This window comes from Manduca sexta, chromosome 14, assembly GCF_014839805.1.
Source record: "Manduca sexta isolate Smith_Timp_Sample1 chromosome 14, JHU_Msex_v1.0, whole genome shotgun sequence".
In the NCBI taxonomy this organism is placed as follows: Eukaryota; Metazoa; Arthropoda; class Insecta; order Lepidoptera; family Sphingidae; genus Manduca; species Manduca sexta.
Window position 1 is genome coordinate 5,324,367 of NC_051128.1, and position 70,609 is coordinate 5,394,975.

Sequence of the window (70,609 nt, forward strand, 5' to 3'; positions counted from 1 at the left end):
AGATCTGATTGATGTATGTCCCAAAATGTGGCTTTGGTGTGAGTTTTGCGTGCGAGCTGTATATGTTCCACTCTTACCCATTCTGAAGAAGGTTTAGCCGCAACAGAGGTCCGCAATTCCGCGATCTCCTCCTTGATGCTGTCTTCGTCGTCTCTCTTGTCTTCGGCAAATTTATCAGTCGCATCTGACGCCGTCGAGCCCATGGACTCCACTTGCGCTGGTATTGGCTGTGGTGGCGGTGAAAGGCCTGCCCGCTGCAAATATCAATCTACGTATCACACCAGTTTCCAGCATTCAATACAAACTTGAAGATATCAAAATTTTGTAGTACTCAAGTCTTTTTTCGTCATTTTTAGTGCATTTATTTACTGTTGCGTTGTGAGGATAGCTTATGAAAGTCTGATAGGGCAGACCAGACTCCGAGCACCATCATACATATGTCCAGCTAAAATATCTCCCATTATTTCTACCCTTTGGCCTTTTAGATATTATTTGGATTAAATATTTGCCATATATACCTATTTTTATAGGTAAATGCACTTTCGAGTGGCATGTTCCAAGCGTTAGCACCCAGTTGCCGTGATTAAAACAGATTTATGGCGAGCCGATATCAACTAACATGACACCGTAATTTGTATTAACATGAATCGCTGTACCTTGGTTTCAACCTCCAATGGCGCTAGTGTGATCGCCTCGGGCGATGAACCTCGTCTCTTGGTGTGCGAGGACAGTTTCTTGGCAGCATTAGACTTATATTTATCTGAAGACATCGCTGCAATGTAAAAGTTCTTTGTATACCTTTGTCTAGATATATTCCCCGATGTTAATCTCATTACTCTCAAACTATGAACATCCATTGTTAAAATCCATACTATGGTTAAATTTGCTATGATTATAAACTGGATATTGACGTAATAAAAATCAAAGTAATTGCCTAACCACGTTCAGATTCTTTTCTCTCTTTCGTTCCTGAAGTCTCAGTGGCAGCTTTCAGGTCTTCAGCTACGGCTACACAAAAACAAATAAATTCATTCCATCATGACGAAAAAAGACACAGAATTTTGTTATTTACGATAATTTAAACATCTGTAAAATATTTTGACAATGACAAAAGAATAAAACATCATACATGGCACGGCAGGCGCTCGGGAGCGCTTGTGGTGCAGATCGGGCATCGGCTCGTCCTGCAGCTCGGTGGGGCGGTACGGCTGCTTGTGCCGCGCCCCTGACTCCACCATCACCACCGACGGACCACTGGGCGCCGTCCCGCCCGACGTCTTCTCTTGCTCCGACATCCTCACCACTCTTCAAACATCCATACGTCCTATACACCCAAAAACCTCACTAATTTGTCACCAGAATATTGGGCTAACAATTTTTTGAAAAGCACCAAACGGGTGAAACGTCACGCTTAGTAAATTTTGACAGATAACTTTCTTGTTTTTCAGTTTCTTCCATTTTCGAAATCGAGTGGCGTGATAGGTTTGTTTGCGTGAAGGTTGGCAAGGCTGTAATTAATGAATTATGGGCGCAAAACACATATTCACGCGAAATAATTATCTTTATTTTATAGCTCAGCAACTGGTTATGGGTGTGGTCTTTATTGCATATATACGAGCTTTATAATTTATTATATGTATCTTCATATTACCTTGTGAATACATATTTGTATATAATATACTTTCAACTGAAATAGAGACTAACCTGGATATTGAAAACACGAAGGAAATATCGTAATTCGAATCTTAATTAAATTAATATATTTACTTTAAAGAAGAACTATAGTAATATTGGAAAAACTGAAGTTCTACACATAAAGAAGGATAAATATGCGTATGTGCCATAAACCACCAACAGAAGAAAAACATCACGTCATCAGACATGTCAGAATAATGTAATTATTTTTCTTTTTTCTTACCAAATTATTGTTTTGATCACACTTAGTTTTATAGTCCAGACGGGTTACTTTTAATAAATATGCAGGGCAGGAGAAAAATAAGATGTGATGGAAAATAAACAATCACCATCGAAGACGAAATTGATATCCATCCACGAAGAGAAGTTAATACGAAAAGTCGATTACGATTCTATAGTCGGTCCAACGCGCCTGCCCAAAAAGGAACTTCTTCTTGGTAACGCCAAAAAACTTTATTTACTTTAAATATCATATAACGTTATAACTCTATCTATTCTTCAGACCTGGAAATCCTCAAAAAGAATACAACCCATCGTCAATCTTCACAAAGAGTACTCGTTTCTATAAAGCCAAGGGCTCCTGCCATTAAAACGATATACATAGCTGAGAAGTGTCGCTTTAATCCAAAGAAGGTGAGTTAGAGATTTATCCTTTAGTTTACTTTGTAACTTAGTGATACAGTATATTCTATTTGTACAATTTTCCAGTGCTCCGAAAAATCACGTTCAAGACTAGCTATCGGCGACCATTCGTCTTTTACAACTCGTAAGAACATATTTAACCATAAATAATTTAATCTATACCAACCCTCTCAAACATTTGATTAGATTGCAGTGAAAATGAGTCTAACCTTATAACATACTCGAACGAATGTGGAACACAATACGAAGATTCAAAAAGCAAAACTGTAAAAGAAAGTGTGTCGTCAATCATAATTCAGGTAGAAAACACTGCACTTGCATCAAAATGTTCGCAAATTAATCGCCCTTTACGCAATGTAAATGTATTTAACACAAAAAGGCAGTCGGGCGAAAAATGCTATATTTATTCTCAAAGACAAATAAATATGAACCCTTATAAAGTAACCGCAAACAGGAGAACCAGTCCTAATAAAGTAGATATCGCTACATTAATTGTTACGAATACATCGTCTGAAGACATTGTACCATCTACGGCTAAAACATTAACCAGGTTAAACAAAAGAATAGATCATTTGGAGCGAAAAATTCAGAGACAAGAAATGGTGTTCCGTTCAATCGATCCTAATATACCTCTGTCTTCGTCAGATGAGGAAACCAAAGAGAATATCATGAGAAGTACGTCAGCGTCCGGCAGACCCGGTTGTAGCTACATAGAACATTACAGCCACGTTCCAGAAACATCAGCGTTCCAACGTTACGCTCAGCAAGCTCCACCTCTCTCACCCAGTAAAGCCACCACTCTCGAAAAAGAACACAACTCCGAGCAGTATGGGCGTGATTTCACAACCTATGATGGTATTACGGCTCGCGGCCGACGTCAGTGTGCCTCCGTGCCGTGTAAACGTGACGAGGTGCCGAAACTAGCAGCTGAAAGAGTACATAAAATAAGGCACAAACTCAATCCAGTTCGCGATTACCGTTTGATGGACACTGTCCATTATCTGGCTCAAGGCGAATTCGCTCCGCGTGATGATGGCATAAAGCTAACTCCATCTAGGGAAGCAGTTCTCAGTGACATAATATGGGAAGATGTCTGTCGAACTCATTGGCCAAACGCACGACTTGGACGTCGAGGACATCCTGAGAGGTGCAATGATAGAGGCACTACGAGAGGCGAACTTCAGCGATTAATTGATAGTTTACTGCGAGAGCGAGTTGCTCATGTCGAGAGAAGAAGGCGACGTCATTATAGAATTGTAAAGTTGAACCATCGACATGAAAGTTGTAGACCAATGGGCAAGACCGGGGATATCATTGTAGCAAGTCATAAAAATAGACAGACCAGCGATGATGTGGTTGTAAGTGATCAAAATACAGATGCAATGGTAGCGATGAACAGAAGACGCGGTGAAATGAGTCCTCGTAGGACCCCGAGAAGTTTCGATAGATTGATGGCAGCGGATGTACGGCAAAAACATCGTATTCGCCAAGAAGAGTGCCGCCCGGGACCAAGTTGCGCTGTCAGAGCACCAACAACAAGGGAACAAACTTGTTGCTTTCAAACTTCTAACACTACCAAACCAGAAACTAGCGTGGCGTTGATGCAGCAGCCTCAGCAACGTATCCCCAACCAGGATGTAACGAGCGGCAGCAGTTTATCTACCTGTAAACCTCAAGCCAAAAATCCAAGATTAGTTGTCAAAAAAGAAACATCTCGTCGCAAACATAATTCCCGTGAAGAACCGAATCTTGAACATTACATACTCTTGCCAACATTAGTCGTCCGGACGCCTTCCAATATGAAGAGGCAGAAGAAGTTTAATGAACTTTATCATCGTATATTAAACAATGGTGCGTACTGAAATGAAGGCGTTATCGTTACACCTAGAATAGCTAAGTACAGACTGACCAGGAACATAAAAAAAACCTGCTTCAATGGGGACGCTAATTTTGCTTTTTCTTTTTTAAAGTTGATGTCAATACAGTTAATTAATTTCATATTTTACCACAATTTGACGAGGATTTTTATTTTTCTGGTCAGGCTATAAATGCGTAGAAATCTTTTTGGGCAACCATATTTTCTTGTCGTTAACTTACAAAAATAATCATGCTTTTACACGTTGTAGCAAAGTTCTTACAATCAGATATTATTATTATATCAACTAGTATTCACATTATACGTATTTATTTTACATAGTATATCTAAGCACGTACAAGTAATTCTATTAATTTGTTTTTTAAAAAAACATTATCATTAAGATATTCTAACGCTTCTAAAGTTTGGTACTACAGCTGTACATTATATTATTTTAGCTGAAAATTGTCCAGCGTATCCAGTAGCGGTCGACCAAAATAAAAATCTAAACCCAAATAAAAAAGACATTGGATTCAACATTAGCATCACCCTTTCAAACAGTGCCGAAGACCTCAGTAAATGAAGATCATCGTCTCAACTGTAGTTCCTTATATTAAATTCTTATTATGTAGCTTTATTGAATTATAGTAAGCCAGAATTTCATTTGTGTTTTATTTATTTAACTTGTTATTAAGAGCTGGTAAATTGCTTTACATATACCAACGCAATACCCGAGGAAATCTGTTTCGACTCATTCATTTTAATTTTATTACCCTGATGCCTACGGTACGCCCGCATGTGAAAGTTTTTCCTATTATAGAAGTCTCTCTTGATATTTTCTCGAGGTAAAAAGTAACCTATAGTTCGCAGGAGTAATGTAGCTTCTTATTAGTGAAAGAATTTTCAAAATCGGTTCAGAAATTCCAGAGATTAGCTCCTAAAACTTACAAACGAAATCACAAACTTGTCCTCTGTATAATATAGATGTACAAAATGCCAACAAGAAATAACCAATTGGTTGCAATAATACTACACTACATATAGTGTATTCACAACTATGGTAAGACACTTTAGAAAAATATTCCAGACGTGATATTATGATGATATGATTAGAACGTCCATATAAGAAAATGCTTATTTATGTAGACTGTAATTACCATACACATATTAAGATGGTTTCAAATGGAATTCGTGGTTTAAATATTGCGTTTGATTGAGAACTATAAAGTTGGTTCGCGGTACCGCATCGCACATCATTAATAACGGTGTCGAATGCTTTTGTGAGAGCACGTTTTTTAAATTTACTGCTGAATCAGATACACTTGGGTTGAGAAGTTTTAGGAACTGATTGCCGGGAGTTGTATTATTTTAAAAATAACTGATTAGCGACCTAATCGCGTGATGGTAGGCAACTAACTGCCCTTGATTACTAGCAAGACGATTCGCACTTAGAATTACAAAGCATTGCGTAGCATCTTCCTGTACTCAACACCGTGACACGAAAGTTAAATCTAATAATTCCCAGTTATAATGGCTACTGGGTAACCGTAACAATTATTGCATAATGCTGTTTGGAGACAAAAATAGACATTGCGGTAGTATCTTCACGCATACGAGAGATCTATCGCCTAGTAAACTTAATAATGCACTTTAAAAAATCTTGAAATAGAGAGAACAAGAAAGACGCTAATATTTCTACCATATTCATTCAATCATTGTACCACTTAAATCAAAAAATATATAGCTATAAATACAAATATACTAAATATATCATATTGGTAGTAACTTATGTTCGTGCCTGTATTCTATTTTGTTGCATAGATGAATACCATAGACTCATCGTCTCGAAGTTATTACTGTTCCCAGTACATAATACACCTTCCAACCATACATACAATATTAAAGACATTCTACGCGGTGTTTCGGTGTGAAAACAGTTTGTGCAGTGATTTTTATAATTTAATGAGTCATAACAAATAAGAGTTTATAACTATATTGGCTAGTCATTTAAGTAAATTCAATTTGTAATTGCTTTAATAGGTATATGCGTTCATGACATAGCTAGTTCGATAATCGATTTGAATGCAAACCAAGGACTGTCGCTGCCTTGTTTAACGTAACATGCTTTTTATATTTATGTGGATATAATTATTGCTATTCTCCAATAGACATAACTGTCAATAAAACGATAAGAAATATAAAATGTAATTAAAAATATTAATAAAAAGTGGCAAAATTTTAGTAACAGCTCCGGTCAATAGTTAAAACAATAAAAATTTTTGTATACTTGTAAATTGTAGGTAGATATTGTAAGTTTGACCTTTCGGACCTCAGTCCTTCCCGTGAACATGAAGACTACAGTCTTCTAAACATCGGGAGAAAAGAAAAATAACCGCGATAAAATCCGTAAAATAGTTTTATTATGTTTAATATTATTAGAAATAAATATATCGTGTTCTGGTTCATAAACATAAATAATTGAGTTCAAACTTAAGGCGACTAGAGCCGTAAGTAGAACGATGTCAGCTGGACGCGTCCGTAAATATTTGATAAGATAGCTTTCGATCGCACCACACCACCGTAAGATCGATTCGTGCTCAACTTTTATACCCCTAACTAGTTGAATAGGCAACTACGACTATAATATGAACTATTATATTAAACAAAAATTATTGGCTTGGTAGCAGTGTACTTCAGCAGAGACCCGAAAGGTCCCGGGTTTGGTACGCAATTCCCAAAATGGGAATTTAGTTTCCGGAACTGGAATTTATCGCGAAATTATCCGGAATTGGATCATCGCTAATTACTAATGTGCTTTAATATTATACTTCTAGCACGTTGATGAGTGAGATCTTCAGACTCAAATAAGGGCTTTAATTATTCTCCCTCATTAATTATTTAAAACCACTAGAAAACAAACATAATTTGTATTATACTAATTATTCTTTATACTTCAAACAGACAACCATGGGTGTTTGGAATTGGGATAAATATACCAATAAAACTCAAAGACGCTGTTTCACAATATTCAAGTAGATGCTATCCGCTAGTTAAAGTATTTTTCAAGGATTGCAAGCGCCTAAAGCGTTCACCTAAAAGTCGACCCTTGTCATGCTAACGAACATAAAAAAGGTTAAAAAAAAGTTAAAGTATTCAATAAATAATGCGTATTAGTACTCTTGTTTACCGTTATTTACGAGGTTGATTTTTGTTTTGTTTCCCCCTATATTATATTCGACGATTAGTGTTTACTCCGACATCATGAAACAGGCCATGTCGGTTCCGATTGTCGGTGAAGCGTCTGTCATTTTCATAGTATTGTAGTGTTTCTCGGCAACAAGTTGGTAGAGTCTGTGCGGCGCCTTATACCGAACATACCTTTTTTTTAAGCTTTTGTTGAAATAAAATATGTAATGTAAATATTTAAGGAACAGTATAGCGTTCTATCAAAAAAAATAAAATAGAATCGATTGAAAGGTAATAATAAGTGATTTAATATGTATAACTAATAACATATCTATAATATATTAATTTGTTGTAATATGGAGAGCATGAAGAAATGGTTGAGTGAAAGAAATTCTAGGAAAAATGGTCTATACGTCCACTACACACCGCCTAAATGTAAGTATTTTATATTTTAGAAAGATTTTTTTTATTATCTTTTTCCTAATATTATGTTATGGATCTATAATAGATCTGTTATTTTTACTGTTGCCTAGGAAGGGTTAAGTCAAATATTGCCTCAGATAAAGACCATAATTATAGAAATATGTCTGAAAAATAATGAAATTATTCACGAAGTACTAAAACCATTTGAATGAATGTTTTAAGTGATTTTCAGATTAGTCCAGCGGGTGATCCTTTAAAACTTCCTACTGATCAAACGATCAGATCTGACAAAAAGTCATCTGACTATAGATAATTATTATTACTGCGTGCAAAGCCGTGGCGAAACGCTGATATTAATAAAATTCAGGAAAAGAAAAAAAATACTGCAGGGTCAAGGCAGTGGCCGGACTGCGCCATTTCAAACTGACAACTCACTGACATCACCGGAATGACCGGAACTCGGGTGACGGTATCGTGTTTGGTGTCATCGCGTTCATAAAACATGATGAATATTTGTAGCTATTTGTATGTTTATTGTCCGGCAGTAACTGGATTTTTACTCTGAACTTGGACTATATTTATGTCGATCATCGAGGCGTCTATATTATTCATTGACTGTCCTTAAAATGTGAGGACTCTACGGTAGGTTGAACGCCATTAATTGGTGTTTAACATCAAAGAGTCATATGTAAAAATTTGAGTCATCAAGTCAGATTATATTAGGTCTGAAAACTTATACCACCATTACGATACTTTCTACTTTTCTAACACTACTGTGATAATCGAGAAAGCAGTAAGTCAAAGGCGTATAATTTTTTTTTTACTGCTTAGGAATGTACATTGGACAAAATTTCTTCCTAACTAGGTTTCATACATCTACGTAAAATGGATAAACAGTAATAAGAACTACAAGATAATTTAATTAACCATTTAACAGAGCAGAATCGCCTTTCCTAACTTACTGCTATGTCGATTATCATGGCAGAAAATACAACGAGTAACGGTCATGTTACCGTCAGCATGATTGCACTCAAATCTTTACTGCCACGTCCATCCAAAATGTTTACCTACAAAAAGCATGAACGTTCAAAAAAGTGTAACAAGCGAACTGGATGGAGTTATGTAAACGGGCCGATGAAACGAGCTGTCTGCTGGGTGGCGATCGCGTGTCCGCCACACAACACTCCCTAACATCGTCTGTCCGATAACATTTTATAAATATATTTGAATTGCAGTTTTTATAAAGAACAATATAATATTCATATTATATATACCTACTTGATATAGGTAAGGTACTTTCTATACTTTATTGAGTCATCGATGTTTTACAGAACTGGTGTCTATTATTAAAATTCTACAGTCATTTTAAATTACTATTAATGGATTTAAAAATAATTTTGTTGTTCGCATTAAGTTTTAAAAAATACAATCTTAGTCATTGAAATTAAATTATATATAATTATATACGTTTCTTTTTCTGAGAATTTAATTCTAAAATCAATATTACTTTCCATTTACTTAATACCAGACAATTAAACATTACATCATGGACGATATAGAGTTAACCACATTCAAAACTAAAAATACACATAGTAGTTTCTTGCCCGTATATTAGCAGATTGCTACGTCTTCCAGGCACCATTATGATGGAGTTACGGTAAAAATGACTTTAGCGTGATATGTAGTTGAGTCGTAAAACTTCAATGGTTTAAATACCTAAAATAAAAATATTGAAATGAATTTAATCGTTACAATATAATTCGAAAATATTTAAATGAAAATGCAATCATTACCCCCGTATCATAGGACTCTTATAAACTCCGCAAATATAAGCGCACTTCTTATCCCTCTGACTAATATTAAATTATAGGTATACATATTTATAAGAACTAATTCTCACGATACAACGCAGTATAGCGCTTTATAATTCCAAGCTCCTGTATTTCTATTACTATTGTAAGCACTTAAACAGTCTAAACGTTTATTATAATCAGTATTGGCGTAGCTACGGATTTTCTCTAGAACAGCTGCAGGGAGCAAAAACGGCTCTCCAATTTCAACGAAAGACTTGTACCACGATGAACTTTTATGAACACAAATCTTTTCCTAAAGTAGACAAAGATATATCTAGATTGGGCGCCACCTACCTACTTCCCCTTTTTTCTTTTTACCAAGCTACACCCATGATAATTATATGAAATGCTCATGTGAAAATTTAAATGTATTTTCCTAATTCTTACCGCCAGCCCTAAAGTTAACTTCCCGTCATAGATTATAAAGTTTTAAAACAAAACAAAAACAAAACCAGTATTATTTGTTTTTCTAGAATATTTTTTAATGTGGCCAGCGTAGCAATTTCCTGGTTGATTTATGACGTCAATAAAGGACAATTTAACCTATCTATTAGGTTCGTTGTAATGGAGCGCATGTGGACACCTGAATATTTATGTTAGTTCGTCGACCAACCGGGTGTTCACCCTGACGACAAACATTAATACAATGTAACCACATAATTTTTCTTTCTCTTAATGTTAAACGGTAGCTGCAAAGTCCAGCGCGTCGGTGTTATAATTGGCACATTTTTATTATATTTTTTCTTTTATATATATTATTTTTATTTTTTTATACAAAAGTAATCATTATGACTGCCTCGGTGTCGGAGTTATATTACTGTATGACTGCGGTAAGACCTCGCGTCCGGTCTCCGGGTCGATTAGTGATATTGGATATTCCTACTCAGTATCAGTATAGAGTGTATATGTGCGCGTATAAATACTTCATACTTACTAAGTTTTCCTAAAATTATATAAAGATTATAAATAATCGAAAGCTGAAACCCAACTCTACAATAAGACTACCCCGTATAAATGCATTATATGCAACAAAATATATAAGAAATAAAGAAAGCGACTATAAAAATAATTACAAACACATTACCGAGAAATAATAACCGAGTTGTGAAGCGAACAATTAATGCAAGTTCGCGCAACGTAAGGTCATGAGATGTGGCGATAACCGTGGCTGTTAACGTATAAATCTTACTGCGATGTGATTGTTTACACTGGTTGCATAAACAGGGTGTTTTTTACTCCATTGAAATTTCCATTATTCAATACATTTTGTGCTATATCGGAAATGTGGACTAGATAATGTTTTCGATAAAACTGTTCAAAAATAGGTAGAGATGTTATTTAGGTGTAATAATAATAAATAAAGATTACACATAATGTATTTTTTTTACACTGGCTAACCTTTTCAATAAATGATCCCAATCGCTTTTTTCAATCTATCTTAAAAATGGACCAATCAGAACAAAGATTTTTGTCATGCTTACAAATGGTTTATTTTAATTGGTTCATTCTCAGAATCTGTTTGAGGATTGATGTCGAGATCGTTTATTGAAAACGACTGTAAATTATAACATCACATTTTTTGCAAAAACTAATTGCAAATTAAAAAAGGAGTACTTAAGTGTCGCTTGTACTTGAGTACAAATTGATTGAGCTTTTAGTAGATATTTTTTACACCCTGTACATGGCTTATCAGTTATCGTTAAATCTGGTAATGGCGACCGACGATGACTAGTGTACGGCAGTCTCATATCATTCTTTGTCTGAATCAACACTTCAAGTTTACTCGAAAAGAATTAAATTTTCGCTTTCATACAAATACGAAGTGTTAAATGTAAGTTCAGTCACGTTGCTTTAATGCTTGGTACATACAGCTTCATATATATCATAGTATAAGGTGCGTAGTTCTGTAGAAGAAAAAATATCTACAAACAAGAAACTAAGCATTTAATTTATTGAAAATACGTAGGATTTTAAAAAAGATTAGCATATCATAACAAAACGTTCGATAATGTTAAATGCGCTGGCACCATGTAGATGATGTTAAAACCCTTTAATATCTTCGATAAAAAAATAATAAGTATCAAAAACCTATTAAACGTAATTATGCCTATACTATCATAAAAAATTAAATCACAAACGCAGGGAATATCATTGATTATTAATTTTCTGCATTGTATCTCTAGTTACACTAGTAATATTTCCTTTTTTTAGTTAAACTAAACACATTAACTTTTCCTACACGTTCCTAAACTTCATATTTAAATATCCTATGTATTTTAATTCATTCCTAAAGTAGTCGGAGCGATATCCGCAGCACAGCTTCGCACGTGGGCCCGTGGTGGTGAAGACAGCAAGCTGGAACGCGCAGTCCTAGCAGGGCATGGCCGGCGGCTGCTGGCGGAAGCTGAGGCTCTCCAGCTGTCTCCTCACCTGCCGACGCTCATCGCTAAGTGTGATGCTCTGCACTCGGCCGTCGAACGAGGGTCCCTGCTCGAGCTACAGGTACTGCTGGTGAGATTGTCAGCGTTTTAAGTACTGTTGAAAGAAATTAAAGCCAGTGGAAATACTTGTTTTTTATAGTAGTACCACAAAGTGGCTTCACTGCACCTGATGTCAAGTGAAGCGAATGACAAAGAGTATGTCGACTGGCGAGAGATAAAAACATCTCCAGATGGTCGTTGACATAATTTCTTGTTCACGCTCCGCTTTGAATACCCCAAATTGTCGGAAAGAGGGAAGAAGCGTGCCAGCTAATTATTTCACAGCTTAACGGTGCGGCAAAAATATGAATTTCCAAACCTTAATATTTTATTTGTTAGTTAGTGAAAGGCTGGTAGGTTAGCTAGGTTAGGGCTTTTATTGTCCTCACCGGTGAGGATCGCGACGCGTTTCTCCCTTATTGCTTATTTAAAAATATACATATATACATCATTTTATTTTTTCTTCCCTGCCAGCCCGAGCTGGTTTCTTTGTTTACTAAGTATATTTTTCATTTATTTTATTTTCAATATAAATTGTCTTTGTTTATATAAGCTAATTTAATTAAGTAATAATTAAATATTATCATGTACCTTGACTTATCATAAGTGCAACTATATTCGCCTACGTGATGAATAAAGCAATTTTTTTTTTATATTTATTTTTTCAAACTTGGTACATATTATCCCAGGGGAGAGGCATGCACTACATGTTAGGCAAATTTCTCAGTGGTTTGCCTCTGTTCATGAGATTGAGCAGTGGCAGCGCGAGAGCCGTAAAACTCACCGGAAATGATGAGAGCAATTCTTTATCATCATAGGTCTATAATAAATATGCTGAATGTTACTTATGCCTACTCTATCCAATGTTTTCCTATGACTTTAATTACCAGAGAACCCGTAGGATATTTTATATCAAAGAGAACACAATGAGAAACATATAAGATTAGTCCTTAATACAAACTATATTCTTTAGTCAACAAATATGAGAATGGACGAAAACCGTTTTCATAAAAACATTCCATCAAAAGTAATGTAGGATAGAAACTATTTAATATAAAAATGGCGAAAATGTAATCAACTTCTCTCTCGAACTCCGCATTAATATTGTTGATGGTTAATCTGACTGCAGAGATAATTGCAGACTGAATCAAATATGCATTTGCCTGAGATGTAAATTTAAAACAAATCGATAAAATGTGACCTTAAGTTTCTACTTCATCAGGCTATCATTTACAGTGAAGTTTTATTTACGATATTTGTTACTTATTTTGTTTAATTTCATGCAATGCCCTTTGGAATGCTAATACTGTTTTGTGTAAAAAATGCAAGATATTAGATAACCTGACTTAATATTATATGAAATATAAAATAGTAAGAGGTTAATAATCTTATTATGACCTTACAAATGCGATAACCTTGCATGAAAACTCTACTTAAAAGAAACTGGTTATAAAATTGTAAACAAATTTAATTCTGCGATAGTATCATAACAATGTGCTACGAATTTCATAGCACGGCGTAGCTGCACGTAGCGCTCGATAGTGCTACGCAACATTCGTAGGTATAATATGACAGTACGGGAACTACAACTGTGAACTTTTCTACAATATTATGACACTGAATTAAGGTCACACTAGCTGTATAATACTTATTTAAAATGCTTCGACTATGAAAATTAACAAACGTTCTAGTACAGTTAGTAATAATTATATTATTGATAATTTGAATTATCTTGGCGTGGCTAATTACCGGACCTTTTTCGTGGTACACAATAGATTTAAACGTTTCTTTAATCAACACAATGTATATAATATATGCATGTTAATAATTATATGTTTATTTTTTGTATTGTGAATTATTTTTGTCGCACCATGACTCTTCGATATCTTATATATTTTTTTATCTTACATATTTATTCTGAAGTAATATTTAATAGGAGCTGCTGGACCCGGACTACAACCGTCGCAAGTACGTGACGTGTCGTGACGAGGCAGGAGTAGGGCTCCTGCACAAGGCAGTGTACTACGACTTCATGGACATAGCCGAGTACCTCGTCAACAACTACCCGCAAATCGTGCATCAGAGAGACTCAGTAAGTATTAATGGACTTGTAAAACGTTACGTTGCTTTAAAATTTTCAAGAACTAAGCTATCCTATTCACCACTCACGTTCCCCCTTTTCTGAGTTACTTGATACTACAGAAAGCAAAAAGGGCGACCTTGAATTTAGGTTTTTTTTACATTACCGGAATTGAACGATTGTTTATGTCTCCAATCATTATTATCAACTATGTAGAAACATTTTGTAGGATAATATAGCCAGTGAAAATACTAAGGAATATGATAGTAGCAGTATTGTAGCCAGTGTAACTGGATATAATAAAACTGAACATCTCATGTCTCAGGGTAGCGCAGTGGAATACCAAATAAAACTTTGTAATTCAAGATTTTGGATCGTGTTACTATTGTTTATGGGCGGTCGTATCGCTTACCATTAGGCGAACGACAAGCTCTTCCCGTCATTTCAAGCAATAAATAATAACTCTTAAGATCTTATAATGATGAGTGAAATTAGGTGCAATACAGATTTTGTATTTCAGTCTTAGGTGCAGTTACTGTTCCGGTCTTGTCACTATCATTTACAAATCGAATAACATACCAGTGCTGAAGTGTGTTTTCCGAAGGGAAAGCCGACATAACATATAGGTACTACTTATATGCATAAATACAGTTTGCAAATTGTTGCAATGATTATTATATTATTATTATTATAGACTTTACATAAGTTATGATTATCGCGGCGATAGCCTAGTTGGTTGTAGAACTGCCGAGACGAATTGCCGCAGGTTCAAAACCCAAGGGCACACGCCTCTGACTTTTCTAAAATTATGTGTGTATTCTTTGTGAATTATCGCTTGCTTTACCGGTGAAGGAACACATCGTTAGGAAACCTGCAAACCTGAAAAGTTTTCTATAGGAATTTCGAAGGTGTGTGAAGTCTACCAATCCGCGCTAGGCCAGCGTGGTGAACTAAGGCCTAATCCCTCTCAGTAGCAGAGGAGGCCCGTACCCTACAGTGGGAGAGTATATAATACAGGGCTGATATTACACATAAGTAACGAAAGGGAAGCCGACAGGAATCGGGTTGTATGGACCTTCGCCACTGTAACATACTCGTTTCATTGACTAATAAAAGAAAATCAATGCTGCATGATAATCATTTTTCCACGATACCTTCATTAATTTCACCGATATTGACGTAAAGCATTACTCAGCATATTCACGTAAAATGGCTCCAATGTCAAACGGTCACTTAAATACAAATGCAAATTGAAGTTGAGATTTTCCAGCACGCATGTTATGTTCTAAGAGCTCTGTATTTGCATATGTAAATGTTAATATGCAACATTCCGAGTTAAGTTTATTGCATAGTATAATTAAGCTATTATAGACAGCTATGAGCATTATGAATTTTTATTTTCTTGGATATAAATATTACAGTAAACACTTTCATAGAATCATTTATGGTTATTTTAAGATTTTTAAATTAAGTTACGTTGTTCCTCCTTGGCGCTTTCTAGTCGTTTCACCTCTGACTACCCTCTTGAGAATGACAGAGGTGAACTTATGTTATAATTAGGCAATGAACGATAACTTCGAATATTATTAAATTCTCTTATAAAACTTACTAAAACGTGATGTATACTCATTTTTATCATTAAACATCGCACACTATAAATTATAAAACAATAACATTGATTAAATATATTTTATAAAGTTAAATAAGTCCTCCAGAGAATAAATGTCATGGACGCGATTAGACAGTTGTATAATTTAGAGAAATCAATACTGAGGCGGACTTAAATTACATTCACGAAAATGCATAAAAGAGTTGTAATTGGTAATCAATTTAAATATATTCAAGGAAAAATAGTATTTTTGTTACTTTGCTAGAGAGCACTTTTCATGAATCTCTCCTCTTTGAGGTCTTTAATATTCCCCCTCTGAACTTCTTCCAAAGCTATTTTAATCGCCTATGCATAAGGGACACAATAGGAGTTTATTTATAGCAAATAAATAAAATAACAATCAAAACTCAAATAATTGCATACATAAAGATTTTTTGCCTGGTATGGCGATATACTCGCCCCCTATCACATTATGGGACGGAAATGGAACACATGTGGCGAAAAGTGGGTGCTCTAGTTGTTACTCTGCCTACCCCTTCAGTGAAACATGATGCATATGTGTATATAAATGAAATTTTCGATTAAATACGCTTTCAATATTGCAAAAGGAACCAAAAAAGTAAAAATAATGAATCCAGTATAGAACATTGATGATTTCCCTACAAAATACACGTCGTACGAGCCCTGAAGCGCATACAGATTTTATTACAATCCAATCTCCACACCGAGACATTTGGATTGAGATACTTCAATTAACTTCATTTTATCCTATTGAGGAAAACTTTGTTATATGATCTGATAAGATTTAAATTTCTTAAAGTCTAGTATTAAATGTTGTATCTTGATATAATAATATTTATTCGGCATTAGGTAAACCCAATTTGTTTAGGAGTCCAAGGCGGCCGTGGATAATATTCTTGTGTCGCTATCTTGGTCACCATATTATTAAGGTAACATTCAAAACTATAAGAAGACATATGGTATAACCATACTCGTAAAACTGATTGAAATCAGATGAGACTCAAGCTTAAAACATCATCATTTACTATGGTCTGGTACATACATTGTTTTTATAGAAGTGGGAGGTAAACAAGGAACTGAACCATATGATGGCAAGGGCCCACTGCTGCCGATAAACATACCTACCAAGGAGATTATTGATGGGTTGCTGGCTTTCAGAATAGTTTTCAGTGTAGGAATAGGCTTTTTTAAAGGACTTAAAATCGTTAATATTATAAGTAAGACCTAGGAGTGGTAATCATAAAATCGTATATTTCATGTAGATGAGTTTGGATCAGGCGAGAGGCGATGGCATCCGGCATCTATTTGCCACGTCATATTTTTGTCTGAGACCGAAGTGTTTTGCAAGGTCATCCAATTCTACTCGAAGTTAGGACTATAAGTGGTTTCCTTGGTGCGTGCCTGCATCAGGAAGGTCGAACAGCGCTGCACTACGCGGCGGTGTGCCGGGACGCGGCGGGTGCGGCGGCGCTGCTGGAGGGCGCGGGGGCGTCGCGGGGAGCGCGGGACGTGGCTGGCCGCACGCCTGCCGGCTATCGCGGTGCGGCCCGCACTCTGCTCGCGCTGCCCACGGCGTCCACCACCGCAGACATGGCGCGGGACCCCGCCAAAAACACACCAGGTAAGTTATAGGGTAGAAATATTTGAAGTTGGCAAATATTTTATAGTGAAATAAAAACAATACCAGTATTTAAAATTAATTTTATGGAATTAAATTATATAACATGTATCATAAAGTACATAATTTTATATTCCATAAGAGCTTTTCTATAAAATAAAAAAATGTTTAACGGATAAATAACAAATAATCCAAAATAAATCAAAAAGACCAATTTACTTTTTTTCTTAATTACTCCCATTCAAGTATTATAATGTTTTTGGTCTTCCCATTAAAGTGTATAAAAGCGGTGCGTTTTCATTTTTAACCGACTTCATTATATTTTACAATTAGCGTCATTTTGTGACATCTACGTATTCAATCTTGGCGTTTTTAATACTCGCCAACGCGAAATAAGACGATGTTTAACGTACCAAAAGAAAATGAAAAAAAAAGCACTATTTAAATAATAAAATTTAATTACTTCTGATTACTTACAACCTAAAAAAAGCAATAACAAATAGCGCTGATTGTTTAGACGTGACGCTGATAACAACACTCCTAACTTAAAAACTATTTTGGGCGTAAAATGTGTTTTATTATATTCTTAGCTTAATGATGGCTGTAGACCAAAAGCTAAGCTAAGTTCGTTTAAGTTAGCGTACACAGTTGAAAATAATACCGTACATAGCTTACTCTACATAGTTAGCGACCGGCACTGAAGTATGGAAAAATATCTGAGCTATACAAGCTAAGTTAAGTTAAGTTATCATATGTAAACATATTTGTTTTGGTTTTTTAATACTTATGGTGTACAATAAAGTTTTAAATAAAATAAATAATAAGTTACTTTTCAGTCTGCAATCCGCATGAATTTATTTTTATAACAAATTTCATTCATTTCGATATTATAACATCATTTATGAGTCATATAGAAAATAATGATCATTTACATTAAAATTTTAATAACAATCAAAATGTTACACGAGTTTGTACTTTCTAATCAAATCTTCCAGATCTTTATAATTCTTTTCAACTGCAAATTAAATTTCATATTCACGTAACATATTGCTCGAAAAAAATTTTTATCATGAATCATGTAGATACTAAATAAAAAAAAAACTATTTTTTTAATATAACAATAATTACACACAACCTACTCTTTAATCATTTTTAATCAATCTAATATTTAATTCATACTATACAAAGCATATACGGATATAGAACGCCATAATACAGACATAACTGCATGGCGTGTCATGCCAAGAAAAACACTAAATAAACCAACGAGACCTACAATTCTGTTAATAACGACACATTTGCTGTTATCAATCGATTACGTGTTATTATATCCTTTCACGTGGCGTCGGCTTTTGTGCCTGCAGTATACAATTATATTGTTTGTCCACATTACATTTCCATTAATTTGAAATAAGCAGGTACCCAATAGGTAATGGGATTAAATAATAAAAAGGTGATTTCATGTTTCGGTTTTTGTGTTTTTATATGCAACAAATATTGATTATTTTGAACATAATAATGTCGTATTCATTCGTGACCACAATCTATTTAATGGTTGCTAAATTCTAGACAGGTTTTATTTCGACTTGCCCTACACACAAATAAATTTATCAATTAAATAAATTATTCAATTCCCCTAATGCCATAAGCGACGCAACATATTCACAACAAAATGAAAAGTAGGTATATTATATTAATTTATCAAACGTGCACATTGATATATTATCATAGGCCACAAATGCTAAGTTCAGGATTTCCACAATTCACCATCGACATCCAAAATCAAATCCAACCGAAAGAAAATATTAGATAATGTATTATATTTCTTACACCTAATCGTATTAATTAGGTTGTACTAACCATCAAATACGAGTTAACGGAAGTTAGTGGACAGTATTGATCTAAAATCGAAGACTGCACATGTACTATATATAATTGTAAAGCGAAGTTTACACTAGCATGCTCTTTCAGCAACATATTTCGCAATAACTTCTAGATGAGTTTACACTAGCGGAAATATTTCAGTAGTTGTATAAACGTATGATTTGCTGCAAATCCTGAAGCTCAAAAATTTGGAGACGTCAGCTAACTATGGCGGATTATTTAGAGTAAAAATTGCTTGTCGAAGTCGACTTCTGCAAGTTTTTTTTGCTAACATAAACCTCATTCTATATCGAAGCGAGCTGCATTGGGCGCTGAACAAACTACAGATATAACTGGATACATATTGTATAGAGGATGTCGCAGCTACATATAACGGTCCCCGAGTTGCACAGTTGTTTGTTTTCTTTCTATTTTTTATTCGACCCGGTGCATTCATGTCACAGAAGTAGGTCAAATACACAATCACCTTATTACTTATGTGTGGTAAATGTATGAGCGGTCACTGAAGAATTATGTGAAAAATGAATTATATTTTATAAGTTCACCTTTGTTAATCAAAAATTTGGAGCAATAAATTAAAACTGTACGCAGTTAGTAAGTACCTATCATTACTCACGCAAAAATATAAGCGATAATTAGGTAGGTATTTAGATTTTATAAAATGTTATTACACTCACTCACAATACTCTACAAAATAGTCAAACTGTCCATCTTTTTGCTTCTCAATAAAATTCAAACAATCTTACTAAATACATTACCAACCAAATTTTAAAATAAAATTAATTGAAGCGGAAACATGGATTAATAATATTGGTAATTTTATTTGAATACCCAGCAGGTTTACGATTCACGCTAACTACGCACTAAAATGCCCATAAAATCAATCATTCAAACACCAACGTTGTACGATAAAGCTACCGAATTCAATACAACCTTTACATGACGAATCATTTCACCATATTTATCTTCGTCATGGCACTAAGCTAATTATTTTCCAAACGCATTAATCTGATTGCGTGATAAAAATATTTTTAATAATATTTTTTTATGTAAACCAATGCTGTAATATATAATAGGTACTATCCCACTGCTGGGAAGGGGTCTCCTTTACTACCGAGAGGGTCTGGGCCTTATGTACCGTGCTTGCCTACGTTGTTTTAGTAGACTTCACGTAAACTCTATTTTCTTATATTAAAGCGACTGAGAATGCATGTTAATCGTTCTTATATAATAAAAGCTAATATTTATGAAAATATTTTGATGTTTAGATGAAATATGACACAAGGATAACTCAAATCCTATTTTTTTTATCCCGGTAATTTGCTCCCGTAGGAAATAATTTATTTTCTTAATCTGATTTTTAAATTGATGGCGCTGGTCATACTGAGCTGTAATTTGCAATAGAATTCGCAACTCACTCGAGCAATGCCTAGTTATTTTATTTTAGGATGGTCACCCGTGTATACTACAAGCTGCAAGTTATCTATTACTAAAACATTAATTTCATTAGCGTGATAAAGGCTTGGCTCGGTGTTGCGTGGTCATGTATATTTATTTTCACGGAGGCTTTTATACGGTAGACCTACGAGCAGGCGAGATATTTCTAACCCACTCTACTTGATGGTCCGTGCGTTTCAAAGTGTTATTAATTCTAGTCATACCACATGACATTGCTGTTATTTTTGTTATAATTGTATATTTTGTAGTTTGCCGAATGATATTAAAGCGGTATATGGATATGGCATTGGCGTTGTAGTTGTCTATATTTAATTCAATGTCTTTGAGTAAAAACAAAATCGATAAAGGTTTGAAATGTGTTGTAATGATTTTCTTACAAAATATATTTGCTGAATTCTATTTAAAAATAAATTAATATTTATATCTATTCTTCGTAATCAATATTTATTTATAATAAAAACTTAATTAAAACTCCACTGTTATAATTCCATAAAATATAATTATCAATACTTTCGAAAAATTATGTTAATATCCGCAGTTATCTCAATCAAGCAGTTCGCACTAAAAGAATTCCTTAATGATGCTTATCGAGGGATCGGATTTGTTTAGGAGTGTTTCGTAAGTTGCCATTATGCTAATCTCGACTATTTTACCGACTGGTAGGCACGCGAACCTGTTGCTTTGCTATATTAACGACTTACCTTCTTTTAACAATTACATAGGAGTTGGTCTTTCGTCTCTTGTTTTCTTAAATAGCACATAAGGCAGTTGATGTTTTAAAAAATCATATGTATATTAATTCACTTCTTTACTGTGGACTAAGTGCATGTACCTATAACATGTGAAAAGTTTAATGAAGCAACTTTGAAGTACTTTGTAACCACTATCTATAATTCTATGACTATTATAATTGTATTTTATGTCTCTTAACATCTTATGGCAAGAGTGACGACCGAAGTTCAGTGCAATACGAGGATTTATAATTCATAGTTCTGAAAGATTCAGATTGTTAGCGATTTCTTTGGCGAGCAATTTAAACTTGCTGCAATTTCTGAAGCAGCTGTTAGATTCGAAGTGCCTTTAATAGTATGATGGCAACATTTGCGCGTCACCTTAATAGACAAATAAAATCAATATAGTGACAAAATAAAAAATGACCTCGAATCATTATCATTGCCTGGATACGGGGTATAAACAAATACCGTTTGTCTAATGATTGTCCTAGTTCGAGACATGTGGGTTTGAAAAGTAATGCGGCAGGTGTGTGCCGATCGATACTACTCATTAAACATTAAAACCTGTCTGTCTGTGAAATGTCCTTGACACTACAGACGTTAATCATGTGATGACATTTAAAGGCATCAATCTTTCTATAGATCGAACACTTAGTCCACTGCATTTTTATAACTTTTGGTCTACAATACGAGGTGGCTACCGTCATGCTAAGCGCTGCGATTGGCCATATGCAGTAGAAATAGCACCAAAAAGTCCAAACAAAATACTACGGTACTTATTAGCCTGCGCTCTTCACCTTGAAACTAGCTATATAGAATGTCAATATGCCCCGTACTTACACTGGTCACGATAACTTTTAAGTCGGAAGATAATATTGCGCCGCGCTTCTTACCACAAGAAACAGACAATTGCTCTAAGGTTCCTTCCCCAACCGACTTTCATATAACAAAATTAAGTACTACCTCTTGATGTTCACATATACTGAATATTCTAGAATATATCCACTTAATTTAGCTATTACGGCATAGGTATTCATGCCTGATTTATGAGCAGTAGCAGCCAAAGTGTGATTACATTAATCATGCGATGTTGCACCAAATACAGTCTTATTTAAACATAAAAGCGATATAGATAAAATTTATATAAAAGTATTTTGTTTTAATGTTATTTAAGATTTGTTTTTGTTGATGGGAATCATCTATTATAGATCTATTTACTTTTAAAGATACATATTTTAGTATCCATCGGGTAGTTAGCCTCTATAAAAATGCAATACATGTACTTAAATTTTAGGATTAGTATTTTCACCAATATGTTTGAAGCCGCATCTAAACACCTGTTTGGAAGGTTTTATGACAGCAACTACATTAATTAGATGACTAGCAGAAAATATGTAGGCTATGTCTAGAACAGGCATCGATGCCAAAGTTCAAGGTGAAGGGAGATAAAAACATAACGGCAACCTGAAAATAAAGCGTACGAAAAGGTTTCTAAAGGCGTCTAGTAAATAAGATTTCCATAGAATAAGGTAAGACATAAAGAAAGCTCCTCGCAGTTGTAAATTATTCCAGTAATTTTAGTTTAAAATCAAAACGATTTTATAAACATTTCATTGAATTCAAGCTGGAAGTATTTTCTCTCAAATAAAAAAAGAATAAACGTCAAATTGAGAATCTTGTCCTTTTATGAAGTCAGTTTAAAATACAGAGAAATAACATATCTACCTACCTTTCGTATTATCAACTTATGACTTTAGTTCACAGGTTCACGACGCCGCGCCATGCGGGTGTTGTAAGAGATAGGCCGCGGTGAACAAGTACCTATTTATTCAAAATAACAATTATTTCTTTCAAGGGGCATTACATTAGATAAAACACAATTTTTCTGTCTAAATAATATATAGCTTGTTACCAGATATCACCACACTAAATCTATATAACCTGTAATAAGTCATCTATGTAATAAGTATGTATATATTATATAGAATTAGTATATTAGTATTTATGTAGTTATGTAAGTTTTATATAATATATGTATTATCTTAATTATTGTCTATATACTTACATCCACATTGTCTGTTCTGTGCATCATGCAAAGGTTGACAGTTAGAAAATGCCTCAGGCATTAAGTCAACCTATATACATCTACGATATATAAAGTAGTACAAGCTTTTGCTCGTGCCTTCGCCCGCGTCAATGAGTTTTCCCGGATAATTTTTTTCCGTCAAACTTGATATGTATCGTTATATTACAACCAAATTACACAAATCATTATAAATTGTAGCCTATGTTTTATTCTGATGTATAACCAATATTACTGTAAAGTTTCGTTACTGTAAATCCGTTCAGCAGTTTTTTCGTGAAAGAGGAACAAACACATATGTATACATCCATACATCCATCCTCACAAACTTTCGCATTTATAATATTATTAGAATAAAAATATAAAAATAAAATAAATTGCAATTTCTCCCTCAATTAGTAAATCATATTTCTATTCACACTTCACCGTACCACGAACCCGATTGACTCAAATTGAATCTTCTTATCTTTCTATTCCAAGAAATTTACATTCCAGACTAGTCGAGGGTCATCCGAACTTTCAATTAATGGAAATCGATAGCTTTGATTGTAGCACGCATCGACACCAATACCTAGATGATGTTTTTATAACTACTTCGAACTTTTTTAATTTATTTTGTGCCATCATTAAGTAACAAACATACTACTTTGAAATATACGAGTCTCGAAATTTAGTTTGCTTGAAAAGGGGGTGGATTTTACTATTTCTTTTCCTAAGTTCTATGTATTGTCAAATTGAAACCAGTTTTATTTACGTACCAATTAATTACGAATGGTTTACCTATCGCACCAAATGATGAATCAACGAAATGGTTGCACCAGTCAGTACTCTCCTTGCCTTAGAATAAAAAGTATGACCGTAATTTATTATCATTATTAAAAGTACAACAATTTCCCCAATAGGACTGGTGATAAAGCGACACAACATTCGAATATGGTGCCACGACTGCGACATGGCGCGGCTGCAGCGCGTCGTGTGGGAAGGGCACGGCGCGAGGCTGCTCAGCGAGGTCTCCAACCAGCCTATAGTCAAGAGGTTCCTCGAAGCCGTCCCGTATATCATGGTAGGCTCAAAAACTGATGAGAAATTCACAATGGATACACTACCCCTTCGATAAGAAACTTCTTAATCATTCGACACAAATAAATAAATACAAGATTGCGTAAGGATATAAAATCCATCAGAGGCAGCTATACGGGTTGTAGAAATGTTTTTACACGCCCTATGTGCTAAATGTTTCTTGTGCTAATAACTATAATTAAAATTATTTCTGGATATTCAATGGCGTATCAAAAAAGTAGATTTTATATCTATTATTTTATTTCTTACATGCATGTTTAGGCTATCTTTCTAATTTTTAGAACACCGTCCGAGACATCCATCAGGCAGTGGTGCAGAATGATTTGGAGAGCGTGATGAAGAACTCTAGCGACCCGGTTCCACCGCAAATTCTGTCGAGCCGTGATTCGAATAATATGACTGTTATGCACAAGGTAAATATGTTAATTTATATTATCTATTAAATAATTATCGAAGACTGACACGGTAAACTGGTACCTATATTAGAAGCGTAAAAATATGCACACGAAGTTAGTATACAACTTAGGCTTAGAGGGGACGTAAGAGATCAATAAGCCAAGATTAATGCAAATTTATTCCGGACAATTATGTAAATCCCGTAGATCATACACAGACTGTATGATACAGCAATATATCTATAAAAGCATAGTTGCGATTTCTATCATATAATAGAAACTAAAACTGTTTTTTGAAATATTTATTATAAAAAACCCAACCTATTTTGCTTATTGACGTATGTTTTAAACAGTATCGTGTTTCTTTTTCACCTTAGGCTGCAGGCCTAGGCCACAGCAGTATCCTGAAGTATCTGGTTGAGAGATACCCTCAAGGTATAAACGATGTCGACAACGAAGGCCGAACGCCGCTTCATTACGCCGCATCCATGAGAGATGAGCAGCACACATACAACTTACTAGTCGGCTTGGGAGCGGACGAGAGCATAGTTGATAACGTAAGTAAGATATCAAGCACAGTTACACTGCTTTAATACGAGCCACTTGACCCAACATCATAAAGCAAACATTTTTAAAACACATACACATTTTTTGCTGATAAGATAAAAACGAGATAAAGAATGTTTGTAAGAACCAAAATGTACATATACATTTTGCTGCTTTTTTTAAATAATGGAAAGTAACATTATCATTTAGTGCTATAACTTACCTATGACTTACTCGGGAATATACCTATAACTTAGCCGGGAAAAAGTTTTAACGTGAACCAAATTAAATAAAAACATCTTATATTACTTCTAGAAACATAAAACACCGGCCTACTATATAAATAGACCACAGGAAATAGATAAAACACTGTTTAGAAACGTACCAGACGCTCCAAGAACCGCATCGAGTGCATACCCATCTACTTGGGATTGGAAGTTACTAGACAATGACGTGATCGCGGAGCTAAATAAAAAATCTAGAAGGAGAAATTTAAAAGCTTCCACTGAGAATCTTTTGAGTAAAAATTATACTAACACTATATCTGATAGCACTGACAACCGCAACGATGTTATGAAAGCTAGTAGCACGCATGAATTTATTAGCGATTTGCCAGATTTAGATGATGGTAGTAAAGAAAATAAAGATGAGGAAGAGAATAAACAGGATCTAGACACGAATAAGGTGAGCTATGCATGGTATTGCGCCACGAAATGCTGTTATGAATTGGTTCGCATTGCTTTTTAATAAACATTTGCATGATCATTGGTTTTATTCATTTTAGGAATCTGAGGAAAACGGAGAAAATAATGATAATGAAGATAATAAAGTTCAAGAAAACGTCGACAACGAAGAGAACGAACAAATTGTAGAGAGAGGTGAAAATGAAAATAAACATGATGATGAAGAGAAGCAAAATATCGAAGAACACCATGACGATAAAGAAAATGAAGTTGCTACAGAAAATCATAATGCTGAAGAAAATAACGAATCTGTAGACACTCATCATAGTGAAGATATTATTAAAAACCAATCTTATGAGAGAAAGGAAGAAAAGGATGAAAAAGAAGTTGTCACACAAACTGGTGACGGAAAACAAGAAAGCAAAGAAAATACAGTTGAAGAAAATGATAAAGATCCAGCCGCAAAATATAATGAAGAAACCACTTCCAAAAATACTGAACCCACTAAAGAAAATATTGAAGGTAATATAGCCAATAATCAAAAAACTACAGACATAACTGAACCTAACAACGAATCTATCAATGATAGTAATGTAGGCAAAATTGAATATAGTTCAGAAAATACTAGCAATATTACAGAAAATTCTGAACGTATTCCAGAAAACTCTGAACACGTTGCAGATAATACTGAACATATTATCACTGATAATATTGAAATTAAAACAGAAAACATTCAACATAATATCACGGAACACACTGAACCCAATACACAGCAATCCTTACATATAACAGACAATACTAAACATATTACAGAGAACGTCGATAATGCCGAGTTAGATAACGCACAGTCTCAAATCAAAGAATCTACAGAAAACAATAAAGAAAACAGCTCTAAAGACGAAAATGAAAAAATAGAGAGTGCGCCTGAAAGACCTAGAACAGTTACTAAAAGAGTTCCAGACGCAGAAGAACCCAATGAAAACAATAATACCCAACGAAGCGAAGATACAAAATCAGGTAAATTTAGAGAGGTTTCTCATATTTCTTCTCCCGGAGGTATTGTCGTAGACGATATGAAAGCGAATAAATTAGAACAAGAATTAGGAACGGACAAAAGTCTATATTCTTTAGAACCTAATGATAATAAAGATCCACTGAATAATACTGAGGGTGAATCCACAAACGAATCTCATATTGAAGAAAAAGAATCCAAAAACTATGAAAATTTCTCTACTACTGAAATCGATCCAGAAAATAGTACCGATGACTATAAAGACAATTCAACAGACGATTTTGAAAATAACCGAAATCGCCGCTCGGTAGTCAGTAGCGCAAAAAGTCGTGCGAAAACACCATCTGTTGACGTTTCTGACCTAATTTCACATGAGGGCAATAATAACATTGAAAAAAATGAAGACGACGATGACGTACGTGTGCAAGGAGATAATCACTCTGAATATAGTGACTCACATAATAGAAGTGCAGGCGAAGTACGCGATTTGGGCAGTGCCAAGAGAGGTAAAAGTGCAATCTCTTCTGGCACCAAACGTGAAACACTTCAAACATTATACTATTAATTACTAGTAATTTATATGGGGGTCCCAGACAAGTTCAATATTTTTGATTATTTTGCTAATTAAGGACACGTGATCAACGGCCGAAATACACAAGAAAGTCTCATTGAAGGCATTATTAGTGGTGAAGCCGAACAGGATTCGCAAGATGCAAGTATTACTGAAGGCAAGGAATCGGTCCAACGAGAAGTACTGATTGTTGTGAGTATACGCATTAATTGTTCCATCAAGTTATGATTTTCCAACCAATCTATGAAGGTAATAAGTAAAAGTAATTAATTAGTTGATTGTGGTGTTCTCTAGAATAGAAGCATCATTGTTGCACTGTGTACCTCTCACAGGCACCTCGTAACACCACCGTCATGAATTGATTTGCCAGCTTCTTAGTTATTTGTTATAACCAAACAATTAGACCGCGATAGCCTTTCACCACTTTTAGTTAGTAATCAATATTTTAAATTATCGTGTATTATAAATATATAAATTCTACAGGATAACGAGATAGATCCAGAAGTGTCCGATTTGATCAACAATGCAAACATGGAAATGTTGGCTACCCTAGTGTTGAACGGTGAAGGAGCAAGATTGATAGGAAGAAGTTCTAGAAATACAGAATTACAAGCATTTCTTGACAATGTACCTATCTATATGGTAAGTGTAAGCGATAATAATACCTACATTGGAAATATAATTTATTTCATAATTCTAAATATACTAAAGTTAGCCGAATGTTGTAGCAAAAAATAAATAAAGTTCATTTGGCGGCAAAAGAAGGCAATATACGGGATCTGCAAGCTGCACTAGATAGACGAAAATTCGCTATAGCCAGAGATCCAATATCACCAAACGGCGCAACTCCATTACATGTAGCAACAGTATTTGGAAAGACAAATATTATTAAATATTTAGGAGGAAGGTAAGTTAAAACACTTAAATCGATTAATGATGGAAACCGATAACTGACACTTTTATCAACGTAAATATTATCTTAGATTTCCCGAAACGTTGTCAGCGGTGGACTTTGAAGGAAGAACTGCTTTACATTACGCTGCTGTGCTACCAGACAATGGACATTATTATACCTTACTTCAACAACTTGGCGCTAATTCTAAGGATTTGGATGATGTAAGAATACTTTCTTACAATTTAGAATAATAACATTATAATGTTATTTTCTCATTAGTATAAAGACGAAATATTTCTATTTCAATTTTATTTCAAAACAGAATGGCAGGTCGGCAGAAGACTTTTTCAAGAATCCGAGTTTGCTACCGTTCGATCAATTGTTATCAGATTTTGGTTTGAGCGAAGAAGCAGTAAAAAGTATGTTTTCTGATAAAGGTATGTATTAATTATGCTGTAAAAAATCAAAGTAATTTCATGTAATTAAAACTTTGTTAAGCATGTGGTAACAAGTATTTTAACTTTAACAAACATAGTTCCCGAGGACCAGGTGTCATCACGCCGATCATTGGAAGCATCAGAGGCATTGGAGACATTAGAACGCTGTTACCGTCTATTAGCATCAGCAAAACCATCTCGAACACCACTTTCTGCATCGTCCAATAGAACAACACCGCCACTTGTACTCGGCAGGTTTTTGAAGAGGCCAATTTTCGAATTAATCAAACACAGAATAACGAAACTGGACCATGATTTATTTGATGTTATTTGGCCGGCGGTAAAAAAGCTCCCTGATAGTAGAAACATCGTCCAGACAGTAGAGGAAGACTTTCCAGGAGGAATCAGTGCTCCTGATTACTATGTATACGACGTTTTCCATGAGTTTTTAATCCCACTGATAAAAGACATTCATAATATAAATGTTCATTCTGACCTAATAATACATCCACAATCAGATTTCGTAAAAACGACATCAGCAAAACTTTCCTCTGAACCGTTTGTAGAGCTGAACATTGATCCTAATAATGAATTCGTATTGTCAGGAACTATAGAATGTTCTAGAAATCTGGAAGGTTTTGAATTGCCGTTAAATCTAAAGGTTGGTAAGTTAGAAACTATCGAACGGATTATGACCACTATATTAATGCAACAAGACTTCGCGAAATTTAGCGAACATTCAAACCCCGAATCAGATCAAAAAGGAGGACTTTACTATACTTTGAACGAAGTTTTAGAAAAACCCTCAGAGATATGTGCAACTTTGGCTTCGAATGGATTACTGATAGCGTTATGTGACAGAGAGGAAATCGATGACAGTACGAGATTGCATGGCAAACATTGGCCGTACGGACGCGGTGTGTTTGTAAGCGAAGATAAAACAGTGGCTATTTGGATCAATGTGCACGATCACATCAGGGTGCTTGTTTCTACATCAGTGGAGTCGCCCGGAGAAATTGGACTCCCGTTTAGTAAACTCTCATACATAATGACATACTTGCACGAGAAGCTAGATTTTGTATGGCATGAAAAACTAGGTCATCTATCAAGTAGGCCAACATTTTTAGGAACTGGACTTCGTATAAGTCTCGTCGTCAACTTTCCGGGTCTATCCAAGGACCCAGATAATATGAAACATCTTTGTGCAATGAGAGGACTCCAATATCGTGAAACTTTAAGTCCTGATATAGCAAGAATCAGTAATTACCAATGTCTAAGCATTACTGAAACGAATTGCTTCAATGACTTTGCAACTGCATCATCGAATCTTCTTCATTTAGAGAGAGATTTATCCATGCAAAACTCCGCACATATTGCGACGATGCTATCGAACATTTTTCGGAGAAAAAGAAGCAGTATTATTGACATAGAGGCCGTGGAGAAACCCGAAAATAATAATTAGATACCTATCAAAAACTATTTCCTAGGTTAACAAATAGTTCACAATTAATTTAGTAGTCTTATTCTGCAATTTATTTTATCGAATGTTGGAAAGATTTTAGGTGCGGGAACCACACCTACTTACGGCTGTATACTTTTCCTTTGAGATCTTAAATTTTTAGGTCAGTATCAAACTATTATAAAGTGTGATGTGACGTGTTCGTGTGATTTGAGAAGATTTTTTAAAACGCACGCACTTAACACACGTAGCATTTTATTTACCAAAATAATTTTTGAACAGCACATTATGTACTAAAAATATTTGGATTTTTTGCACGCTCATCATCAGCCATGTGTCTTTCCAACATTAGATATGTCGCTATGTGGTGTCTAAACTCATGTGTATTCATAGCTTAGTTTCTATCTGTGTACCTACTTCTAAAAACAATTCACAAAATATGAAAGTCATTAAATACATAATCGTAATTATCAAACGATACCGTTTATAAAAATATTCCAACTAACTGCAAGTCACCCTCCGTCAATCGATTGTAGTAAGGCGAGTTATCAATTATAGCTGTCGAGGTCTAATAGAGGCTTTACGTTCGTTTTCCGCCACACCAGTCATGTTTGATCGAGCGTCAAAGTGCCACAGCAGTCGGTGAATAACTAGCACATACACACATGTTAAAATCCACACTAGCTGAAGGCCGTTTGTGAATAATTAATCGGTTTCAGGTACTACAAACGTAGCCAACGGTCATATGGACATTCCCATCTTTAGAACCGAAGAAGGCAGATACCTGGCACAGTGTAAGCTGGAACAAAATAATTTTAATAAAATGGAAAAAATCAAAGACGAAGATGTTTATACGGACACTGTGTTCACAGCTCTCGGCGATCCTTTGATCAAAGGTCTGACCGAAGTGGCTAACGTAAAACCCAAGGATCCAGTCGCGTTCCTCGCGAGTTTTCTTCAAAACTTTCCTGAAAACGAGAAGCCAAGTGTAGGTACTGAGGTCAGTTCATTACTTTCTTTAAATCTATGTTAAAATGTGGCCAGCCAACAAAACGGAAGACATCGAACTGCAATAATTTCTAATGCTGATATAGTGTAAATTTATAAGCCGTGGAAAATTATATCATGCAAGTCGTCGTGAACTGAACAATGTTGTTACTCAAAATCAGTTATTACACGTTATATTTAATCAAACGAAATTTCAAAGGAAATATAACTATAGGAGACCAACATGATCGTCACTGAAGAAACCGGAGAGGTGGAAAACGAGCAACTACCACAGGTAACAACAACCGCAACTACGACAGAAACAGCTGTGATGCCGCTAAACGGGAACAGGAGTGGGGCTCGCACCACCACTCGCTCGCACCGGCCCATCGACGTCGTGACCGTCGACCCTCAACCAGTAATCAGTCCAGACGCACCGGAGACAGCGTTTAGCAGCGCAAACCGGGTATGATTTTAAAATATGATTAAAATGTTCTAATAAATGCAGAACAATGCCTAAGATAAATACGAAACTTATCACGAAATGACCCACTGTTTGGTTTATTTAACTTGAACTGGGAATAATAATATGATTCTTTATGTCTATAACAATACGATTCATTTCTCGGCATGAAACCAAAAGGTATTTAGTTAGGTAGGTAACTAAGTCATTGACAAACTTCAAGGACGAGCATGGTCAGTCGATGCTGCACTTCGCAGCGGCAAGAACCCATGCGCGCAACGCCTTATTCCAACTGCTGCAAGAATCAGAGATCAGCTTAGCATACAGAGACGAGCTGTATAGAACTGCACGCGATGTCTCCATTCAGGCGAATGTACCAGAAAATACCGCTGAAATTGACAAATGGATACTCCATTTGGCGGCGACAGGTTTGTTAAAATATTTTTCTGTAAAATTTTTTTCACCTCATTGGTGTAGTAATAGCGTACACGGACTTGGAATCTTGAATTTCTGTTTACTTGTCTTGTGTCCGATTATATGGGGTCATTTTAGATTGCGTTACTAATTGAAACCACGTATTCGCCTTCCCCTTTACTGACATTGTGGCAAAAATCATCCATTAATAACATCTATTTCCACCAAAAGTCCTGGTTTTAGTTTTCAGATTTTTTAATCATTTTGTAATTTAATGCGAATATGGAGTGTGCGTGAGTGTATTTCTGACTGAAAGTATGATGTTGCAGCTGCGACGAATTCTCTTAGAGTAGTAGGGCGCGTAAAATTACCTTTTATTAATATTCATTTTGTTCGTAACTTACACTTTTTTTTTACATCTACGGCTCAAGTAGCTTATTGTAAAGTGTTATTTCCAAGTAGATAAGCATGTGGTTTAATTTAGTAACGCAATGTCAAAATGAGCCTCTATAAGACGACATGCTCACTGATCACTTTCTTTCGCCTGAAATGGATCTAAGCTCGGCGAACTGTAATAGGTTCTGTACTTACGCCTCTGCTTTTGAACTTATACTACATTATATAGGTAGGAATATTAAGTTAATTTTTGAAATAGCATTTATAAAAATTATTATTACTTCACAGGAAATACGGAGAAAATGATGAGTCTACTGCTCGAGGGTTACGATCATATACTAGATGTAGTGGACGAGGACGGTTTGGCGGTAACAGAAGTGGTCGCACAGCGCGGCGAGACTGAGATGAGTAAACTGCTTGCATCAATACCCACTTTTGAAGTGAGTTTTACCTTAATTTTTACCCACAACCAGCCCTTTTTTGTGGGGGTACGCGAAGGCACTCAGTGCCTCCAAAGGAAATTTAGAAAATATCGAATAAATTGCCATAAAAAATTAAAGAGAGACCCTTGTCTCTTTACTATTTGTAAAAAAAAATACAAAAAATTTTGTACTTACAACTTTTGAGAATTACCGTGCCTATGTACTTATAACTTTCGAAAATATCTAGATGACAGAAGAGCGCATACAAAGAAATTTACTTACTTAATAAAATTTATAGAAATAAGGCGAAATTTACTAAAAAAGAAATGTATCGTTATAGATCCTTAATTAATACGGTAATGCAATAAAAAGAAAATCATGAATTTCTATAAAACTTTACTTACTTTGCACCCGTCTGTATATTTCTGCAGGAATCACGGGATAACCTCCACTCTGCAGTGAGACGGGGCGACTTACCGGCTGTCCAGGAAATTGTATCGGCTGAAGGTGGTCGTACCTTGGCTCGGAGTCAGAACTCGTTCGGGAGATCTGCGCTCCACATTGCAGTTCTGGCGCAGCATGAAGACGTGGTCGCGTACTTAGCACAAACCTGCCCGGAGTTACTGAGAGTTGGGGATAATGTAAGTTCCATTTACTTGATGCTAACTTTATTATTTGCTAATTTACCTAACTGCTAAATGGTAGTACATATCCACAATCCACGTATCAAGTGATGTATTTCGATTGTACAGACATTTATAAAATTATTGTAATCAGTATTCCTTTTATCACACCTTCACTATCCATATCTACTTGTAAGTGTGAAGATTTACCAGTGTCCTACAGTTCATTGTAATTCAGTTATGTTTATGGCTGCCAGCTAGTAGACTGCTCGACTTTCATGAACTTGATGTTTCCATCGACATGTTCATTTACATTCTGTTTAGAAGTGTATACTATATTATTATACTCATACACACTCATGCCTTTTGTCCCCGAAGTGATACACACAGACGCCACTGATACACCCACTTTTCGCCGTGCGTAGTCCATCCAATGACGTGATAGAGGCGAGCCTATCTCCAAATCGGGCATGAATTCCAGACTCCGGGCTATTACTAAGTAGAAATTCCTAATATCACTTTTATTATGTAAACTTAAAATGCCATTGGATACGATGAATGATTGTTTTCAGTTGGAGCGCACACCGTTACACTACGCGATGGGAGTGGAGAAGATAGAATCATTAAGTAGGATTTTAATCCGATCAGGAGCGAAACGGGTTCTCAAAGATCTCAAAGGGCGACAGCCTTCGTATTACTTCATGAACAAATCGGACATACTAAGGCTAAAGGAAGAAGAAGAAGTGTATTGAACAATAGACGTAAATTTCAACGGCGCGGAGTATTGATAATGGGCAAATATGGCTGTGGCATGTATACGAAATGTTTATAAAAAGGCACTCAGAACGCAGTGTAGGTTGGACGCTTTTTATTATGCACGTTTTGCAATTTGCAATTTTTTTCCTTTAATTGTCATAGATCGCGTGCCGAACGTAGACTTAAAGTTTTCTAGATGTAATTTATACTTTCCGGGACCCTGATACACTTAAATTAAAATCTGTATTTCAAATGTAAACAAGCGTTTTATTTAATGACCATCCACATTGTGATTGACTGAATGCAACAATAATCTAGAAGTAAACACAACTACAACAAAATCTAATCTAAAAATCGAAAATTTAATCTAAAACGAAGTACATAACACTATTAAATAATACTAATATGACATAAAATACAGCCAAACTGCGATTTTGTTGCGAACTGTTCAAAAAACATTTTCCTCGTCACTTTCTTAGGCCGCTTTCAGGATAAAGGTTGCCAGGGAATAGGATTTATGTACATCTGTGATACTGAACCGCGCATACCTTCAAACAAAAAATACAACTATAGATTAAAATAAATATAGGTACATTATTAAACAAGTCGATCTAGAAATCTTCGGGGAAGTAGTGTAAAGGCAATCTGCTCTTCCTAAAATCAAGTGTAATTATAACTCAATATAAAACTATTGCACACATACTCAGTTCTCCCTGGTTGAGCGGTACAGGGAGAGGTTTGTTCTTACTGGTCCTCAACCAGTCGCGATAAGCCCTCTCTCCGTTGGCGCGCTTCCGTTCCTCTTCCATCATCGCGCGCGCAGCTTTCCGCTCCTCGCGAAGCTTCATCGCTGATCAAAGTGTTAAAAAAAATCAAATAGTCCCTATTAATATATTTTTATCATAACTAAGTATAATTCAGGTATAATGCTAACAATATCCATGCATGATAAAGTACCTACATATTGCAAGCACTAAGAATGAGGGTTCAGATGTTTCACTATCATACTTAAAATCTTTACGTCAGCGGTTGTAGAGTATAAGGAATTTAACGGCCGCCATTTTACGTCAACTCACCTTTCAGTTCTTCCTCCTTCTTCTTGGCCCATCCGCTGAGTTTCTCCTCCTTCTCTCGCCCGCGCTTGTTACGCTCCTGTTCGGCCTTCTCGTTCATTCGGTACTGTTTCATAATCTCCTCTGCTTTGCGCCTCTCCGATTGCATCCTCTTCCTCTCCAACCAACGACGGTACGATTCTTCGCGTTGCTCCGCTGTAGTTGTTGGTGCAGTTTGCCGTTTCATCTTCTCAAGACGTGCCTTTTCACGTTTCTATAATAATTGCCATAGACAAATCTAAAATGCAATGGTATATCCCTGCGAAAATGTGAGTTGGCGCAGATAGCAAACTTCTCGTTGGTGAGGGGCTCAAGAGACTGTATTAGAAATTCAGGGACGTGGATAACTATGTTACAGATATATACTTATGGCTACGTTTTATGAAGCCTTAAAATATAAGGCGTTTATGAATAGACCATTGACAATAGTATTGGGCTGCGCCTTACCTCTTGTTCTTTGCGAGCAATCCACTGCTTGAACGCCTCCTGTTTCTTTTTCTCATTACGCTCGCGTTCCTCTTTCGCTGTTGTCGTAGTCGACAACGAAGCCACAGACAATCGAAACGTGTCCGGCCCGTCCTCTCGGTAGGTACGATCATAGCGCGGAGTCTCTTCTTCAACATCCTCTTGTCGATCGTAATCCGTCCCAAGCAACCTACAGGACTTTCTCTTAACACTGCCTGAGGAAGCACTCGACTCGCGGCCGCTCAAAAAAGGAGTAGAGTTGCTCCTATAAGTACTATGCGGATGAGGAGTGACGTCATCAATGCACGAGTCAGTTTGCAGTGACGTTACCGAATGACTAGACTCGACCGTCTCCACATAAATAGCGGGGTTTATGTACCGCGTCTTGCTTTTACGCGAAGCGAGTGATTCCGAATCGCTGTGGTATTGAATATTCTCGCCAGCTCCGTCAAATATGTGGTTTGAATTTTTCAATTTCAAGTCATGTTCCGGCCTGTTGCGGGCGCTGTCGCCAAAATGTCCCCTACTCATGTCGCTCGACATGATGCCTCAACAATCGATAATCATTACTAATTTTATAAGTGTAAAATCAAACGTTAGCAAAATAAACACAAGTCATCCAGTTTCAATATCTTTCCCCAAAAGAATGTTGTCAATGTGAGTTTTTAAATAGAACGTCATTTCGCTTTAGATGATGGCCAGTGTTTACTAATTTATGCCTCTTTTTTAATCCGTAAGTAAATAACAAAAAATATGTTTTTCAGCAAATTACTAGGTAACTAAAACATAATATTATTACTGTCTCACTATTACAAGGTTTGATATTAAGTATATTTTATGCAAAAATTTAATAAATCAGATGCACAAATAATTATATGTATATCACGCATTTTTACCAAAAAAAAATACAATAATCCCAGAAGATAAATAAAGGGGGAATCATAAAATATAGTCTTCAAATTTTTACCAACATGAAAATTTTCAATCAAATATTTTCAAACGTGAATAAATAACAACATAGTACCTTGTAATAATGAGCCAGCAATACGTTGGGAGAACATATAAGTAATAACTATGCTTAGCTCAAGTCCTTTGGAGATAAAATCAAAGAACTTTTTACAAAGTTCACTAACTTTCATCATAATATGTACTTAAGTTTTTAAGACATGATTAAAACAAACATCAATTTCACCTTGAAATGAGGAATGACATGACGTCAACATAGAGCTTATGAATACTCATTAGACCAAAGGTACAGTCACCCATATAAGTAGATGAACAAATTTAAAACATCAAATTGTCCATTACCATTACACTTTCTTATATTGTTACTAACATATTTTTTTTTTCTTCACAGAAATAAAATACAACACACTTACTTTCCTTCACACAACGAACAAAAAATGTTTCAATTATACTTAACGTGTAGACGATTTGAAGTTTTGAATTTGATCTACTACTTTTGTATCTGTATAGAACATTTTGTAACATACTGAAGATTCTCTATCATGTAGCAGAACTGCATAAAGGTAATTTAAAAATAAAAGACTGCATTACATTCATAGTAATGTATTTTATTTATTTTCACATTGGATACATATTAAATTAATTATATTGACTATAAGCCAATCGTATCACGTTTAGGATTGTATCTTATCTGGCATTAACTGAAATTTCTCTAAGGTACCTATAACTTAAAAGTTATTTAAGTAACAATGTATTTAGAACAACGTGGTATTTTGCGCTTAATTTAAAACTAGAAATGTTTTGGAATCACTGACCGGCGCCAAATCACATTGTAGTGTCATAACAAGTGGATTTCTACTTTTCTCAATTCCACGTATCGTCAAAATACACGATGCCGCCATATCCGATATCTACGTCAGGAACAAGTAGAAATTAATATACTCAGTCTCATAGTATATATCTTCATATGCTTGGTATAACACTGCAATACGATTCGGAAACAACTATTATTTATTTTTTACTCACTAGATAAATTATACTAGCACCTAAGTTATGAACGTATCTAAAACGAAAGAAAAAACTAGAAGTGACACATGAAAGGGCTCAGTATACTGTCTTGTAGAACGATAAACGTACAATATTGATTGGAAACCACGCATCCACACGCTTTAAATACAACTAACTTACGTCTAGAGCAATACATTCATACACAGGTATAAAATTTACGACAGCCACAAGGGCTTGCACCTTTGTGCTCGTCACACAATGAAACGCTCCGGGTGTGCGTAGCAAACGTTTTACAATATTTTACTGGTTTTAATTGTTACTTTTACTATTTTTTTTAAGTTATTTGCTAGTTGTACTACGCCCACCCGGTTCACATAGCAGTCTAGTGAATAAAAAATAAGATTGCTTTAAACATTACCCTTAAATTCACAAGGAGTTATTCTTACTGCTGGTGACTATAGGTGTAATTGAGATTGTTAGCGCCTAGGGTGCCTAGTATAGAGACTCCGCGTTGGAGGAGCGCGGCTTCTTGATCTTCTCGAGGTTCTTGATGACGACGTCGTGGAGCGAGCAGTAGCGGTTGCGGATCTCGCACATCACCAACCACAGTGAAAGATATTCTTTTTCGTCCAATTCCTGTAAGCACAGCATTTATTATAGCATTTAATAAGTGTTGTACATGCTTGTACTATTTTTATTTAATACAAGAATAGGTTACGATGTGATTTTAATGGTTGTAGATTGATTTATTTAAAACAAAAATACACACATTTTGTTGAACTTTTATTCAAGTAAAGTTGCCACTTGTAAATCTACAGAGTTATTGCCTGTGTATAATAAATTCATTTCTTAAAGAAATTTAAATTGCAATTAAATTTCCTCCGCAGATGGCAAACCTTATATCAAAAAATTAAAATAAAATCTTTGTATTTTTGGATTTTACCGTTTTGTTTTTGTTTCTTTCCCTGCTAGAAACTGTAATTCTATTACCAATAACCAATTTTATCATGTCACGAAACTTATCTGTAATAAAAGCATATGCACAGGTATAATCAAACTTGTATGACAAAACACTTACTCTTACAGCTCTCCTGTAGTCGTCAATGTGTGGATATTTAGCGACTTTGGACACAATCTTCGCCCTCGAGATGAAGTATCGTGAGATTTGATCGAAAAACGCAGCCGCTTCTGACTCCACCGACTGGATCTCGGCCAGCGTGTCCTCTTGTATTGATACACCGAAATTGTTGCCGTCTTCAATTTTTGGAATCATGAATGAGATCCACATTTTCAGCTGTAAATATTTGATTCCATGACAATAATATAGAATTCAAGCTTTGTATTTTAAGGACATAGAGTACTTTTAAGGATTATTTATCTTATTTAGAATTTGGAAGATGTTACAGATCATGATTAACAGACGGGGTACTATTCCCCGCAGTGGCAATGAGTGAAATTTTTCAATGAGTAACCCGGCGCAAGATAAATTGCCTTAGTTAATATATTGAGTCCAATTTAACATAAAACAAAAACTAAGACAAATGTAAATAAACCTTAAAAGGAAACCGGTACAAATTGGGTGGTATGGATGCTTCACCACTGATTCCCAGTGGTAAATATCATGTTTGTCTAAGAGAATATCAACAAAAAATAAGATTTGGTAATGCAAAATTGCAGATTATTCTTGTACACCTTGTTTAATTCATAAGGATAATGTGTTATCCTTATTCCTCATACAGGTTCTTTGAATTAAATGTGATTTGATGAAAGCTATATAAACCTGTTACCAACACCTATTCTTAATAACCAATTTACTTTCAATTTTGCTCAGTAACCAGCTTTTTAGCATTACTCACTTAGCAGATTGAACTTTGTTGTAGAGAAATAAACCAAACCACAATTATTGTACTTTAAAATAATAAACATCATGATTTTAAAAAATCATCCAAACAGCTTTGTCATCAAAAATCAATTCAAATACAATACTATAAATTGTGTTTTTCACATCCTATACATAACCAATTAATGAGTATCATGTTATGGATTGTTACGTTTTCATAATAAGTTCAAAGTCAACCAATCAAAGCCTAAATTTAACAGTAAAAACAGAAATTCACATAGAAACACAAACATTCAAAAACAATTTAAACAACAAACATTCAGAAACAGCAATATTTTTATCAAATTAACACATTTTGCACACCAACTTACCAAATTAGAATCTTCAACAAGTTCCCTAATATGTGGTTTGACGAGATGTATGAGGTCACTTAGTGGCTTGTTACATGGTACTGTACCATTCGGCAGTACATAAACGCGTGTCCCCTCTATAGTTGTGTTGCTTGACACTTCTGATGATTCCAATCGTTGACGCTTTGCATTGGGTTCATTGCTTACCGATGCTGGTGGGGGTATTGGAATGTTTAAATCCTAAATGAAAAAAGTTTATGTTAATTATTGTATATTTGAAAAATGGCTATTTGTACTGTGAACTGTATTTACTGTGAACTGTATGCAAAGCTAGGCAGCATGGGCATTGCTGGGAAGCCAGAGTGGACAGTATCCTAGAAAAATCCCTATGCATATGAGAGGTTTCATGGTCGTAGGCGTTTGTTGTATTCAGAGACCTTTTTTTGCTCTTCCCACTAGAAACCCATCCTAGAGAAAATCTGTAGCTGACATAGCATTCAGGCCTGCCTAGCAACCACGCTCATCAGCATGATCAAAAACTCTTATGGAAAGCTTATGTCTATTCAGCTGTTTAACAGAATTTTAGAGATAAATTACAAAACTATAAAGTCTTTTACACCATGAAAAACTTTAAAAATTCTTACGAAGTGAGTCATAACATCAATTTCATTCTATTTACTCCACACATCCTTAAAGTATTCATAAATTTCCATGAATGAACAACTAGGTCAAAATCACTATAATGTAATGAATATTGTAGTTCATTCAATAGTTACTCATTCATATTTAAAAACAATAATACACAAATATTAATAAATTTAATATAAATTACATGAATCAAAATTTGTAGGTATATCAAATAATATAATCTTTGTAGGCAACAACCTTTGACTGCTTGAGGAAAAAGTTCCATTCAAATATATATAAATAAATTATAAATATATCAATTTCTATAGATATAAACTAGAAAAACCATAAGGAGAAAAATGTGGGAAAAAAAAATTACACCATATTTTGAAAGTTGACTAATACTCGCATATTTACCTATCTATCAGTAATCTATATACTAGAGCCCTATTTAGTGACATTTTATCTATAGCATTGCAAAACAGTTGCCAAACTAATGCCTTAGGTATACGAAAATGTCAACAAATTCAGATTAGTCAGACTTTCTTATTTTATTAATCAAGGAAATGATGGGTCTAAAATGAATACCTATTTATACACATAAACATAACACATGCAAACCATTATTTTAACAAGTATGATTATATTATCATATCAGAGATTATTCAGACTTACAATTATGTGCATTAGTTTATAAATACTTGACTAACTTAAATAGACAACGCGTATATTTACCTGGTGCACATCGGACAAGTCACGATTTTGGAAATTTGATGTGTCTAGAAGTTCATTTAGCTTTACTATTTTCTCCGGGAATCCTTTTATAATTAAATGTTCCGCTTTCTGCTTCAGCGAATCCTTGTAATCCTGCACCTGGAATTACACGTGTGCCAATTACGTCGATTGCCTGGTAACAGCCATCGTTAACAGATATAGACCCCCGCGGCCGCATATGGTTGAGGTTATATTCACTGCGCTCGCACTTACGGACTCCATTGCAGAAATATTTATGCTTCGATAACGCCAACAACGACACTGATCAGAAAACTAACGTCACGGACACTACACTAACAATATTAGAATAAAATATTTAATAAATCGGCAGAAATCTGTAAGGTCACGCACACTAATCAACGTTCGTTACTCGTGTCAAACAAAGCAGTGTAAAACAAAAAGATACAAACACTATTTACCTTTTTCGCAACGTCTGTCATTGTTTAGTTGGTAGACTGGAAGGGATTTTAACTAATCAAATCCCTTAATTTATAAACTAAATTGAATTTCGCACTTCTTTCGGGCTAACAAGTCGTGTACATGAATGAATGAAATAAGGTTTTGTACTTATGGATGCGTTCAACTTACGAATTAATGATCCAGTTTCCGTAGATACTTATTAGAACAAATTAATTCATAATCTAACTACTACATTCACGTACCCTTGCATATAAAATTTCATTAGAATTGCTTTCCATTTCGGTTTATTTTATTATATTTTGATTAATTAGAAATGACAACATATTTTCTACTTTTAAATTTTTTGAATAAAAAGGTTTGAACGATTTATTTAGTTCATTGTTTTATTTCCTAACATTATATTGATTTAACATGTTGTTGAAATGTCATGCATCATCTTTTTAATAAAATTTACTATACTTTACTCGTGCGACTCCGTCCGTGTAGGTGTTACAATAAGTGGAAAGAAAAATGGATTAAAGACGTGAAATGAGCAAATTCATTCAGCATCGAATATTTCTGGAGTCTCACTCTCAATACAATACAACTTTTAGAACAATCTAACACCGCCGTAGTCAACGTCTTTATAAAAGGGAGATGCATTATGAAAAACGCGCATATAACATATTTTAATGTGACACAAAATAGAGGTGCTATAATTTTAAATTTTCTTCCACAACGCTTGTGAAGTTTTATGGGTTTTGCGTTCGATGTTGATTTTTACGTCCAATCTATCTAAGTAACTTGTTATTGTTATACTAGAACAACATGCCTTCTTCGGGTGAAATAGGGAATGGAGAGAAATTATCGGTACCCATCATATTGTTGAAGATTAAAAGTAGTTTTTTTTTTACTTTTTTTGATATACTTACCTATTTGATTTTTTCTTCATGCTTCTGTATCTTAGGAAAAACTAAATCTCTTTGGGGAAAACGAAATCGTAAGTGGAAACATTAGTCATTTAATACGTAGGCCTAGGCAGTATGGTCGTAAGATTATAGCCTGTCCTCTAAGGACAAAGAAAAAAAACATAGTAATTTGTCAAATTTTGACATTTGACAGATATGATTGCTCAGAATTTTCAAATATTCAAAATTGCAATTCAAAGCCGAAGAATATTTATTTTTTGATATCATTTTATCTATTATAAACTAAATAACTTCCTCTTTTTATATTTATTTTATACAGTACAGAGTTTACACTATGTCATCTTTCCGATTCAATTTTTCGGGTAACGAGGAAAATAACCAAAAACCGGGTAAAGACACTGAGAGGTTACATTTATTATTTTGAAATATTAATACATATAATGAAATGAAAATATATTTCTTTTTAGAGAGTAAGGAGATTGTATGGTTAGAAAGTGAAGAAATTGTACCAAGAAATCAAATAAATGATCTGGATAGTATAGTGGTCCATGCAAAAATATTTACATGTTGTGATGTTGAAATCGGACATGTTGTAATAAGAGAAGCAATAGCCAATATCGAAGAAAGTGGTTTTAAGAATGCAATAGAGCTGGCTGAAAAAGAGCACAGTGATCTCATTGTAGGAAAATATGAAGGTATGGTGATGGGATCAGGCTCCATTTCTCTAATGCATAAAGCTTTCTTTTTTTATTGCATGCTATTGCATTTTATGCTACTGTAATTTAGTGTCAGCGCAGCGCATTTTTAAACATTTTGCAGATACGTTTTGACAGTTTTATTTGTATTCTGTTAGGAGAGAAATTATTGCAAAAAGTTATATAAATAGTTTCATGTTGCCATGTTTTATTGGCAGAGTTGGTTGCTTGTATGGTACAAGTTCCATTTGGATCTCAAGTTTAAATCTCAGGTCAGCTGAAGTGTTATTGTCTGCTCAGTATTGACTCTGAATGTTCCTGAATGAATATTTGTGAATCTCTGAATCTATTTGTGCCCAATATGATACTGTCAACCCTATCATCAAATCTTGGAATAAAACATGCATGGTGTAAATTAGGTATACTAGTCCAGCCTAGTCCATACTGCCTTGAAGATAGAGTTTATGTGTTTACACACACAGTTCACACAAACTTAACTTTTTGGGTTAGTTTTAAAGTACTTGAGCTGTAAACTGGAAATTATGTCCTGGTTCAAGTTATGATGGTCAAATAAAAAAACTATAAGTTTGTGTTTTATTGAACTTTTTTATTTTTCAGGTGGTCTCAAGATATGGGAATGTACACATGATTTAATAAAATATTTAATAGAAAATAAAGTTCCATTAGAGAATTCAAAAATATTGGACTTAGGGTGTGGAGCTGGAATTTTAGGGATTTATGCTTTCATGAATGGAGCAAATGTGACATTCCAAGACTATGTAAGTTGAGTGGGCCACAGTTAATGTTAAACCTTTTCTAGTATCAAAAACTCTGAAAAGACTTTGAAATAGCATTAAAAAAATCTGATGCATAATTTTAACTTCCAAAGATGGGCAACTGGATTATTTATATAAATTATCTAGAAATCCTACTACATGGATATAATTTGCCTTATAACTATATAAAATCGATAGGTACTCAAATAGTATGAATATGGAATGCTACTTACTATATGAAAACATTTTCCCAAATATACTAAGATTAAGCCTTTGAATATTTATTCTAAGTCAAAACTGCTTCTTCATTTGCAGAATAAAGAGGTTGTAGAATATGTGACAATACCAAATCTTCTGCTGAATATTGAAGAAGAAGATAGAGAGAGTGAAATAAAGCGGTGTAAATTCTACTCTGGTGATTGGGCATCATTTAACAAAATACTCCCAGATGGCACTATTTATGATGTAATACTTACATCAGAGACTATTTACAATGATAGTAATTATGAGAAACTTACAAAACTTTTTATTGATAGATTGAGCGAACAAGGCACTATATTTGTGGCGGCAAAAACATGTTATTTTGGTGTTGGAGGTGGCATGAGACAATTTGAACAATACATACAGAAGAATGAATGTTTGCAGAGTGAAATAATCTGGAGAAATATCAATGGGATACAGAGAGAGATTATGAAAATAACAAGAAAACTGTGATATAGCTTTAATAAACAAGGTTGAGTTTAATAATTGTGATTTATATTCTTAAAACATAATGGAAGACAGTTTACATAACCAATTGTGTTAAAACACTAAGGTGATAGTCTCTCAAAGACCCACCCATCTTCACCTTCATGCAAAAGTTTTCCATCTGCAACTTCCCCATTTTTAGGCTTCCGGAATTTGATTCTATCGTGAAGTCGGTCCCGCTGGCCCTGCCAGAATTCTACAGCTACAGGCCGAATTATGTATCCACCCCTGAAATATCAGAAAGTACATATTAGAATTTTAAAAACCAAAATATTAGGTCATTTATAATCCCTTATAAAATTAAAAAATCGTAATTTACAAGATCACATAGAAGTGGAGTTTTCTATGTATTTTATCTCGTATACTTTAATTGATAAACATTAGGCCGCTTGTTAGTTGCTAGTTAAATCAACAATATTGATTAGAAATCTTTATTATTTAATTAAATGCTGTTTGATGTAACTAATTGTTTTCTATTATGGCTTTATGGCCGTGACTGCAATCCATAAAATCCATTGTTAAGGTTTCATTTCAGATGCTTATCAAACTAAATAAGTTAACCAAAAATAGCTCACCAGAAGCTAGGTTTAGGTACATTTTTGCCAGGTATCATGTATGTCGCCTCCAAGACTGATTCACGCTCACACAGTACATCTCTGGACTCTATCGGAGTACTTTGAAAACTGGTACATGCAGCAATCTGACTGGGCACTGGTCTTGAGTGGAAATATATTGTTGATTCTTCTTCAGACAACTTTTCAACTTGACCTTCAATCCTGACTGATCTATTTAAGACTTCCCAGTAGAATGTAGCGGCCACATTTGGATTGGCTTCCTATTTGGAAACATTGCATATATTGTGGTATATTATTTCAGATTTCAAGTAGTTAAAAAAATAAAATAACCCTATTGTAATAGTGCAGTATGTGTGAATTATGTTTCATATAATACTGGGTATGAGATTTTTAAACTAGATCTAAGAAACCAGGTCAGGCTATCATAGGAAGGTAAAATATTATTTATAAATAAATATCCTATAAAAATGTCTGCTCTGCAATAATGGCTGCAGTGTTAAGAAAAAAAAGCAGTGTGTTTTGTCAATACTAAATGTATAAGATCAAAAATATTATTTACCATATCCTTTGCTTTTCTGCTCCCATAATTAGTAAAGAACTTAAATCCATCCTTGCCATATCCTTTACACAAAACAAATCTTGCTGATGGGTGTCCATCTCTGTAAAATTAAAAAAAAACCTGCATATTCATTTTGTGTTTTAGAAGTTTTGTAGGTAGATAGATAATGTTAGCCAACTTACGGAGAAACAGTGGCAAGACACATGGCATTTGGTTCTAAGATTTCTTTCCTTGAACAAGCTTCTTCAAACCAAGACTTAAACTGACCAAAGGGTTCCTTCGAAACTAAATGTTTTTCCAGAAATGTTTCATTTTTGTCTTTGTATTTAATTCTCATGCCTGAAAATAATTTTAAATAAACATAAGTACATAATATAACATGCACTGTATTAACGTTATTACCTAAAAATTATAATTATTGTTAGGTGGGTATTATGTGTTACATATTATGTAAATAATAATTTCTAACAAAAACAAGTCACTCAAAACTAAATAATCAATGTTTTAGTGTTTTGTTCTTTATTTGAAATTTTATGACTAATGAAAAAAAAAACACCATCGTCATTGAAATAAGAGTTAAAATGTGGGAAATTAATTGATTGGACAAAAGTCTCGAATAATCTCTACTACTATAGATATAAATCTACTTACCTCCAATGTCGATACTCATTTTCCGAAGATTATTGTGGCAAAAATTTTTTAAGGGAAATAGTAAAACACCAGCACACTTCGTCCCCATCCACTATAATCTGGCGACAATCAATTATATCATCATGCTACCCTCAGAATAGGCAAGTCTTTTTAAAATTCATAAAATGAACCAGTTTTATCTTCATGCCATTGCGTTTTGATTAACAAATATTATTTGAGTAAGCACTTAAATACTTAACGCTATCGCGTAAATAAAATTGAAGTGGTCATGCAGCATTATTAATCATTTACCTAATTAATACGTCGGAGTTACTGTAATTAATATTAAAACGGAATAAAAATAGTAGCATTCAGTACATATTCAGAATATAAAAAAAAAGTAATATAACTGTAATAAGGTACATACACAACAGATATACATGTGTCGTGAACAAAGGTCGCGAATAGTCAATAGATACTATAAATATAATACATTCTCTTAGATATTTACAAGAAGTTATGTGATAACACGTCTACAATAGCGACGTTTGATGATAAGAGATACTATAGCATTAGAACAATAAATATAATAATAGATAATGTTATCATATTATCTTATCAAATAATATGCTTAGATCGGTACATTAATAATTATTAATCAATATTTCATTTATCTTATTACCTAGTCCTCACCACAAAACACTATTACTCTCACTATTAATTAATTATTTACAAATCAAGCAAGAACATGGGAATATTCTCGAAGATTTTTATCATACATACAATTTTACTGTCTTATTTGATATTACTAAAACATAAAATCATTTTCGTAACTTTTTCACGAGCGAACGCTACGAGCGAAATCCTGAATAAAAATATGAAACATATATATTATAATTCTTTTTGATATGAAACATTCTATTATGAAGCGACTTCAAAAAAAGGAGGTATTTTTTTTAAAAAAACTGATAACTCCAAAAGAAATAAATTACATTTTATTCGTCGTATATTTTTTTCTGTTTGTTCAGCAATTTTTTTCCGTGGACCGTATATAGCCCAATTTAGCATTTTTTTGCCTTGGATAGGGTATGGCTTCGAAACAGTCTTATTTTCCTATAAACGTTGTACTTGTTCTCGTTCACCGCTCAACGTATGGCGACGGAGAAATTTTAAGTCTCACAAGGAAAAAGTTGGTCGCATGCTTCATTATGATCTCATCATTTTGTATTTTTAAAATATCATCGATGGATGAATATTCTTGTACCCATAATACAATCGTCAACGTGTATGCCACTTCACTGACATGAGACATCATCTGATTTTTTGTCACTCTGTCACTTAATTGATTTGTCACATTTCAGAAGTGAATAAAATAAACTAGATAATTTCATTGTGTTAAAATTATATTAAGCTTCATAATGGAATCCGAAGTAGTAAAAGAGAAAATCCACACAGAGCCTATGCTCAACGATCCTCGCTATATTACCTTATTGAGTTTGATAGTTCTCATTTTTACACTCGGTGCGTGTTATTTATATATTTACTTGGTTTATTCCTTAGTATTACTAGAAATTCTGAAATACTGACTTAAAAATTATAAGCATTGCAGTAAAATTGCACTTCATGTAATACAATACCGAATATTTTTTTACATCTGTTACTATTCATTACAGTTATTTGTGTATATAAAACGTGATTTACTTAGCCTTATTGTATAAGCCTTATGTATATATTACGATATTTTTATGTGTTATTTCTCGACTGAAATATCTCTTCACGTGCTGTAGGAGACATTTGAATTAAACTTTATTGTCAAATAAATATTTTTCAGTTTTCTGGTGGTGTTTCTCCCGGCGTCGCACTCTCCGCAAGTCCGTGCTGTTGATGGGCCTGTCCGACTCGGGCAAGACCCTGCTCTTTGTGAGGCTGGTCTATTCACAGTTTAGACAAACATTCACTTCTATGAAAGAAAATGTTGAGGAATACATAACTTCAAGTGTAAGTTTTATTAATGGTTTATAAAAATATTGTAGTTTGCCAGCTTTCTACGTCAAGTATAATATGTAATATACTGTAGTATAGTAATAAACAAATTGCATAGTATACTGATAATGTGAAAAGTATGCATTTCAGTTACTATTCAGGAGCGTAGTAATAGATAATTTGACTACTGTTTTTGCTTTCCTATATGTTCACTAATAAATAGCAATTAGATATAGTGAAATAAGCTAAAGTAAATCAAATCAATCAATATCTACTTATTATATTGTTAATTGAAAAGTATAATAAGTAAAGTATAAAGTGTCAACACGTACACAATTTTGATTCAATCTTTGGTAATGGTATTTTTTTTAAGCATTGAAGAATTAATATTGTATTGTTTTTTTTGTTTGTTTACAGAAATCATTAAGACTTGTAGACTTACCTGGACAAGAGAGGTTGAGGAACAAATTCTTTGACCAATACAAAAGTAGTGCTAAAGCTATTGTGTATGTCATTGACTCTGTTACCATTCAAAAGGAAATAAGAGATGTCGCTGAGTATGTATGAAACATAAGTTTATATTATTAATTACTTTTATACCTTGACTGCCTCGCTGGTCTAGTTGTATTATGGTAGGACTGCAGTGCTGTGGTCATGGGTTTGTTCCTGGGTCGGACAATGCAATATTTAGTTTTTCTAATTAGTATCACCCTGGAGTCTGAAATTTGTGCCCGATATGATGACAGGCTTACCCCTTATTACATCATGAGATGGAATACATGTGAAAAAAGGGGGTGGAAAGAAGGGGCACCAGATGCACCTCTGCCTACCCCTTTGGGGATAGAAAATAGGATAGAAAGTCTGAGTGTGTATTTATATATTATATTTAGTCATTCATAGTTCACCAATGTAAGCTACTTTTATACTAATATTATAGATATGAAAGTCAGTGAAAAGGTTTTGATGTTTGTTAGAAGTATATTATTATGTAGATAGATATAGCTGAATGGATTTGGATGAAATTTGACATATCGTCGTTGTATGTGGAGAATTAAATAACTCGGATTTTGGCCATTTTGGACTTTCAACACTTTTGTGTTGCCCAAAACATGGCGCATATTTTGGCCTAACAAGCATTTCATAATCTTATCCCGTTTCGAAATTATAGCTTTTTTATGTTAAAAGTGGAGAAATAAATATATTCAAATAACATATATTTTGTTGTAGAAAAAGTAAACAATAAAATCAATAAACTGCGACTTATAATCTGTTCAATAGTAAAGAAATTAAATAAAATGAGTTGTTTAATTCTTCCTTGAGTCTATTGTTAGTAAACAAAATTAATCAAGTGTGTAGAAGAACTAAACAACTTGATTTGTTTAATTTAGACATTGAAAATCCTAATGGTATTCACTTTAATAAACTATAATTGTAATTATTTAACCTTATAATTACTTTACCATATGGTTTCTAGTGTGGCAAAACTAAATAACTATACGAGTTATTTAGTTTATTTCAACAAACTTACAAAACATTATTGTGGCAGAATTAAATAAGAAGTTTTTATTTTTTTATATTTTTATTCTTTAGGTCAGAGTTTTTTTTGTTCATGCATAATATAATCTATACTCTATACTATTATATAAAGCTGAAGAGTTTGTTTGTTTGAACGTGCTAATCACAGGAACTACCAGTCCAAACTGAAAAATTCTTTTTGCGTTGGATAGCCCTTTGTTCGTGGAGTGCTATAGGCTATATATCATCACACTATACCCAATAGTAGCGGAGCAGTAATGGCTAATCTCAGGAACTACCGGTCCAAACTGAAAAATTCTTTTTGCGTTGGATAGCCCTTTGTTCGTGGAGTGCTATAGGCTATATATCACCACGCTATACCCAATAAGAGCAGAGCAGTAATGGCTAATCTCAGGAACTACCGGTCCAAACTGAAAAATTCTTTTTTCGTTGGATAGCCCTTTGTTCGTGGATTGCTATAGGCTATATATCATCACGCTATACCTAATAGGAGCGGAGCAGTAATGGCTAATCTCAGGAACTACCGATTCGAAGTGAAAAAAACTTTTTGTGTTGAATAGCCCTTTGTTTGTAGAATGTTCTAAGTTATATATCATCACGCTATGACCAATAGGAGCGGAGCAGTAATGGCTAAACTCAGGAACTACCAGTTTGAACTGAAAAATTCGTTTTGTGTTGGATAGCCCTTTATTTGTGGAGTGCTATAGGCTGTATATCATCACGCTATGACCAATAGGAGCGGAGCAGTAATGAAACATGTTGCAAAAACGGGGACAATTTATTAGTTTTGAGAGCTTCCGTTGCGTGCGCTGCGTAAACGGTTAAAGCTATGCAACAATAATGTATGACGGGATTGTTGCTCTTAAAAAGTTCTAAAAAATATATTATAAAACAAAGTCCTCCACTGCATCTGTCTGCCTGAACGTGTTAAACTCAAAAACTACCCAACGTATTACGATGAAATTTGGTATGGAGACAGTTTGAGACCCTGGGAAGAACATAGGTTCCGGGGAAACTACTACTTTTATAACGGAAAACTAGCCTGAAAAACTTTATAACGCGGGCGGAGCCGCGGGCAAAAGCTAGTAGATAATAAGACCCAAGATATATAAAAATACCAACATTAAAATTATTTATAGTTTTTTAGTAATGCTTAAAAATAACGAAAAAAAAAACAGTTAATCGCGTTTATCTCGAAACTAGAAATTTTGAGTTATTTAGTTCTCCACCTACAGCGACGATATAGACCATGTCCTCGATTAAATATAGGCTATTTTATTTCCAGACAATTTGCTCATGTGGGAAATATTTGAATTCAGTCTAAGAAATAGATTTGCAGTTACAAATATTTCTACAATATTGTTGTTTATGTTACAGATATTTGTACACTATTTTGTCTGACCCTGTTACCCAGAGCAATACACCACCAGTATTAATATTGTGTAACAAGCAAGATCAGCCGATGGCTAAGGGGAGTCAAGTTATCAAGAGCTTGTTGGAAAAAGAAATGTAAGTGTGGTGTTTGATACATAGTTTAGGCACAAAAAAAATGAAGACCAATTTATTTTATGACATTTTACAATGTTAGAAATAAATGTGGCTCATACAAGTTATTTCAACAAATGCAATTTGCAAAAATACCTCACGACAAAGACAGACACAGATTTCTCAGTCAGGTTCTTTCTTAAATTTTTATGCAATTTTACAAAGAAAAAAATATTATGCATCATAAAGTGGGACTGAGGCCTGTGCTTGATTTGAGGAGAATCGAAGCGAATAGAATAGAATTCCATTTATTCTAAACGCGCGGTGGTGCGGCGCGTTCCTAGTGCTTGCAATTTCATGGTAAAAGAAAGGCACCTGGTCGACGCTGCGAATTATAGTACCGTCTTCGTCGAGTTATTCAACACGGCAATGTTTTTAAAGACTCATAGAATATTGGTAGCTTGCTGTACTTATATAATATCGGCCCTGTATTGTATACCGTCCCACTGTTGGGGCACGGGCCTCCTCTACTACTGAGAGGAATTAGGCCTTTGTCCACCACGCTGGTCAAGTGCGGATTGGTAGACTTTACACACCCTCGAAATTCCTATAGAGAACACCTCAGGCATGTAGGTTTCCTCACGATGTTTTCCTTCACCATTGAAGCAAGTGATAATTCACAAAGAAAACACACATCATTTTAGAAAAGTCAGAGGTGTGTGCCATTTGGATTTGAATCTGCGGACATTCGTCTTGGCAGTTCGTTCCACAATCAACAAGGCTATCGCCGCTTTTATTGTGGTGCTGTACTTACCACCAAAATAAAAACACTTTATATTTTTCAGAAATCTAGTGCGTGTGACCAAGTCAAACCAACTCCAATCGGTGGATCCATCGCAGAGCAACAATGCGACATACCTCGGCAAAATCGGCAAGGATTTCGAATTCTCCCACATCAACATCCGCGTGGACATTGCCGAATGTTCGGCGAACACCGGCGACGACGAAAACCCCGTCGACATCAAAACTGTCCAAGACTGGATTTCCAAACTTTAAATTAGGATTAAAATAAATTTTGGCATTTAATAAGGTTTCCTAAGCCAAAAAAAAAATGTGAGTGTTTTGCTCGCTCAATATCTCATATTAATTTTGTTTGTAAAGTTTGCAAATATACAGTAAAATAAACGTTTGCTTAAACAAGTCTCGAATTTTACTCCTGCAAACATTTTATCAAATTACTTTGAATATTTTTGTATATTTGTATTACATATCGAAAACATTTTTTTGGTATATGATTCTCAAATTGTAATACTTATGCATTTAGTATTTTGTAAGTCAATATTTTCTCGAGAAATAAATGACTGATTTTTATAACACAATGTTTAATTGCCATATAATATATCTTCTATTTATTTTCTATATAACAACAAATATACCCCGAAATAAGACATAAGCCTGTTTTATTCCTATATACCTTAAAATTAGATGGGGTTTCCACTTGTGACTCATAATCGCAAGACTTATTAACTCAGGCACGCACAGTCCGAGTGCGGAATATTGTTACGAATCGAAAAACGAAGCCAAATGGAACACAGAAAAATAGTTAATATTTCACAAGAATGTCGACACAAATGCTTAGCATTCTTCGCATTTTTTATATTTTACTTTGCAGCGATATTTTTTTTAAATCCGACTAATCGGTACCAGTATGTGTAGGGGGGTGCGGGCAAAATAAATTTTACGCTGGCTACAAAGTGTGCAAGTCATAAATTGGGATAAATAGGTGTTTCATATAATTCCTGGGCCAGATCTCGTAATTAGTAGTACAGTTTGTACAAGTTTGTATAGATTTTTTTTCAATGCATGTACTATGTTGCTATATAAACTGATACTCTATACAAAAATGTATTCGCTTTTAAATTCAATAACAATGAAGTGTCGAAAGCTAGAAAAGTGGTGAGAAGTTAGGAATATTTTGAACGCCTAATGCTGTGTTTAGCAAAATAGTTTAGCATGCATATAGCTAATTTATACGTTTCAAAAACATTTCTTTACTATAATTTAAGTTTTGTGCATTAAACTGCCGATTGTCATTAAATACATGTATTATTATACAAATACATCATGATATTCACAAAGAAACGTGAAAAAAAGGTCTACAAAAAGCATATTATGAGCAAGATATTATAATGTCGAAGGCCGATGAGTGACGCCTGCAGACAGCCGAGTGCAGACCAATACAACGGTATAATCGAATCTGCAACATAACCGTAATATGCCTAAAGGCAAAAAGAGGCGGATGCAGTAATCTGTGTGAGTACGTTCGAGATAACAAAAAAAAAACAGGAATATTCCATTTAAAAATAATTATTTAATTCATATTATGCTTTACAAAGATGTAAAGCCACAGTTTCAAAACTTTATATGTTGAAGAATATTTAATAACCGCTACCTATATTATATATACCTAGAAAAGAAAACCGTACAAGTGCGAGCTGGACTCGCGCACCGAGGTTTCTGTACGAACCTGTTGGTCTGATATCTTAGTATATAAGTTCAAATTTGACTAACTCAACTTTGCCGAACGACGGACTTGTTTTATATTAATTGTAACTTGATAACTCTACGCATTACTGAGAGAAAGTATCTGGACAGACGAATGAACTGTAAAGTGATTCTATAAGAGTTGTTATTGAGGTACGAATCCCTAAATATAATGACTAGCTAATTATCTCATGCTTGAAAATCCGTTTTACTTTTTCCCTTGGCTACCATATAAAAATATTGTCTCTACATTTGGCGAAAACTTAATATTATTAAATTCATAAATCATAACGGTATAGCGATATATCGATCCAGGTGCAACGTGCTTATCCCTTTACTGATACGCCGTGATAGTACAATATAATAGCGTAGAAAAATAATGCTGTGTCGAAGAAATGTTAATGATGACACCATGACTTGACAGTAAATCGCCATCAATGCTGATATTGATTACAGTAATTGTTACTTGTGCATATTCATAGCTGTTAAATAGGGTTATTGATAAAGTTACCAGCGCTAGAAGCTTTGTTCCTTTTGACCTATCAATTGAAGGGTTAAGTACAATAGATTTATGCATGTAACTTGCTGATCATTAGAATTTTCTATGGATAGAGCGATAGTAAAATGTTACTCAATTATAACTTTATGCATATTCATGATTTATTGTAAATTAGCTACTTGTATGTGTGCAATATAAAATTACTTATAGTTAATATGTGATATTATTACCAATAACGTTTCATTTACGATCTGTGATAAATTAATAAAAAAAAATAAAAAAATAATCTACATTTTATTAATCTTGTCCGATGGAATTCTTACCACTCTAATAGGTGTAATTCAAAAAAATATATTCGGGTAGTTTGTCAGTTATTGCTATGAATTTAGTTCAATAGGAAATAAAATAATCAGATCTAATATGACTACTTAGATATACATACTAATTCGAACTTAAATAACAGTTCGTTGTAAATGTACAAGTGGCTTCCATGTTAATTTTAGCAACATTCTTATGAATTCATATCATTGAAAAATTTTAAGTAATTAAAATAAAGCTTATCAATTTGCTCTTGCTTGGTAGGAATTACGCGATTATAATATATATAAGTATAAGTATTTAATATACATTAATGTTAAGGACTTTAGTAGGAGACTTTTCATTTATGTTATAAAATCTTTCCCGTTTTTCGTTCGGGAAAGATTTTACAACATAAATAAAAAGTGTGTTGTGTGTATACAAACTCCATGGTGACGCACTTACGTGTACGTTGGTGTCCCAATAATTTAATGTTTAGGTATTTAACCATAATTTTCTAGTATTATTTTTTTATTATTAAGGTTACTAAATTCACACTTTTAATGGCCGTAGTTAATTATTATTTGTCCATTTCCTGCCAGCAATTTGTCCCCACAAATGGAGGTGATATAAAATAAAGTTTAAAGCTGTTATTATTATAATTCCCCGTGCTTATTCACTTTCCAAAAATAAAGTGTCGGTGCCATTAAATAAATTATGATTGCGTTCATCAGTCGGGGAATGAAGACGTCAATAAAAGTTGCCATGTTTTCAGATCAATAATGTGCGGTAATTTAAGTGTTGAAGTCATAAAATTCCGCATAAAATGCTGTTAACTGTGAATGACCAAAATGACTGTTATTTGGCTACGTACTCCCTACCGCACTTTATGACTGTTTCGATTTCATATAGAAATAAAATTAATTTTCCAGTCTTAGCAGTTTTACAGAACTTAAAATTATGTATTACTCATTATTCAATGTAATGGGATAATTTAAAACTAAGAAATGAAGTTCGCGCTCCGGCTTTTGTGGCATAATTGAGTTTTACAGTCAGCAATGGACGAGAAGGTCTACTATGGAAATAATATAGAGTTTTAAAAGTGTACAAAAAAGTGTTTTTACTTCGGTAGACAGTATTTTTATATCTCTTTTATAAGCGAACAAAATTAGGCATTAGGTCTTATAAGCGAATTTAATCGATCTGATTATATTATATGTCATTCTTACCTATTCAAGTGCCTTTAAGTTTTTCGCTTACGATTTCCTTTTACCTCCATTCATAACACTTGCATTTTTTTATATTATCAACAATGAAGGAAGGGTCGTGTGACTTTAGGTTGCGCTTATTTCTAACGCTACTTACCTTTGATAACCACAAAATGGCTACCTGCTTAATGGTTAGATGTCATAATTGAAACTGAATTGTAAATGTTCCCACGGTAAAAGGCTTACTTTACCCTCCCACGGCCGAAGCCAGCCGTATGATCCTGTTGTTCGCATCATTCACTCAGTACAAAGGACAACCTGTACCGCTTTCAAGACTCCCACAGAAACCATGTCACGAATACGCTTTGCGAGCGAATTTGTTTTATTTCATTTTTCTGCATTTTGGATTGGTATTTGCTTATTTAATTTAATTAAAATTGACTATAAAATGTTGTTTAGCCGTGTATAGATGTTATAATCGTTTAGTTAGTAAATTATGCAAGAATTGACGAAAAAGAAATACATCAATATCATTGTTTTATATAAATGAAAATAAAATGTGATCATTCCGAAGCTATATGAAGTCCAACGCAAAAAGAATCAAATCGGACCACGGGGTAAAAAATTATTGCTGGAGAAACATGAAAAAAAAAAATACGATGAACAGCGTAACCTTCTTTGAATGACTCCAAAGGAGCTTAAAAAAGATATGGGTTAACGATACTTGTAGAGAATTGCTCTTTGTAGATATTATGTGTGATCATTAACTGGTATTAATTAATTATTAATTAGTATTAATTAATCATTAATCAGTAAGTTTTTATATATCTCATGATTTGGTTCAAGATCTTGTATATCTTTTCTTTTTCTAAGTCAAGCCGTTAATCTTGCTCTTTTTCATAACATCAATTAAATCACAAATAGAAAGTGTTGTTACAATGTAGGTACAGTATATTAATATAATAACAAATGAAAGAGCATTCTCTATTATAAAATATGTAAAGCAACTACTGTTTGTCGTTTTCTTTTGACATTTATATTTGTAACTAGTCGTAGCAGCGACTCCGTCCGCGTCTATTTTTATTAGCATTATTTACTCCACTACTTCCAAATACTTATGTTCTTGGTTTTTTATAAATTAAACGTAAACTGAACTGTCACCTATCTTATACTACAACCTACATTTAAATACTTTCAAACGTTATACGTGATACACGAAGAAATTACCAAACTCCATTGTTTTATGATATAAAATAAATAATATAATATGTTTTTTTTTTTTGGGGGAACTGCCGTGCTTATCACCGGGGGTACCCCGCTAATGGTGTACGGGCGATCCCCCGGCTTAGCAACCACGGCAGCCCCTTGATGAGTTGGTGGGCCCTACCGCTATCACTGGAGGTTCGGTAGCCTCCAGCTAGGCGGTCTTAGGGCTCGAGAGGAAGAAGGGAGGGGATAGAGGGAAGGAAGAGAAGGGGAGGGAAGAGGAGTTTTTAGGATGGTTGGAAGGAAGGGAAGGGAAATGTTCACGAACCCTTAGACAGACCTCAATGTGAACTTAGCAACCAAGAGGCATACGCACGAGCTTTGCGCCTAGGGTCGCGGCAAATGTGCCCCCGTGCATGGGCGTGCATTTGGTGTGGAGACCAAGCGCACAAGAATTGCCTCGGGCGGGAATATAATAATATTAGCTCTGTATATACTGTCCCACTGTTGGGTACGGGCCTCCTCTACTTCTGAGAGCGATTAGGCCTTAGTCCACCACGCTGGCCTAGTGCGGATTGGTAGACTTCACACACCTTCGAAATTCAAAGGAATAGAGAACTTCTCAGGTTTGCAGGTTTTCTCACGATATTTTCCTTCACTGTTAAAACATGCGATAAATCACATAGAATATACTAATACCTACACACATAATATTTAGAAAAGTCAGAGGTGTGTGCCCTTGGGTTTCGAACCTGCGGACATTCGTCTCGGCAGTTCGTTCCACAACCAACTAGGCAGCCGCTTTATGATATGCGTAGATTATTTTTCACGTGTTACTACTGTATAATTTTAATGGTATGTTCCATTTATCGGTGTATCTTTAAATTGCGGTTAACTATATTCGATGTCCATTCGAGATTGCGAATGGTCATGATTTCAGCCATGTATTTATGCATCGCAATATCAATTTTTCATCGGATTCTATTGCTACCGGCTGAGTTTATAGGACAGATAAGTGCTAAGTATTTAATGGCGAACATATTAAGTGCATATTAGTGATGCAGAAATAACATTAAATATTGTCGATGGTTTACTAATAAAAAGTCGGATTTGCGTGTATTATTAAATTTCATCACTTTATTGATACTGTTGGAGAATCAAAACTGAGTAGGAATTTTCAAGCTACCCTTTTAATATTTAGTCAATTTTCAGTTTGGAAACTGCATTATATTCAATATTTCAGACGGTTTAACAAACACACTGCGAGTCATATCACACTTAAATACGTTTATCTTATTAAAAAAAAAATAAAGAAATCATTGCCAATTATTTAAATACATTCAGATTTATTCACGCTTGTCATCCACATCTGAACGTTTAAATCTTCGAATATGACGATTTCGCGGACACCTGGCATTCCTCTCGCACCGACGAGTTCCGTAGCGAATGGCTAATTATTTTAATCAAGGATTAATCGGATTCTTTGTGGAGCGATAAACGTGATTGCGTCGTGGCCATCGCGTGTCATCCTTATTAATACTCGCATTGGACCGTTAAAATATCTCGCTTTATAGGCAGAACAAACAGGCCGCGCTGCGTGTGGTCCCAAATGGAAATCAATGCTGATTTCAATATTTATCAACAAACGTGGACTTTGCGTCGGAGATACGCAGTTATGCAAAACGATTATTGGCTCAGTACATTCGATTTAGTCGATTGGCTATGCGATATGCAGTGGATGCTTACAAAGATGAAAACGTGTAGAAAATTGCGTTTATAAACAAATTATTAATGTATACATATTATAAAGGCAGTCTTAGAGTTACATTAATATGAACTTGCTTGACGTAGGTTTTCGAGAAAACCTGATTTACAGATCATCGGGGCAAATTATTGGTTACATGAAAAGGTATTGAGACAAAGTAGCCTACTGTCTCTTTTTAGGATTTCACCCATATTATTACTAATAAACTAAATATCTATTCAGCAGTAAAGCCGTGGTAACATAACTGACTATATTTACTTAGACGTACTCGTATTTACAATACTAGAACAGATATTATAATATGTGGAATGTGGATTTTTCCGGATGTAATTTAAACACCTGGTTTGCGAAGGCGTAATGGTAGATAAAATATTAACTAATATGTACATATATAGCAAAAGTGGGCAAGAAGAATATATTATAATTTTATAGCTAGCTAATTAGGTTTTCCAGTTATATTAGATATTAGTAAATTTGAGTAACAACAAAAGCTACGAAATTGTTAAACGCAAAGTTTAATTCTATTTTAATGTAAAAATTTATAAAATCTCGTCCAAGAGTGGAAGAATCGAAAATACTCGATACTCGGTAAACTCGTTAAGGGTGCACAATTAACTGATTACTGTGGAATAAGCGTGGCGCTCCTCGGATTCCCGACCCTTGCCTTATATGTTTTACGACAGAGATGTAGCTAGGACATGTTCGCGGGAATCTTTAATAGAGTGAAAATAATAATAATATTACAGGTATAAATGTGAGAAGTAAATATAAATACAATTTGTTTTAATAGGAAATGAATTTTGTTTTAAAAAATCATCAGCTATAAATATTATAATGCAATTGAAAACCAAATGTTAGATGAAACCACGAATTACGTTATTAAATTCAGTATAAAATGTTAAATGTACCTAACATTGAACATTTTATAAAACTATTGTGGTATGTCTGGCTTTACATGTAATATGTAGATGTCTATCATATAAGTACTCAATATCTTATAATGCTTTAACTACCTACACCTTTATAAATTTAAGAGTAGTAATATCGTCGTAATGAAAAAAAAAACGTATCTAACATTTTGTTTTCTCCGTATAAAAAAGTGTATAGAAACATTATTTTCCCTTGGTGTCTTTTGGTGGCTTTTAAATAACTAATAATGAAAGCGTCTTTTATAAACATTCAATTTGCAACTTTAACATTATATTTATATACAGTAACTAGCAAAGTAACTCATTTATGTCATCGATTTTTTGTTATTGGTGCAAAAATGTTATTTTAGGTCTCCACGGTTACCAGAGTGTTTTTAAACGGAAACAAAATATGCAGGAACGGTTATGATTACACGCCCCTTGCGGCCGTATATTTTTTATGATATAAAATGACTTTGACATTTCTGTTTGGGGCTCAGCGGCTCCCTGTGGAGTGGTCCGAGTGCCTACCTGTCTCGCGCCTTTGTCGGCGCGTTCATACCTTGTTGACATTTTGTGTAGCAAATCTTCATTCCGCGGCCCCTTTGAAGCGCACCTTAATATTATTTAATTTTTGATGTACGCCTCATACGTTCTATAAATAATGAGAACTTTAGTAATTGGCCCATTTTTTATCTGCAACGATTATAAATTTCTTTCAGGTGACGTTTTAAATAGATAAATAAGTACCTACTTGGCTGGGCATTTTAATATGCTATTGTGTTTAATTTATTGAATCCATTCTTTACTAGTTTAAAATGTTCGTATTTATTGATTTGTGATTAAAATGGAGTTGATTGTATTAATGTTTTTGTTGATTCGTGTTCGTTTATTGTTGCTATTTAAATACATAAGCCTGTTTGTCTCGATAGCTGCATACACGAAGCCCTTGATGCAGCTGCTCTGAGGACCGCCTTCTCACGTGGTTGACCTCAATTCGCTGCGCCTATTGGCTGTGTTTTCACATTTTTCTTTGTCATGTTCAATGTGTGTAATGTCTGGCCAGTATGTATGTACAAGCAACTTCCCTTTTTTGTTATCTTATAATGATAAGGTTGTATTTCTTATAATTATGTCTATAATCCAGTTTATAATTAACATAATGAGACAGCAGCCGTAGGTAGTAAAACTTTTTATTCGACTCTATAATAAATCAAATAAAAAAATTGTAGTATTATAAAAATTTAATAACTTTAATCGCGTCTAATTTTGATATATCGATGAATGTAGTATTGTATTACCGGTTTATTGTGTTTAATATTATGTCAAAGTGAATTTAATATGTTCATTACAATAACTCTGACTAAAAACAAAATATAGATTTATATATCTCGGTCGAAGTTAAATTTATTTGAAAAAGAGCTTCTGTATTCGAAGCCAAAATACTTATTCGTTTTGTGTGTTAAGTATTGTTTTATTACAATTATATATAAATTTATTTAGTCCATGCCGTATATTTATGATGATTGATAATATTTATACTATTTTAAATATAGCTTCCATAACAGAATCAATCAACAGGAATACCTTGCAAAAATAACAAATTTGATTGTTATTAATTGAAGTGCCAACCGAAGCAATCATGTGCCGCAAGAACAAGGACTCATACATCTGCCCCATTTATTAATATCGCCGACAATAAAACATTTGAAACACGTTCTTTTGAATCAATACTCGCGTCTCCTGTATGAATTATTTATAAATATTTTATTGTCGCTTTATCGCCTGCATCGCGATCGGCCTCTCCCTGAACGGATGCGGTGCTCCTCTGGTGAAATAATAATCAGAACATAATTTTATTTTTGACAAATAACTGGTCAGCATTGGGTGTAGTCGGGTTTTTGCGTGCGGGTGCGGCGATCGGCGAGCGGCCGCGATCGGATTCCGCGTTCGCTTTATTGCTTGAATAAACATGGAGGATGCTGTCGGTATGTCACTCTTTGTAATTGTCCCTTGGGTAAACACATTAAGTAGCATTCTGTTTATTATTACGTTCTTAATTAACGTGTGCGTTGCTAGTGGGCTGTGATTGCTGCAGCCAATAACTGAGTAAATGAGTACAAGGATAGAGATCACAACGATTAACGTAGTATATTATTAAACTAGGTCAACCGATGAGCTATGTAATTATAACTAAGCTTTTAAAGGTTTCATTAGACCGCTATCAAAGTTTTGATTTCTAAATGTAAATGAACAATGTATTATGTGTAGTATAAAGATTTTTTAAAAATAAATATAAGTATGTTAAAACAAATTAACCCATTCAAAATTCTATGTGCTAGTTGCTTACGCTGGTCGTAAGAATCTTTTAGTGCATGTACGTAGGTAGTCCTGTCAACTTGTTCAAGATTAAATATCGGAGGAATTAATCTGAAATTAATACAACAGGATACTTTAATTAAGATTAAATAGTTTACACATTTGATCTCTTGATGTCCATTGATGTGTATTCTTTATTAATTACGTTTTATATTCTCTTTAAATATAATTATATTTAATTAACGGTAAACCAGTCAGGGTAAATTAGTGCATTGAAAAGTAGAAAGATTGCATATTAAAATCATGAGACGTGGTAGAGGGCAGAAATTAAAAGTTGTAGTAGCTTTAGCTTTTTATTTAAGAAACAATACGTATTATTTGCAAGATTACTGTTATTAGCAAATGTAATATATTTTGGCTTGAAATGAAAAAGCGACCAAATGTACGCCTTATATTTGGACACTTTTTCCTATGACACTGATTTTCTTTAACGATACTTGACTTTTGTACAAGTAGATGTGGTAAGTAAATCTTACATTTGATAACTCATTATTATACTTATTCTGGAAACAACAATAATATTATGATATAATTATGTGAACTTTACAACATTATGACATTAGGTATACTTACACTAAACTATAAATTGATTAATTAAAGAAAAAACAGGTACGTTTTTTCCTTGCATCTAAGTCTCGATGTATTTAAATAGCTAATACATAAAAGGGCACGTACTCTTTTGATTCCTTATTTTATTGTATGTCATAATACAAATCGATCAAACAACTCAAGCGCATTATATCTTACTTTGTATTGTGTCTCGCATCAGTCATGTTCCAGTAATCAATGTTGCTATCAAGATGATATTATACGTGTTGGAGATGTCATTTGTTATGTTTTAAACACTACTGCTGATTATTTTATACCGTTATTAGTGTCACATGTCATTTACGATAAATACCCATATTCTACAGACATATTAATATGGGATTTAACTGAATATAAGCGCAACAGGTGCACCCACTTTCCGCCGTGTGTCTCGTGATGTGATAGGGGGCGAGCCTATCGCCATATCGAGCACAAATTTCAGGCGCTGGGGTGATAATAAGTTGAAAAACCCTATATTACTTTGTCCGACCCGGGAATTAAACCCGAGACCTCAGTACTTTAATCGTACCATAATACAACTACGGCAGCGAGGCGGTTATAATTTGTTTTGCCACTTAAAAGAAACAGTAAATCCAATTATTTTATAAAAAATCTACTTCATACATCTTCGTGTTCCTAAGGAAATGGTCATTCCAGACAGACAAGACAAGTGAAAAAGAACCATATGGGTAAATATATGTTTTCTTATCAAGGTATGGAACCTTAAAAGAAGAAACAATAGGTATTCCTTCACGCTTTAAAATAGCTGTAATTAAAATATTATTCTTGCCACAGAAGGTCCAATAAATTTATGCTATTTAATTTGCGATTTTATGTTAGTATTGTTGGGTATTGTGTTTCAAGATATTTGTATTTCGTTAAGGAAACTGAAATAAAAACGGATTCAATTAATTACATAACTATATCATGACGTGCTAGGAACGTTTTACTGTTATAATTAACTGATAAATTCTAAATCGGTATTTGCGTACCTTTTATTCGCTCAGTCGCCCTCCACGAATGTTGCACGGGAGTTATAAGACACTTTCTCCACAAAACCAAAAAAGGTTGAGACACAAATCTTGTATACTTAAAACGTATGAACTAACAAATAGTTTAGTTTTGTTATATCCTTGCATGTCTTGATATGACATTGAAATTAAAGTTTTAAGAATTATGTCTTTTTTGGATACCTTGGGTATTGTTTTCCTTTACTTGATAAATCAACGTCATACATTTAAGCTATTATTTATTGAACTGGCTCATTTAGCTGATAAATTGCGTGGCTCGTATTATGGGATGATGAATCATGTCCGTGTCAACGCTTATGGCGCTTTCGGGAGAGTTTAAAGGGACTATTTTGATGCTACAATGAGATAATGTCCGCTCCATAAACGAACTCATTTCAAGCTTATACTCAAGTTTTTTAATCAAAAGTATTAGGTCTGACCTAATGAATTCTATTTCTATTGTTTATGATTAATCTCCAACATTTATCTTACTTCTTCTTACCAATACCAAAGATTGTGCAAAGTGTTGGTTGTTTGTTAGAACTAAATAGACATGTTGGATGAAAGTTGCTAAAGAGACGAATCCTAGGTTAACGTATAGTTTTCTTTTTTGTCCCGGAACTCAGTTATACAGTACACCTTTTACTTAATTAACTTAAACAAGTATGTAATTAATTCCATATACGATAAAATATTGCTATAAATGAGAAGGAATGCCTACGTTAATTCGTCCCAAATACCTAAATACAGTTTCTCTTTATGATAATTTCAAAATAAAGACTGCAGTTTAAAATTGGAGCTGCATTGGATCGATTGAAGGGACGTTAATTAGAGTTCATTGTCAACGGGCTGTCAGCGCGACTGTATGCAAACGTACGGACCACAAGACGTATGTTTTATTCTTATTTCCATATAACCATTCTTTGGTATGGTAATGAATTTAAGTATCAGATATAAAAAGTTTTGAATAAATAGATCGATGGCAAGATGGAAGTCGTTATTCAGGCTGGTTATGTCGGTTTTAAACAAATATTAAAAGGATGTTTTATTAGAGTTATCTGTGTAAAAAATATTTGGACAAAAATTATCTTATGGTTATTTATCATGCTTAAGCCATATTAAACTTTCACGGAGTCTTTGAGCCGCATTTTGAACTTGCAATACCACCTTTTTACAAAGCTTCAAACTCAAATTAAACACAACAAGTGCGCATCAATAAATAATTTTGATACTGAAAAAAGACGTATTTTAAAATCACAAATGTTTTATTTAAGCTCAAAAGTGAAGTACGTTTTATTTTTGCAAATGTGTGGGGCATATTGCGTTGGGCTCTGTGCCTTCACAGTGGCCGCCAAGTATTTTAATTAATGCCACACCGCAGGTACATAAATTTTCAGAACATTTTACTGATTAAAGTTTTCTGCGGCCTCACTACTTATCGACGAATTTTTCCGCTCCATTGTACACTGACTGCCATTAAAGTGGACGTAAAATTATATTTTGCTAAAATTACGTGCGTATAAACAGATATTCCGCTGATTACGGATACCATCTTTTGATATTTAAATATAATAACAATTTTACCACAATGCTTTTTGCGTTTGGATTGTGTTATCCCATTCTAGATTCTGGAATAGGTCTCGGTTAAAGATTACTTTTTTATATAAAATAAATAAGGTAATATAATAAATTCTAGCCACTTTATGCAACGTAAGTAGAGTCAATTTTTATAATCAACACCTATTAGATACAATAGATATATTTTTTGATCAATATAAGTTTATATGGACACAAGTTCGTCCATATAAACTGCGCCGCGAGTGCATGCCTGCAGCGCTACCGAAATCTGTAATGACGCGACACTCGGCAGCGGGCAGGAAGAGCGCGCGTGCTCGCGACAAGCCTCGCTCGCATGCCGGAGCGTGCATTATTCAATACAATATTATCAATAAATTAATGCTCACATTCGGACGCCACCGCACATACTAATGGCGACACGCGGCGCGACGCTTTTTGTTACACCGCCTCGTCCATTCAGCTTTCCATTGATACCAGAGCGCAAAAACTGGCCGACTCTCTTGTACTCGAAACTAACTAACATTGCCACTTTTTATTGGTATCGACAAGGACGTGATCCGTTTTTGTTTTGGTAAGGTGAGGGGAATATTTAATTGCAGTTTCAATTGGGCTGGATGCGGGAATGTTCATTCGATACTAATTTGCCCGACGCAAAGGTATTTATCTTTAGTGAGTTATGAAAATTGTTTTAGAGATGAGAGTCGATAAGTAAGAGAATGTTGGTGCAATAGCTTATTAAAAATGTAGAACGGATGTTAAAAAAAATTAACCATCCAAATTGACTGCTGATAAAAAGAATAGGGGAAAAAACAGTGGATTGAAAATATAAAAAATAAATACGCATTAATTCACCATAGTTAATGCAAGAACTCACCTAGTTAACAATATCTTTACGAGTATCAATAATTTATGCGCATAAATTCAAAATATATGTACTTATATGTCAATTTCACCCATTTTATAAACGGAATAAAGCGATTACAGAAAATAATGTACCAACAATAAATGCTTCACAGCATAAAGTAGCCTGAAGCTTCTTGTTAAATATCACTCCGTATACGCGTGGGTTATAAATATTTATAAATTTACTTTCATCGCATTTATAATAAACCTGTAATTATGTAGTCCTAATTAGTGTTTTATGTGTATTATAAAAATGTTGCCAAAATATTTTACGCCATAAACAGAGGTGACGTTTGTCGGAACTTGGTCCGTGATTGCAATTTATGTTTGCAATTTGTTCTTGAATGTGATATTTTCAACGTTAATTGCAATGAGAATTATTTAACTGTATACAGCGATTGTATTTGAATTGACTAACCATTATAGGAGGAAGTAATCTCCGAAAGTACTCACCTGTTTTAGGAAATTATTTTACCAATTAAAATGAATATTATGACAAAAGGTATTATGTATATTATTAAAACTGTACCTAATTCTTCACTATAGTTTATTAATTGTTTTTGTTATCGCCAGTAGGAAGAAGAAACAGAGTTTTAGGATTCTCTAATAAAATAGTACCTAGATACAAGACAAACATCATTCTTTCAAAAACATTGTTAAAGAAGATAGTATCCCCAAATAATCCGGGATGTTTGATTTATAGTATTTACAAGACGGTAACGGTAGGTAGGTACACGAGTAAATTGTAATATTATGACCGAAGGGTTAAATTAAAAACTACCTTTTTAAATCATGACACGAAGGAGTAAAGTAGATTCTGATGGTATTTATCATTGCTAAATATAAGAGGGCGGTTGGTAATATGAGTTAGATTTTTAAAGACGCCTCAATCCTTACTAAATGCCTATTTCATTCCTTTAAGGCCAGCAGTATATCATATGAGTGTTATGATGAGCATTAGAGACGGTGGGAATCACTCAACTTGACCCGTTGGCTTAATTGCCGGTCTATGCAAAAAAATCACCATGTATAGGCCCGCTATTATCAGATACAACATATTATGTCGGCAACTCTAGGATTTATGTTATCATGGGCACCGCAACATTAGTATGCTTTGTCACAGTCACGTACTATGTTATTAAATATGATACTTTATAAAGGTGGTTGAATTCGGTGTGAGACAGGCGGTCGTTACTCCTGCGGGCGTGTCTCATTAACTCGCGTTATTATTCCGCTGAGACCGCCGTCTTGTTGTTTAATGTCAATTTGCAACTTGTATGTGTGACTGACGGGCTGCGCGCGCGCACTCAGGGCTACCAACTCAAATTAATTGAACGTTAAAATTAAAAAGTAAAAACGAGACGAAGACAATTTGTTAGCAACCTTAATGACGTATCAGAAGCTTAATTGCCGGCGAGCACTCGCTCTTATTCTTAATTATTGCAATAACTATAAATTTCTTATGAATATATTTATGTTAAATTATATGTTACCTGTGAAATGCCAAGACACTACAATAACTTATGCGGTATTTGCTATAAGGAGTTTTGTTATGTATTTTATAATAATTATAATTCGATAGGCTTTGCTCGTAGGTCTGACCATGACATCATCCTTTTCTAGAATAAAAAATATCTTGTATATTAATTGGGGATTCGGTCTATATACATATAACTGTATATTTGCTTTTCATCTTTTTTGTATTGTAAATTAAACGCTCGTACCTGAAAATTATACATAGTTTATATTCTGTGAAGATTTTAGTAGGTTGTATGTTTGAAAAATTTTATGTATCTGCTTATTTAGTCGTATTTAATGTACAACTGTTTGTATTTTTCTAATTAAAATAACTAATAACCTCACTCTGTATAGCAAAAATATTTTCGAAGCGTAGAATCGCTAATAAGTTACGAATGATTAAGGTCCTGGTCACATAATATATGTTAGTTATATACCATATCTAATGACTAAATACATGTTAAATTTACGGTGCCATAATCCTCATATATTTTTTTATAAAAATAAATATAATTTATACTGTCATTTGGCTCTAAATAAACATAAACAGACCACTTTTATCCTGAAAGGGGTAGTCAGAGGCGCAACTGGTACATTCACTCATCGCTTTGTGTATTCCGTCCTATGATACGATAGGACACACCTTCCAGACTCTTGGCCGATCAGTATCGAGTACTCAGTAGTAGGAAACTCCAATATCACTTTGCCCGACCCAGGTATCGAACCCAAGACCTCTTAAAAGAGGTCTTAAAAGAGAAATATAACATAACGATTTAAAAACTGCCACTTCATATTTCAATTCTCCTTCAATTAATATCTCATTACGTAATTTTCATTTTGCCGGCTAATAATTCAACAACCCTGACGATGTAATCATCGGAGTTTCCAGAAAATCAGTAATCAAGGCACAACAACCTTAACCACATTTTGAATATATCCTGTCACATTGTGTCATCAAATATACGTTTAATGCTTAGGTTTAACGTAAACAAAGATGGACAAAGGGCTTCCCTCTTTATTTTCATAAATAATATATAAGTATAGTACTTATCACAGTATTCCAGGAGCTTTTACAACTTGCTTTTAAATTGTAGGTGACAGTTTGAGTACCTTTTATAATTTACTTGTAGGGCGGAGGTCATTTGTAAAAACCCATTTGGATAGGTACCTTTGTTTTGTCTGTTTCTGTCATTTAACTTCACTTTTACTGTTTTCCGGGTTGAAGCGTAATTTTATTACGCACCATAGAATATCTATATGTATTCTTCAAATATTGCTGGTATTTAATTATTTACAGTTTTATACTTTTTTGTTGATATACATTAGCGTTGTATTGTTTTCATCTATAATAAAGACATCAACGCGCTACGACACATTTGTTTAAAGATTTTTTTAATATTTTCCTTTTACTGATACATTTTACTGAGACGTTCAAATCTTGCCAGCATTAATAAACCAAGGTATTCAATATAACCTATTAAGTATTTCAGGCACGGTTTACATTAATAAACCGATTAGAGCAATACTAATGTATTTCAATTACAATTGAACTAGTCTACAAAGATGGCAACATGCCTTAAGCATTAGCATAATTTGCTACTGAATAGCGTATACCTGACTTGAGAACAGCAAATGAACCGCAAACAAAGTGGTTATAATTGACAAATTAACAAGAATAACGGCCCGCATCTAATTAGTAACAACGGTAGGGAACTTGAAATATTTCAATAAGAAAGGACAAGCGCTGTATCGAAGCAAATTGCGCGTACCCGCCGACATTTTCCTTTTGTGCCTCGCTCCTTCACCGATTGGTCGATTTTAATGAGCTCCGATCAATGGGCGTAATTATTTCTTGTATCATTCTTTGTTCGACGCAAGCGCACTGTCAGCTGAAATGGGAGACGGCGCGCATAGGCGCGTTCTGCGGACTTTTTTGTTAACGTTTTTGGCGAATATCCTTATAGAGATGGTGGTTGTTTTCATTTTGCTA

General features: G+C 34.3%; 9 protein-coding genes across 19 annotated transcripts in view; 5 read left to right on the top strand and 4 right to left on the bottom strand.

The window, feature by feature from the left end:
* Positions 1-1,457, bottom strand: part of LOC115439958 — a 6,147-nt gene extending 4,690 nt beyond the window's left edge. The window contains exons 1-4 of the mRNA XM_030164056.2: positions 1,130-1,457; positions 940-1,008; positions 657-772; positions 78-254 (exon numbers count right to left, since the gene is read on the bottom strand). Coding sequence (XP_030019916.1) covers positions 78-254; positions 657-772; positions 940-1,008; positions 1,130-1,295 — 528 coding nt within the window. The 5' untranslated portion in view covers positions 1,296-1,457. The remainder of the gene's footprint in view (positions 1-77; positions 255-656; positions 773-939; positions 1,009-1,129) is intronic.
* A 389-nt stretch (positions 1,458-1,846) lies between these two features.
* On the top strand, positions 1,847-4,855 carry LOC115440309. Of its 2 annotated transcripts, none has more exons than XM_030164573.1 (5): positions 1,847-2,132; positions 2,198-2,328; positions 2,404-2,461; positions 2,983-4,188; positions 4,651-4,855. In XM_030164573.1, exons 1-5 carry the CDS (start codon positions 2,006-2,008, stop codon positions 4,773-4,775), a joined length of 1,647 nt encoding a protein of 548 aa, XP_030020433.1. In that variant the 5' UTR covers positions 1,847-2,005; the 3' UTR covers positions 4,776-4,855. The 2 variants fall into 2 exon arrangements, with proteins under 2 accessions (XP_030020433.1, XP_030020431.1); XM_030164571.1 differs by having other exon boundaries at positions 1,848-2,132; positions 2,524-4,188.
* Positions 4,856-17,368: 12,513 nt separating this feature from the next.
* Positions 17,369-30,824, top strand: LOC115439821 (interaptin). 5 transcript variants are annotated; one of them, XM_030163852.2, is made up of 13 exons: positions 17,369-17,465; positions 24,524-24,684; positions 24,983-25,114; positions 25,474-25,653; positions 25,958-26,326; positions 26,427-26,847; positions 27,139-27,843; positions 27,967-28,100; positions 28,392-28,550; positions 28,637-28,815; positions 28,892-29,024; positions 29,126-29,240; positions 29,339-30,824. In XM_030163852.2, exons 1-13 carry the CDS (start codon positions 17,435-17,437, stop codon positions 30,700-30,702), a joined length of 4,083 nt encoding a protein of 1,360 aa, XP_030019712.1. In that variant the 5' UTR covers positions 17,369-17,434; the 3' UTR covers positions 30,703-30,824. The 5 variants fall into 5 exon arrangements, with proteins under 5 accessions (XP_030019712.1, XP_030019729.1, XP_030019699.1 ...); XM_030163869.2 differs by having other exon boundaries at positions 27,139-27,342; XM_030163839.2 differs by having other exon boundaries at positions 26,427-27,843.
* Positions 30,825-31,418: 594 nt separating this feature from the next.
* LOC115439848 (E3 ubiquitin-protein ligase MIB2) lies at positions 31,419-35,022 on the top strand. The gene is made up of 7 exons (XM_030163882.2): positions 31,419-31,493; positions 31,572-31,699; positions 31,922-32,152; positions 32,373-32,577; positions 33,248-33,399; positions 33,813-34,022; positions 34,577-35,022. Exons 1-7 carry the CDS (start codon positions 31,445-31,447, stop codon positions 34,754-34,756), a joined length of 1,155 nt encoding a protein of 384 aa, XP_030019742.1. The 5' UTR covers positions 31,419-31,444; the 3' UTR covers positions 34,757-35,022.
* Positions 35,007-37,029, bottom strand: LOC115439855 (DNA ligase 1-like). Its single transcript, XM_030163895.2, has 4 exons — positions 36,320-37,029; positions 35,837-36,086; positions 35,464-35,610; positions 35,007-35,308 (listed from the first exon to the last, which is right to left on the bottom strand). Exons 1-4 carry the CDS (start codon positions 36,878-36,880, stop codon positions 35,247-35,249), a joined length of 1,020 nt encoding a protein of 339 aa, XP_030019755.1. The 5' UTR covers positions 36,881-37,029; the 3' UTR covers positions 35,007-35,246.
* An 880-nt stretch (positions 37,030-37,909) lies between these two features.
* Positions 37,910-42,566, bottom strand: LOC115439917 (proteasome activator complex subunit 3). 2 transcript variants are annotated; one of them, XM_030163993.2, is made up of 5 exons: positions 42,322-42,566; positions 41,864-42,001; positions 40,523-40,741; positions 39,390-39,605; positions 37,910-38,947 (listed from the first exon to the last, which is right to left on the bottom strand). In XM_030163993.2, the coding sequence occupies exons 1-5, from the start codon at positions 42,340-42,342 to the stop codon at positions 38,804-38,806; spliced, it is 738 nt and encodes a 245-aa protein (XP_030019853.1). In that variant the 5' UTR covers positions 42,343-42,566; the 3' UTR covers positions 37,910-38,803. The 2 variants fall into 2 exon arrangements, with proteins under 2 accessions (XP_030019853.1, XP_030019862.1); XM_030164002.2 differs by lacking the exon at positions 42,322-42,566 and adding an exon at positions 42,116-42,312.
* An 843-nt stretch (positions 42,567-43,409) lies between these two features.
* Positions 43,410-45,448, top strand: LOC115456263 (histidine protein methyltransferase 1 homolog). Its single transcript, XM_030185262.2, has 4 exons — positions 43,410-43,619; positions 43,698-43,925; positions 44,544-44,704; positions 45,017-45,448. Exons 1-4 carry the CDS (start codon positions 43,565-43,567, stop codon positions 45,413-45,415), a joined length of 843 nt encoding a protein of 280 aa, XP_030041122.1. The 5' UTR covers positions 43,410-43,564; the 3' UTR covers positions 45,416-45,448.
* Positions 45,408-48,101, bottom strand: LOC115456271 (pyridoxine-5'-phosphate oxidase). 3 transcript variants are annotated; one of them, XM_030185282.2, is made up of 6 exons: positions 47,895-48,101; positions 47,234-47,331; positions 46,765-46,921; positions 46,583-46,682; positions 46,024-46,283; positions 45,408-45,676 (listed from the first exon to the last, which is right to left on the bottom strand). In XM_030185282.2, exons 2-6 carry the CDS (start codon positions 47,319-47,321, stop codon positions 45,511-45,513), a joined length of 771 nt encoding a protein of 256 aa, XP_030041142.1. In that variant the 5' UTR covers positions 47,322-47,331; positions 47,895-48,101; the 3' UTR covers positions 45,408-45,510. The 3 variants fall into 3 exon arrangements, with proteins under 3 accessions (XP_030041142.1, XP_030041151.1, XP_030041159.1); XM_030185291.2 differs by lacking the exon at positions 47,895-48,101 and adding an exon at positions 47,640-47,782; XM_030185299.2 differs by lacking the exon at positions 47,895-48,101 and adding an exon at positions 47,525-47,734.
* Positions 48,102-48,490: 389 nt separating this feature from the next.
* Positions 48,491-53,590, top strand: LOC115456295 (signal recognition particle receptor subunit beta). 3 transcript variants are annotated; one of them, XR_005112321.1, is made up of 6 exons: positions 48,491-48,733; positions 49,044-49,210; positions 49,613-49,752; positions 52,109-52,240; positions 53,062-53,327; positions 53,398-53,590. XR_005112321.1 is itself a non-coding variant. In XM_030185311.2 (5 exons), the coding sequence occupies exons 1-5, from the start codon at positions 48,631-48,633 to the stop codon at positions 53,270-53,272; spliced, it is 753 nt and encodes a 250-aa protein (XP_030041171.1). In that variant the 5' UTR covers positions 48,491-48,630; the 3' UTR covers positions 53,273-53,587. The 3 variants fall into 3 exon arrangements, 1 of the variants encoding a protein (XP_030041171.1); XR_003939863.2 differs by having other exon boundaries at positions 53,062-53,322; positions 53,394-53,587; XM_030185311.2 differs by having other exon boundaries at positions 53,062-53,587.
* The last annotated feature ends 17,019 nt before the right edge of the window (positions 53,591-70,609 follow it).

Coding starts and splice junctions, on each gene's coding strand:
- LOC115439821 (XM_030163839.2), top strand. CDS start 17,435: ATGGCGCGGGACCCCGCCAAAAACACACCAG. Junction 24,685..24,982: donor AAGCCGTCCCGTATATCATG/GTAGGCTCAAAA, acceptor TCTAATTTTTAG/AACACCGTCCGAGACATCCA. Junction 27,844..27,966: donor TTTGGGCAGTGCCAAGAGAG/GTAAAAGTGCAA, acceptor TTGCTAATTAAG/GACACGTGATCAACGGCCGA.
- LOC115456263 (XM_030185262.2), top strand. CDS start 43,565: ATGTCATCTTTCCGATTCAATTTTTCGGGTAACGAGGAAAATAACCAA. Junction 43,620..43,697: donor GGAAAATAACCAAAAACCGG/GTAAAGACACTG, acceptor ATTTCTTTTTAG/AGAGTAAGGAGATTGTATGG. Junction 44,705..45,016: donor ATGTGACATTCCAAGACTAT/GTAAGTTGAGTG, acceptor CTTCATTTGCAG/AATAAAGAGGTTGTAGAATA.
- LOC115439855 (XM_030163895.2), bottom strand. CDS start 36,880: ATGTCGAGCGACATGAGTAGGGGACATTTTGGCGACAGCGCCCGCAAC. Junction 36,087..36,319: donor TTGCTCGCAAAGAACAAGAG/GTAAGGCGCAGC, acceptor CAATTATTATAG/AAACGTGAAAAGGCACGTCT. Junction 35,611..35,836: donor GAAGGAGGAAGAACTGAAAG/GTGAGTTGACGT, acceptor CACTTTGATCAG/CGATGAAGCTTCGCGAGGAG.
- LOC115439848 (XM_030163882.2), top strand. CDS start 31,445: ATGGACATTCCCATCTTTAGAACCGAAGAAGGCAGATACCTGGCACAG. Junction 31,494..31,571: donor AGGCAGATACCTGGCACAGT/GTAAGCTGGAAC, acceptor CTGTGTTCACAG/CTCTCGGCGATCCTTTGATC. Junction 34,023..34,576: donor TACTGAGAGTTGGGGATAAT/GTAAGTTCCATT, acceptor GATTGTTTTCAG/TTGGAGCGCACACCGTTACA.
- LOC115456295 (XM_030185311.2), top strand. CDS start 48,631: ATGGAATCCGAAGTAGTAAAAGAGAAAATCCACACAGAGCCTATGCTC. Junction 49,211..49,612: donor AGGAATACATAACTTCAAGT/GTAAGTTTTATT, acceptor GTTTGTTTACAG/AAATCATTAAGACTTGTAGA. Junction 49,753..52,108: donor GAAATAAGAGATGTCGCTGA/GTATGTATGAAA, acceptor TTTATGTTACAG/ATATTTGTACACTATTTTGT.
- LOC115456271 (XM_030185282.2), bottom strand. CDS start 47,321: ATGGGGACGAAGTGTGCTGGTGTTTTACTATTTCCCTTAAAAAATTTT. Junction 46,683..46,764: donor TGTCTTGCCACTGTTTCTCC/GTAAGTTGGCTA, acceptor TTAATTTTACAG/AGATGGACACCCATCAGCAA. Junction 46,284..46,582: donor GCAGAAAAGCAAAGGATATG/GTAAATAATATT, acceptor GTTTCCAAATAG/GAAGCCAATCCAAATGTGGC.
- LOC115440309 (XM_030164571.1), top strand. CDS start 2,006: ATGGAAAATAAACAATCACCATCGAAGACGAAATTGATATCCATCCAC. Junction 2,329..2,403: donor GTCGCTTTAATCCAAAGAAG/GTGAGTTAGAGA, acceptor ACAATTTTCCAG/TGCTCCGAAAAATCACGTTC. Junction 2,462..2,523: donor CCATTCGTCTTTTACAACTC/GTAAGAACATAT, acceptor ACATTTGATTAG/ATTGCAGTGAAAATGAGTCT.
- LOC115439917 (XM_030163993.2), bottom strand. CDS start 42,342: ATGACAGACGTTGCGAAAAAG. Junction 42,002..42,321: donor TGACAGACGTTGCGAAAAAG/GTAAATAGTGTT, acceptor GTGTAATTCCAG/GTGCAGGATTACAAGGATTC. Junction 40,742..41,863: donor ACTTGTCCGATGTGCACCAG/GTAAATATACGC, acceptor TTTTTCATTTAG/GATTTAAACATTCCAATACC.